Raw genomic sequence first — 71,787 nt, 5'->3', positions numbered from 1 at the left:
TGCACTAGAAATTCTTTCAATGCATCGTTGTGACAAATTAAAGATATTCACTGCAGATTTATCGCAGAATAATGAGAATGATCAACTTGGCATTCCTGCACAACAGCCCCCATTGCCGTTGGAAAAGGTATGAAGCCATTTTCTAGATTTTTTTATCAATAGCTTATTTTTAACTTTGAAAAATATGACAAAGCAATGATAAATTAATACTCAATAAATTGAAAACTTTTATTATGCAATAATCTTTGCTAGTCTAGACTAAGAGATCAATGTGGTAGATTAATAATTATATGAACTTTTTTAGGTATAGCATTTATAAAAGAATCCTTAGTCTTTCCATATAGAAGAACTTACAAAATGAATTAGTAATTTATTATTGTGCAATAAAATAATTTCGAGCCAATATAAATCAACCATTTTTCCCTAATTTCTTTTTTACCACTAAAATTAACATACAAAATAAATTTTATCAATAATTCAATTTTTTTTAAAGTATAATATAAAACAAATACTATAAAGTCACTGCGTGTGACCGTAGATCATCAATTGACCTCATTAGTTATTATGATTGATGATGATCAGATCGTACCCAACTTGAAGGAACTATCACTAAGTGGAAAAGATGTGAAGTTGATTTTGCAGGCCGATTTCCCACAACACTTTTTTGGCAGTCTTAGAGAACTAGAGATTGCCGAAGATAACTCAGCTTGTTTTCCAATCTGGAACGTACTGGAGAGATTTCACAATCTTGAAAAACTCATACTGGTTTGTTTTTCATTCAACGAAGAGGTATTTTCGGAGGAAGGATGCTTAGAGAAACATGTGGGGAAGTTGGCAATGATAAAAACATTAGAGCTGAACCGGCACTATCATCTGAAGCAGCTGTGCAAACAAGACTCCAAACTTGGCCCCATTTTTCAGTATCTTGAAATTCTAAAAGTATATCACTGTCAAAGTCTGTTAATTCTATTGCCATCATCATCGGTATCTTTTCGGAACCTAACAAAACTTGTAGCTTTCGGTTGCAAGAAATTGTTACACATGGTAACATCCTCCACAGCAAAAACTCTGGTGCAACTCGTCACAGTGAGTATATGTGGATGCAGTGCAATGACAGAGGTGGTAATAAATGGCAAAGAAGGAGTTGAAAAAGAAGAGATTGTTTTCTGCAAATTGAAGGCGTTGATTCTGAGTGATTTAGAAAGCCTCACAAGTTTCTGCTCTGCCAATTACACCTTCAGATTCCCATCTTTGCAAGAGTTGTGGGTGATTGGCTGTCCCAAGATGAAGATTTTCACTACAGGACAATCAATCACGCCTCCGAGAGTAAACGTCTGGCATGGAGAGACATCGAATCAACAGCGTTGGGCTAATAATGATCTAAACACAACCATACAACAATTACATGCTGAGAAGGTACGTATATACATATTACTCTCCATCTCCCATGATAAATTTTTACAAAATTTTCTTTCTTAAATACAATAGAGATAAGATATTTGTTATAAAGTAAGTTTAAATTGATGAATAAGAATTTTACTTTCAGCTGTTGGCGGTGTCGTCGTCATACTCTACGCAGTACGACTAATTTCATAGGCTTCTTATGACTTGGAGTTCCGAATTTTTAGAAGAAAGTCTCAACTGGTAATTAATTTTTATTTCATTTATTGAATCCCATGGCTTGTTTCGCAATTTCATCTGAATTATTTAGAATGGGTCCCTCAGTTTACTGTTAAATTTGCAATGCAATTTTAATGATCCTTTCAGACTTTTATGGACAGATTTTGCATAATTGAATGTCTTTTTAGTCTAGTTTAATTTGAGTCTTTTTCTTCTTTTTTTTTTTTTTTTGGGAGCTCCCCTCGTCTTCTAAAATTTTATAACTCCTTGCATACGTTTTTATGATAAAATTTCATTAAAAGCCTTCGTATTTTATAATTCCTTGAAAACGTGCATACTTTTTCCATTCTTTCTTTGCCAATTATTTATTCTCATCATTGCTGTTCTTTTATTTTAGTTTGTGTTCTGTTTGTTCATTGGGTTTGCTTTTCTTCACACCTATATTTCCTTGGAAAGTTAGAAGGCAAGGAAAGTACTTAGAAAATGTTCTTCCCTATGAACACATAATTAAAGAACAGCTGAATATCATTCATCGGATTAAAAAAATTAAAAAAAAAAACGTAATCAGTGCATTGTTCCTATAACAAATCCTTAAACCATCAAATGTTAGCTATCAACAAGTATATTGTGGAAATATTGTTTGAAAATATTTCATAAAAAATCAAGTTTTCACAAACCAAAAAAGGGACTAATTTGGTCTAGCATATACATAATATTTTCTCCACTGTTCCTGTTAAAATTTCTCTACTCTATGATTTCAGAATGTCTGGATAGTGATGACGATTTAAGTGACTCTTCTTCTGTGAATAAGGTCGTTTTTCTTTTTTCCTCTATTCAAAGTTTACATTCTGAGGGGTTCGCGTTTCCATCTTCGTGATCTTCTTGTGATTCACTTCATCGTGTCACTACATCTATGATAGTGTGAGTTGCAACCTGTCTGTTTCCTTTGTTTGATCATCGCAAGTCCAAAGACAGTTCATTCTACCTAAGCTCTTTGTCTTTTATTATATATATGTCATGAATTTCTATTGTATTTTGACATTTGATGGTGTATCATTGTCTCATTGCAAGGTGTTAGAGTGCAATTTATGCACTAGTTTTGCATTGTTTACTTTCCTTAATATCGATGTTTTGCACTTAATTATAGTGATTTACTTGTATTTTACTTTTGTAGGTGCAATTCTATTGATTGGTGATAAAATTGAGCTACAATATGATGTTTAAGGATGATTGTTCGCTTAGAGAAATTATGAGCGTCAGAAGAACTTTGTTGATAAGGCGTGGGCGCGTGCTGTCAACTACGGACCTGCAGTTTTTAGTTTAACGTGTTTTGTATTTTTGTTTATTTTTGTAATTACGAATTTAATATTTCATATATTAGTATTTTATTTTAAATAGAACTCTAAAGGAGAAGAGAGAGAGTATTTAAGGGAGGAATCTATTGTGAAAAAAAGAGATTTTTTAAAAGAAAGAAACCCTAGATCTAAACTTTTCTCTTCTCTCTATGAAGAACTAAACCTATTATTCTGGTTGAAAGTTAATGAAGCTTTGATTCATAACTACTGTGAGATCTTTCTTATGCTTTAATTATTTTATTACTTTTTGGGTATTTGTTTATTCTCTGAATTATTATCATGATTATGTTTGTTAATTAGATAATTGGCCACTATTTAATTATCAACTTAATCTATTGTCAATTAAAGGATTCATCGTATGAAAATTTTAATATTTGTGAAAAATAACATAGCAGTGAGTTGTGTTATGAGAATAAACAATCTAATTTAAATGAACCATCGTATGCGTTTGTTGATTAGGATTTGGGTCTTTCTGGTTTTTCAGGCTGTCAATTGATTAAATCCTATGATCGTATCTAGGGTTGTCTATTGATTAGGGAAATAACCAATGGTCGTACCTTGGTTATCGATTAGTTAAGGAGAGATTGACTATTAGAGGGTCTCAGTAGCTATAACCGATCTATTCATAAGTAGTAATAATTTATATTTGAATCAATGATCAGTAGTCGAATCAAGCTGAGTTAATTCCTTCAACCAGAACTTTTCTCAATTTGAATTACAATTTTAATTTGCATTCTTGTTATTTTAATTTGATTTTTTTTTATTGTCAACAATCCCCCCATTTTGCAATTTACATTTTAAAAAGAATTTAAATAATTACCGATCTCTGTGGACACGATCCTACTCAATCACTATACACAATTTATTTAGAGTAGATATTTATTTTTACTGGTTTCGACAACCATCACAAGGTCTTGTAATCAGTCTGATTCTCATTTGAGGAGGTTGGTCTCGTCTATGTGTATGTATTTATATCCACAAGAAATTTGATAAATGGTCTTGTCGTTTTCTCATTAAAACATCTAGTGCTTCATAGGTTGGAGGGCTACCAGGCATCAGGGCCAGATTTTTAAACTCAAAGTTCTTCGTGTCATTTACCCATATGATTATCAAATAGTCATAAAAGCATATAAATTCAAGTTAGTGTATCATTTTTACACAATATACTAAAACTAACACAAGAACTTGGCCGACATTTTCAGTTGAATAACTCAGAACCCCGTACTTCCTCGGGCTGACAGCCCAAACTGAAAATATCTAAAAAACATAGTTTGCTCCACATCTATCTTTCCTAACTTAGGAAGGCAAGGATTTTGAAAGCTTTGCTTGATAAAATTTGAAAGTTCTGAAGAAGATTCAGGTCACTCGTGTGCAGCCTCTGGAATAAGAGCTGTGTTACTGTTTAAAAGTTTTCATGCTCTGGAATAAAATTTGCTTTACTGTGTTACTGGTCAACTTCATTATTCTACTAATGCTTTACTTCATCTTCATTGTATCACTACATTGACAGCGTTGACAGTGTAACTAAAACCCTTGCGTTCACAAGCAAATTTGATCACATTAAACTCTTAAGAAATTATCTTTTATAGCCATCTTCCATATTATTAGGAGGAGTCGTTTTCACTATTTTTAAGAAATTTGATCACATTAAACTTTTGATCTGAGTTCATAACAAAAATCAAAACGGTGCATGACATCAAGATTATGATGAATCAAATTGAACTCCCAATACGTTTGTTCATAAAAAATGCTTTTCTTCTTCCAAGTAATCTTATCATTTCTTTCATTTTATTCATTCTCCTCTTTTCTCCTCTTTTCAAGTCTTCAATCTTATACTCAGTAAGTACATTACTGAACTGCTTTTTGCACCTCGGCTCCAGACAACCGAGAAGGTGCTTGTCCCCACTCTCTAGTTTTATCAAAAGACACTATATTTTCGAAACCTATGACTTGTTGGTAAAAATCGACGGCACGTGAAAAAATTTTCGACTATGTATCAACCAATTAGATCTAGTGTTTTGTTGGCAAACAAGAAATGCTTATTTACCTTTAATACTCCACTCAAACAAGTTGGCGTATGCTAGAAAGTCACTGATAGTCCATAACAATGCTGCGTGTGAATTGAACATTTGATTACGTGATGTATCATGTATCATTCCAATCATATCATCATCAGCACCCGAGTCATGACCAACCTGTTTCTTGGCTAGATTCCAAAGATGAAGATGGCTCACCATGCAATATCCAGTTTTAATACTTTAACCAATAGCCATTTATAATGATATGGTCTCTTGCCACTTTCCTTATAATGAAATATCGATATTACGACACCTCTTAGAAGGACAATAAATTCTTTTATCACCAACAACATTCTCAAATGCAAAATCTATAAATTTTTTGACCCCATCAGTATATGAATTGGATATCTATTTGGCAAACAAACCCAACTCTGGTCCATGACTATCTCCTTTTAATGCACTAGAAAAATTAGTTAAATAAATCACTTTAATTCTTCATTTCTACTACTAAACAAGATATTTTCATGTGTGCGCAGTTTCGCAATATAATAAAAAATATTATTATACAATTTTATGGTTAATCTCATTAGAACGTTTATATATATGGAAGCAAGCAAAGCCACAAGAATCAGAGAAAAAGATGTGAAAATTAAAGTATATATACAATAATAATTAATCTAAAAAACAGTTTGCAATACCTTCTGTAAAGAAATATCCTCACCCACTGCTGAGAACTTCACTTGGCTATCAATTACAGATATATAAAGCCTGTTACCTAGAAACAAAAAATTAGGTCAGCCAGCTGAAACATATTTATAAACCAACATTGGAGATAGTACTCCATTTATAAACAAAATTACAAGACTCAAAACCAAGTCGACTCAGCAAAATCATAACCGATTACATTCATCCCACTCAGCTCCTCCACTCCCATCAATATATCCAACATTCCCTTCATATTTACAAAAGGTAAGTGGTCCTATTTATCCCACTCAAGAATGCATAAGTTTCTTCAATCTTAAGTATCTAAAGTTTTCCTCTACGTTTATAGAAACTTCGGAAGCATCTCCCTATAGTTCTTCAAGTACACGACATAGATATATGAGTGTTTATGCGTTATGCCAAAACAACACATGACACCCATTTGCCTAGTATGCACCCAGAGAACATGAGGAGCAGCTGCTGAAAAACCCATTTTTACGTGGGAAAAAAATTTCAGGCACTAGCCACCATAGAAAACTATGCATTACCAAACTGTCCAAGCCTAGATAATTCAAGAATTATTAATAGACATAAGATCCTCACTATCATCCAAAAGATGACACTAATAAAATATGTGTCTATTAATAATTTCTTAAAGGAGGTTAAGCTTTCAATGCATGTGTCAAAAGTTTAAAATTGAATCTGAAACTTGAATAACACATAAAAATCATAAATCTCTTCAATTTATTCCTAATACAATGTAGCATTTTTTCACATTTCATTTCTTAAGCAAAACCATAAAAAATTACAAACAATAAATACATTTTCTAGCACTGATGCAGATTATGTTTACTGAGCAATAAGTTTTAAGTCATTCATATTAAAATACTTCTTCCTATTCTATCAACAAATAACTAGTACGTACACACAATTAATAAATTAAATGTAACCTGGTTGTGAATCTTGCAAAGTCTTCCTATTTGTTTTTTTTTTTTTTTGGTGGTGGGGGGGGGGGGGGGGGGGGGGGGTTATGCTCATTTGTATGTTGTTAACAGAAATTGATCCAAAGCCTTAGTTTTAATTAGCTTCATTATAGCCAATGATTAGGTGTTTAAAAACCAATGAATATTTTTTATAAGAAATCAACAATATTGTTGAAAGAAAAACCAAATAAAAATAATAAAGCAACGCATAGATTAAGGCTCTTTATTATCTAATAACTAATCAAACTAAATTGTTGGTAAAGGAGAATATGTTTGTTTGGCCAATAATAAACTCAACGAATCACCAATAATCACCTAGTTACTATTCCTTATGCCATGCAATGTAATGGCGTCGGTAATGGCGACAAGGCAGGCAATAACTAGCTAGCTAGTTATGATAGTTGCTTAACTTAACCTACTGGAAATCTGAAGACCAAAATGAAGAAACTTTGCCTAGAACTAGAATAGGAAAACATTCATACCCAAAACCAATATACATGATTAAGAAACTTGATTATTTGTATATTTTTGTTTGCCACACCAAATCCCACTATTTCCATACTCATAAGCACAAAAAACCATCGCAAAATGGAATGACCATATAAAATAAAATAGGTCGTAGGACATTGAGAATAGGACAACATGATTTATGTACCGTAAAATAACTATATCTGCAGTCAACTATATTTCTGTTAGAACTCTAAAGTTTTCCATTAAAATTTTTTCCCTGTTAGGTAAACCACTTAACTGAAACACTTAAGCAAGATTGACAATCATAGACATACAAGTATTAATAGGCTCGTTCAAGTGAAATGAGCATTATTTCACATATCCTTTAGGCTTTTAAGTCATTTAGAAGTCATTCATGTTAAACAATTTCTTCATATACTTTCAATATAATTAGTACATACACAATTAATTAATTAAATAAATTTGTTTCAGCTAGCACAGGATCTTAAGCAATTAGAGCTAGTAGTTATAGCTAGGACTTGAATGAGGCACCTTTCAAAGTTCAAGAAGAGCATCTGAACAGAATGAAAGCAGTTTGTAGAAATGGTAGTGATGCTTTACATCTACATGCTCTTACACAATATGAACTTTCATTTATTCAAGAACATAACACTAATCCAAGCTCTTACTCTACAAGTCAATTCAGTTTGTAGATGCAAGCCATTGTGTTGATGCCGAAATCTGCTCGCCCTTTTGACCGACCAGATCCTTTCACCAACGTTTATGTTATCGACTGTTGCTTGAACCACTAAGGTTGGAATCACCCTCCTTTCTCTTACTAGACCTGCGTTCACCAAAAACGGATCAGAGAAGCCGGTGGTTTTGCCAGCGTAAACCCTCTGATGCCTAAGTTAGCACAAGGTGTTTACGGGAAAACAATACAATTTGGATTCAAGAAGTTTGTTCGAAATCTGTAAGAAAATGGACTGGTTGCAATTTGGCAAAGTTTTCCCTTCTCTCAGTTTTTCTATCTCTTTCTTCATCGATTTCTTCTTCTTTTATAGCCGCTGTCCCCACGTTCCCGTTTGCCCTTCATCCCACCTTTTTCGGGTAGTGGCAGCCCCTCATGGGACTCTAACTGCTGCATTATGGGCAAACGTGGGATCTCGCGTCTCCCGCAACGGTTCTGGGGAAAGCGCAACTACCGTGATTCTGTGAGATTGTGTTTCCGCTTTTTGGGGGACGGGTATCGGCTCGGTATATACCTCTGGTCAGTACTCGTCTCTGATCGACTCATGTTGCCCTCTGTTCTGCTCGTACCATTTGGCTGAGGTGATTCATGCCGGGGTGGAAATAGTAGCATGGCCGACCTGGTGCTTTTATTTGCTTAACACCAGTCCCCCAGTTTCTGGTCTTATGAGTGAAAGGAGTCAAGAGTAGAAACTGATAGTCAAATCTTACCATTCCGGGGGCTTCTCCTCTGGTCTTCTGTCCACCGGGACGGACCTGAGGTATCATTTTTCTTCATGGGAGATTTCGACCTGAGCATGGGCCTAAATGAGCATGTCCATTGTGTATTTGGGCTCACATCTAGCCTGGCCCCTTGTAGAGGTTAGTGACGTGACATCTCCAGACTCTTCGTATTTGAAATTTGAAACGACGGGCTATCTGTCCTCAATGTACGGTGAGTGAGCTGGCGTCTCCATCACTTAAATGCTTTCATTTCCCCCTTTTCGTTTCAAATCCCTAGACTTACATCGTCATCGTTTTGTTACTCGTCTCCCCGTCGTTAACCTACCCCCTTTCTGAACTTTACTCACACTTCCTGCGTCCAGAGTTTCTACTTGCTGGTTTTTTCTCTGTCACGGCAGCGCTATCAGGGCCAGTTCATTTCAGGTACTGCTTTTAATCTCTTCTCTGGTTGTTGTTGGTTGGGTTCCGTGTTGCCCCCTTTTGTATCCGTATATTCGAGTTTTCTTTGTTTTCTTTTGGGATTCCGATATGTCAAACCGAAAAAGAAAGTTAATTGTTGATGAGAGTGATGAAGAATCAGGGGATTCAAGCCTCAACGTGTCAATACCCACCGATTTCTTAGGTCCCTCCAATAGTGTAGGTCCTTCCCATGGCAGGGATACCCTTGAGTACCCCCGCCCCTTGGTTGTTTCTCCCTCCCCCGAACTAGAGCTTGTAGGGAATAGAGGTGGACCTGCGTCAGGCTCTGGTGAGAACCACAACTTTGGTAGGGTTGGGATCCCTGAAGGAGTTGGTGATGGTGAGGGGAGTAGTTCCGGACCGAGCGGACCTGCTAAGAAAAGGAATCTTGGCCATAGGGTGGAGGCTGATTCCTACCCTATTGATTCCATAGCTTGTGCCACCACCCCCACTGATCTATTTAAGCTTAGAAACCTCTACAACATCCCCAACAAGATTCTTCTTGTAGTTCCTGGAAAAGGTGATGTCCCTAGTCGGCCTCCGAAAGGGTATGTGACGATGCACCTGGAGAGTTTCAAATTAGGAGCTCGGCTGCCCCTTCAACGTTACTTTGCTAAAATCCTGGGTGGCATGCACCTGGCCCCAGGTCAGCTACATCCCAATGGGTGGAGGGTTCTCTCAGCTATGTTTGTGTTGTGGGAGAGGTGCGGATCAGAGGAACCTTCCCTTGTTGAAGTGAAGCATCTCTACCAGCTGAGGAGTAGCCCGAGGGAAGCAGGCTGGTACTATTTCATGTCGAGCTCTGCGAAGAGGAAACCAATCACCGGCTTCCCCTCCTCGTGCAAAAATTGGAAGAACAAATTCTTCTTTACTGGGGGAAGTTGGTGTCCAGTAGCTCATTCGTTGGGTGGTGATATTTATCTTCCCACACATTTTGTCACCCCAGGTCATTCATTTTTGCCTATGTTCTTAGTTAAATTGTCACTTATCGAGTTCTTTAACCTCTTTTGCTATTTCAGAGTCGTGGGGTTTGATTGGGGGGCTTGAAGATCGACCTTTGCTTCAGGTGGAAACTACTCTGGTGAACGCGTCTACCTGCCAAGACCTCCTGTCACCAACAAACCTGGTCGGTTCGGGCCTAGTGGACATTGCTGCCGGGATGGACAACAAGATCCTCAATGCAATGAGCAGAAAGCAAGGTCGGGCTCCGAGCAGCTCCAGCAACCCTCCTCCTCCTCCTCCTCCAAAGAAAACCAGCGTCGGCCCTTCCAAGGCTCCTGTCCCTGCTCTGCCCCCTCCCCCACCCCGTAAGAGTGGTGGGGAGAAAACTTCTGACAAGAGTCCTGAGGTCAGCTTCCAGTCTGGGGACCGATCTTCTCCTCTACCATCTCAGGATCAAGGTGACTACCTGAGCCCGTATCAGAAGGATTACAAAAAATCGGTGGGGCCCAAGATGGTGAAGGACATCGAGAGTATGAACCTCTCCGAGTTAGCTGCTTCTGTTCAGAGAGTGTCCTTCAGGCTGGCCACCATGGTTTCGTGCTACAAGACTGGGTCCGCGCGCCATGAGAGGAAGCTTCAAGCTGACAATTAGGAATTGAAGAAGAAAGCTGAATCTACTGATCGCTCCAAGGAGAAGCTGGCTGAGCTGAACAAGCAGATTACGGAGTTAGAGGAGAAAGTTATGATTGCTGAATCCACTTCCTCCAAACTCGAGGGTGAGTTGGGTGACCTGAGATCTGATCTTCAGGCTACTCAAAGTGAAAGGGATACTCTGAGGACCGCCCTTGAGGGGGAAATCAAATCCTTGGGTGAGCAGCTGGCTGAGGAGAAAGGCAAATCCGCTGATGTGGACGATCGGTTGGATGCCGAGTATGATTCTGGGGTTGCCTTCTCCTATAAGTTCATCATGTATGTGCTTAAGGAAGAATATCCCGAGCTGGACATGAGCAAGCTGGAGGCCGGAGTGCAGCGGTATATGGCGGAGATCGGCCAAGCAGATAAGGAGCAGGGTGAGCAGGATCAGGTGGAGGCTCCTTTAGATGGGGTGCAGGAGGGAGAAGCTGGGGGGAGTGCCTTGGAAGTGGGACAAGGGTCCATGCCGCCTCCTCCCGGTATTGCTGATCTTCTACCTCTAGAGATAGCTGATCCTTCACCGGCTGAAGCCGTTGACCCTCCTAATCCTTAGGTCTATTTTTGTATAGACTTTAGATTTTCATTAGTTTTGTAAACATTTAAATACTTATAAATTTTTGGATGTTCTTTACTGGCTTTCTTTTCTCATTTTTGTCTTTTCTCATTTTTGCTTCTAGATTGTTTCTGCAAACTAATTTGATAATTTATCTGATTTTGCCTGTTGGTTCTTTAGTGGACCGAGCAGGAATAGGTAAAACTTTCGTCGAAATAGCTGCTGGTCTTTCGTTGACCGAGCAGAAATAGGCACTTATTTGCCTTAGTAGAATTTTTTGTAGAATTAGCTGTTGGTCTTTCATTGACCGAGCAGAAACAGGCACTTGCTTGCCTTTGTAAAAATTCTCATAAAATTAGCTGCTGGTCATTCGTTGACCGAGCAGAAACAGGCACTTGCTTGCCTTTGTAAAAATTCTCGTAAAATTAGCTGCTGATCTTTCCCTGACCAAGCAGAAACAGGCACTTGCTTGCCTTTGTAAAAATTCTCGTAAAATTAGTTGCTCATCTTTCCCTGACCGAGCAGAAACAGGCACTTATTTGCCTTAGTAGAATTTTTTGTAGAATTAGCTGCTGGTCTTTCGTTGACCGAGCAGAAACAGGCACTTGCTTGCCTTAGTAAATATTCTCGTAAAATTAGTTGTTGGTCTTTCGTTGACCAAGCAGAAACAGGCACTTGCTTGCCTTAGTAATAATTCTCGCAAAATTAGCTGCTGGTCTTTTCCTGACCGAGCAGAAACAGGCATTTTTTTGTCTTAGTAGAATTTTTGTAGAATTAGCTGCTGGTCTTTCGTTGACCGAGCAGAAACAGGCACTTGCTTGCCTTAGTAAAAATTCTCGTAAAATTAGCTGCTGATCTTTCCCTAACCGAGCAGAAACAGGCACTTATTTGCCTTAGTAAAAATTTTTATTTGGCTTGCTAGCAGAGGGATTTCATGCTAAATTCATCTTTATTTGAAACTTGAATGTATTACAAAAATACTGAATACATACATATGCATCAAGCCATCATGCAGTTAACACAAACAATTTGTCAAAATGAGGATTTAGTAGAGCACTTTGCTTACTGGAAATACTTCTTCAAGTGCTCGGCGTTCCATGACCTCTTCACGTCTCGTCCATCTTGGTACGCTAACTTATAAGCTCCTGGTCCAGCGGCTCGTATCACCCTGTACGAGTCTTCCCATTTTGGGCCAAGAGCACCATGGTTAGGATCCCTGGTGTTTTGGTTCACCTTCCTAAGTACCCAATCTCCTGGTCGGAACTGCCTCACGTGTACGTTCTTGTTGTAATAACGCATGACCCGTTGCTGACACTGGGCCACTTTCTGCGAGGCCCCTTTCCTTTTCTCCTCAAGCAGGTCCAGGCTTAAGCAGATCTGCTTCTCGTTTTGCTCCTCAGCAAAATATTCCGTTCGATGTGTCCCCACTCCGATTTTTGCTGGGACTACCGCCTCATGACCAAAAGCTAAAGCAAACGGGATTTCCCCTGTAGCGGTTTTGTGAGTTGTCCGGTAGGCCCATAATACTCCTGGTAGTTCGTCAACCCAAGCTCCCTTCTTCTCTCCCAATCTAGTTTTCAAGAGCTTCTTTATTACTTTGTTGGTTGCTTCCACTTGTCCGTTTGCCTGGGGGTGTGCGGGGGTGCAGAACTTCAGGTCCACCCCCAAATTTCGGTAAAATTCCCTGAAGTTGATGTTGTCAAATTGTCTCCCATTGTCTGTAATGATGGCATAGGGGATCCCGTATCTGCAGATGATATTCCTCCAAATAAAATTTGTTGTCTTCCTCTCCGTGATTTGGCTGAGGACTCCCACTTCTATCCACTTGGTGAAGTAGTCTATTGCCACAATTCAATGTGTCGCCGCTCCTCGGCCCTTAGGTAACGGACCAATCAAGTCGATTCCCCATTGAGCGAAAGGCCACGGGGATGTCATAGTGGTCAGCTTTTCTGGGGGTTGTGCAGGAACCTCAGAGAAGCTTTGGCAGGTTTTACAGTTCTTTGCCATCCTTTTCGCATCCTGGTGCATGGTTGGCTAGAAGTATCCTTGCCGGAGTGCCTTGAAGGCTAAAGTTCTTACTCCCGAGTGATTGCTGCATATTCCTTCATGAATCTCCCTCAGTACATAATCTACCTCCTTATCATCCAAACATCGTAAAAGGGGCAAAGTGAATCCCCGACGGTAGAGCACCCCATCGAGTAGTGTGTACCTTGTTGCTCGGCATTTTAACTTTCTTGCTTACCTTTTGTCTTCTGGTAAGATTCCATCCCGGACATATGCGCGAATCGGGTCCATCCATGACTCTCCAATGCTTATTCTCATCACCTCTACCTCCTCTCCTATACTTGGCGAGGTCATTACCTCTAGTGGAACCGACTTAGGTAATTTCAGATCTGCAATTGCAGCCATCCTAGCCAACATATCTGCTCGGTAATTCTCATTCCGAGATATCTGCTTTACCTCCACCTCTTGGAAAAGCCCAACCATCTGCTTTGCTTTCTTCAGATAAAGACCCATCTTCTCTCCCCTTGCTTGGAACTGGTCATTGAGATGATTACATACTAATTGGGAGTCCGCTCGAATTTCTACCCTCTCTGCCCTTAAAGCGTGTGCCAGTCTGAGCCCAGTGATAAAGGCTTCATATTCAGCTTGGTTGTTCGTGAGCTGAAATTCGAACTTCATTGCATACGTTATTTCGGTCCCTTCTGGGCTTCGTATTACAATTCCTGCTCCGGACCCTTGCTCACTACATGATCCGTCAACCATTACCAGCCACACCCCCTCTGGTTTCTCCTGCTCTATCGGTTGTTCCTCCCGAATTTCTTCCCCTGGCTCAGCTCGGTCTACCATAAATTCTGCCAGAGCTTGAGCTTTGATTGCTCCTCGGGGCTTGTAGGATAGGTCAAATTCGCTTAGCTCCACGGACCATTTTACTAACCGACCGGATGCATCTGGTTTTTGAAGCGTTTGACGAAAGGGCTGGTCAGTCATCACAACAATCTGGTGGGCCTGAAAATATGGTCGGAGTTTTCGTGCTGCCGTTATTAGAGCCAATGCTCATCTCTCCAGCAATGGATATCTGGTTTCTGCATCTACCAGGGCCTTGCTTGTGTAGTATACCGGGTGTTGCTTTCCTTCTTCTTCCCTGACCAAAACCGAGCTGGTAGCCCATTTAGAGATCGCTAAGTACAGAAACAGCTGGTCACCCGCTCTTGGAGTTGATAGCAACGGGGCACGGGTCAGATATTCCTTCAACTGCCCAAATGCTTCCTCGCACTCTGATGTCCACTCCATTTTTCTCCCTTTCTTTATGGTTTGGAAGAAAGAGTGGCATTTATCTGTGGCCCTCGAGATGAATCGGTTCAGTGCTGCCAACTTCCCTGTAAGGCTCTGCACCTCCTTAACTGTCCGTGGAGACCTCATCTCCGTAACCGCCCGTATTTTTTCTGGGTTGGCCTCAATCCCTCGGTGGCTTACCAGGAATCCCAAAAATTTGCCCGAGCTGACCCCAAATGCACATTTCTCCGGGTTTAGCTTCATTCCATACTTCCTCAGTAATTCAAAGGTTTCTTCAAGGTGCTTCACGTGATCCCTCGGTTCCTTAGACTTTGTGATCATATCGTCCACATATACCTCCATTGTATGACCGATCAAGGGCTTGAAGATCTGGTTCACCAACCTTTGATAGGTAGCTCCTGCATTTTTCAGGCCGAAAGGCATCACCCTGTAGCAAAACAAACCCATGTTAGTTATAAAGGTGGTGTTCTTCTCATCCTGCTCGTCCATGGGTATCTGGTTGTATCCTGAAAAGGCATCTATGAAGCTGAGTAGACTATGACCCACTGTAGAGTCCACCAATTGATCTATCTTTGGTAAGGGAAAACTGTCCTTCGGGCATGCCTTATTAAGGTCTGTGAAATCCACACACATTCTCCATTTTTCGTTGGCGTTCTTTACCAGTACTACGTTGGAAATCCACTCCGGGTATTTGGCCTCCCTTATAAATCCTGCTTTTAACAGCTTCTCCACCTCGGCATTTATGGCTTCGTAACTTTCTTGGTTAAAGCATCTCCTTTTCTGCCTCACCGGCCTCGCCCCCTTCTTGATTGCTAATTTATGGCAAGCTACCCCACGATCAATTCTTGGCATGTCCTCGTGAGACCAGGCGAATATGTCTGCGTGAGACTGTAAGCACTTCACTAGCTCGCCTTTCACTGCCCCGACCAAACCTGACCCGATCCTAACCACTCTGCTCGGATTATTTTTGCTTATCAAAATCTCTTCTAGTTTCTCGACAGGCTCTTGGCGACCCTTTTTAGAATCTCCTCGATTATCTAGAGAAGTAACCTGTGGTGTCTCCTTGGCTGCTGTAGCATAACAGCTCCTTGCCATTCTCTGGTCACCTTTTACTACACCAACCACCCCATTTACTCTGTACTTCAGTGCCAAGTAATGCGTGGATACAACGCATTGGCTTATCCTCATGAATGGTCTCCCCAGTATCATCTGGTAAGGGCTTCTTTCCTCTACCACGACAAAGTCCAGCATCATCGTTCTTTCAAATGGCTTTGTCCCCATAGTAACTGGGAGTTCGATGATCCCCATGGGAGTTAGCCGTCCCCCTCCAAATCCCTTTAAGCATGTATTTGTCCGCTCCAATTTCAAGTCTGCAATCCCCATATCAACTAGAGCCGACTTAAACAGGATGTCAACCGAGCTGCCTGTGTCTACTAGTATTCGTCGTAATTCTGTACCGGCCACCATTGCCTTAATCACCAATGCATCTTCATGAGGATATAAGATACCCTCTTCATCGTCATCTGTCCACATAATGGGAACTTGCCGCACTTTTGCCTTCTTGGCTGCTGGCAAATTAAAAAGCACTTCTTTGCTAGTCAGGGTGTATCTCCCATAGTTCTTCCGTGCCCTGTTCGAATCCCCAGCTAAGGTTGGCCCTCCTGCTATCATGTGGATAGTTGGCTGTTCACATTCCAAGCCCCTCTCACTTCCTTCATCCCGCGTGTACTGTGATTCAATGACGGGGGACACTCCATCTACATACTCATCCAAGTATTGGTTCCTCACTAAATCCTCCACCTGAGTCTTCAGGTCATGACATTGGCTGACAGTGTGACCGTAAGTGTTGTGAAATTTGCAGAATCTGCTCTTATCCCGTCGGTGAGCCGGTTTTGTTATAGGGGCTGGAGGGTATAGCAGGCCTCGTCCCTCGATCCTCTCATACAATTCCTCCATGGAGATCTTTAATGGAGTGTACTATCTATATACCAAGCTCTGGTCTACTAGCTGAACTGCTCGGCTATCATGAATGTCATCTCGGGCTGGTACAGTGGCTAGCTGATCTGGTCGTCCAGCCCTGGAACCAGTTGTATGTAACCCTCTGGGAGTGTTGTGATAAGGGTGGGCAGCCATCTGCCTGAATTCTCATTGCCGCTCCGGGAACGGGGTGCGCGGAGGTTGGGCTCAGCTGTGTTGGAACTGTTGTGGCCTCTGAGCTATGGGGTAAGGGCGGGACCGAGCTGATACTCCGCCCATAACTGATGATTCCGCAGCTCGCTTTCCCGATCAGGACTCTCCGTTCTTTTCGCCTCAGCTCTTCCAGCTGCTCACTCTTTATCCTTGCCGATTTCTCCTCTTCGATTTCTATGTCTTGCCTCGCTTGTTCATACCCCGCCGAATAATTCTGCACTAGGGGGCTTCTCAAGTTATACCACAATCGGCCAATTCTTACACCTTTTAATCCCCTCAACGCCTGTGGGTGATTAAAGGCTCCCAAATCTAGCACGGCCCGGTGATATCGCTTTACAAAATCCCGAAGAGACTCATGCTCCTCCTGTTTCATCCCCATCAGTTCCATCATGTCATCCTCTGGGGCTATCGCCCCTCGGAACTGTTCGGCTAACTCTTGGCACATCTGCTCGTACCCTTTTATACCTCCTCGGGGCAGCTTGCGGTATCATTCTCGGGCTCGCCCCTCGAGAGTCAACGGGAACACCCTACACCTCTGATCTGGTGTCAACCCCTGCACCCCCGTCATATCGTTGAAACGCTCAATATGCACTAGAGGGTCACTTCGACCGGAGTATTTGAGGTCGGGGAAGCGGAAATCTCTTGGGATTACCGTACCCATGATCTCGGTTGATAACAGGGATTCCTCATCCAGCATTATCCTCCAGCTCGGGGGCTTTCTCTTGCCTTGTATCTCCTCCATCACCTGCGCCAATCTGCGCACCTCCCCTTCTAATTCTACGGCACGGTCAGGATCATGTACAGCCATCCGGTCTCGTTCCAGCTCGGCATTGTGCAACCGATGTCTGAGCTCTCCTTCATCAACAATGGCCCCTTGGCCATTGACTTCCAGTACCCGTCTGGGGAGAGGCTGGTCCCTTCCTTCAGCTACTCGTTCTCCTGAAACCGGACCAGCATTTCTGTGGGGATGAACCCCGTTAGGTTGGTCTGCAGGCGGAGGGATTTCCTCGACTCTACGACTCTGGAGGCTGGGTTCTGCTCCAACATCATCTCTCCCTACGGAGGTTTCACAGTCCCTTCTCCACCATCCCTCAGCTCGTGCAGTATGGTTGTGAGAGTTTCCATTTGTTTCTCCATCCGCTCCAATTGATCTTGCATCATCCTCTCCCGGGCCTCATTTGCAATTTCTCGAAGAGTGATTGTCTCCCCAGCTTCGTTATCCTCCCTCAAAGCGCGTTCCTTGGCAAATCCATGTCTAATCGTTCGTTGTTTCTCCGGTAATTACTAATTCGATGGTAGCTTTTTATCCAACTCCCCACAAACGGCGCCAAAATGTTGATGCCGAAATCTACTCGCCCTTTTGACCGACCAGATCCTTTCACCAACGTTTATGTTATCGACTATTGCTTGAACCACTAAGGTTGGAATCACCCTCCTTTCTCTTACTAGACCTGCGTTCACCAAAAACAGATCAGAGACGCCGGTGGTTTTGCCGGCGTAAACCCTCCGATGCCTAAGTTAGCACAAGGTGTTTACGGGAAAACAATACAATTTGGATTCAAGAAGTTTGTTCGAAATCTGTAAAAAAATGGACTGGTTGCAATTTGGCAGAGTTTTCCCTTCTCTCAGTTTTTCTATCTCTTTCTTCATCGATTTCTTCTTCTTTTATAGCCGCTGTCCCCACGTTCCCGTTTGCCCTTCATCCCACCTTTTTCGGGTAGTGGCAGCCCCTCATGGGACTCTAACTGCTGCATTATGGGCAAACGTGGGATCTCGCGTCTCCCGCAACGGTTCTGGGGAAAGCGCAACTATCGTGATTCTGTGAGATCGTGTTTTCGCTTTTTGGGGGACGGGTATCGGCTCGGTATATACCTCTGGTCAGTACTCGTCTCTAATCGGCTCATGTTGCTCCCTGTTCTGCTCGTACTATTTGGCCGAGGTGATTCATGCCGAGGTGGAAATAGTAGCATGGCCGACCTGGTGCTTTTATTTGCTTAACACATTGTAAAAACTTTTGTGTTATAATTTCCGAAAATGGAACATGACATTACTAATATAGAATCAACAATGTTATATAACTTATCAGACAATATAACAAGCACTTGGCGAGCATATAAGATAAACTAAAACAAGTTAATTAGAAAATGAAACTAAAACCCAAGCTCCGCTATTCATTGTAGAAGCTTTAAACATAAAATTAAAGTAAATCTAATAGCAAAACATTAGAATGGATGTTGGAATTAAAGCTAAATTCAATAGTAATCCAAATGAATCCATTTGAACTTTGTAAACTCCGTAGAACAAAATTAATTTGAGTGAGCAAACTCACCAATGGCACAAGAACAGAAGGGCTTCAACTTCTAGGAACAAAAAACATTGCCGGTGGGACAAAAATTGACATTAATGGCTACAATACGAATTAAAGAGATCAAAACCTATAATTACAAGCTAAGAAAGAGAAGAAACTCATAATCACAAGCTTACCTGAAACGATGAGAGAGAGAATAAGATCAAGAAGAAGATCGCCGCCGTTTTACGCCATTCTCCGGCTACCAGTAAGGTTTAGGATGCTGGCCAGGCACGAGAGAGAATTTGGGACTTTGGTCTTCAAAATATTGACTCCAGCAAATACTTTTCTATTTAGAAACAAATTTATAAGTCTACCGTCAAAATAATAGTATGCCAAATTGGCTCTCTACCGTCACGTGGTTAGTAACATAAGTGAGAGCAGTCTAGCCGGCACATAAACGGTCACAAAAGCAACTGGTTGTTACAAAGTTTAGGAATGGCAGATATTCCCGCGGGGACACGACCCTCGAGATTTTCCCAATTCATGAGGGTACATAATTTTTTTATTTGAAAAAGGGACGGGTATAGTTTTTTTACCTAATTTTTTATTCAGAGAAAAGACGGGAATGCGGCGGAATCTCTATCCCCTTCCAATTTTTTGATTTAATTTTAATTTTTTTAAAATTATTTGTAAATAAATAATAAAATATTAAATATTAGTATAAATAAAAAAAATTAAAAAAATATATATTATTAAACTTTAGGCCTAATTGACTACATTAATATTTGGATGAGAACGGACGAAAGATTTTAATATTTTGAGTTGGTGTAAAATAAATGTATATAGATATCCTATATTGGCACGAATTGCTAGAGATATTTTGGCAATTCTAATTACAAATGTTGCTTCTGAATTAGCTTTTAGCACCAATGGTAGAGTACCGTAACACGCTTTATTCAAGCACATTGGAGGCTTTAATATGTTGTCAAAGTTGACTACAAGCTTACAATAGCAGTATGAATTTATTTTACATTGTAATTATATTATATAATTATTAATATTTTCACTTAGAATTTACATTACTTATATTATTTTTATTGTTTTAAATTTGAAATCTAAGGCTATCTCTCAATTTGTCACATTCCTCGAGGAAGAACAAGAAGAGTAGGAGACACAAGAGGTAAATACTTTTATTAGAAATATTGATTAAGTATCTATATTCATTTCATTTATCTCATTGTTGATATAAAAGTAATTTCTTTTTTTTATTATATGATTTTGAAGATTGCCGAAGATAATTATTATGGTGATTTATACTTTATAATGTGACTTTTTTAATAGATTAATGTTAATGTAAGATATATCGTCAAACTTTATTTTTATTTAAATTTTTTATTTTAATGTGATTAAATTAAAATCTAAAACTAAAAACGTATCAGTTATTCGAGGATCGAGTACATTCAGAGATCCCCTATTATTATTTGGGGAGGGGAGGGGGATTCCCTAAAACAATTTTGTCGGGAATGGGGAGAGGACGGGGATATATGCAGAATATCGGGAATGAGTACGGGGAGGTCGGTCTCTTCCCCTCCCCTTCCCATTGTCATTCCTAACAAAGTTGGCAATATATGTGCAGGCCGCTTTTGTAAAATTGCTTTAAAGGCCGTTTGGGATTGCTTTTGGGAATAGCATGCAAGATATATATAAAAAATAAAATCGTAGAATAACTTTTACCTCTAATTCGATTTTTTCTTCTTGTTTGTAAAATATTATGCATTTATATTAAAGTCACTGTGTATGATTGGATTATTAAAAGTTATTTGAGAGAATATGAATTGACTTAATAAGTTATTACGTGATTGATGATGATCAGAGCTTACCCAACTTAGAAGGAACTGGCATTAAGTGGAAAATACTCGAGGATGACTTTGTAGAGCGATTTCCTACCACCTTTTTGGCAGTCTTAAACTACTACAAACAGTGGATGATGACTCAACTTGTTTTCCACTTGATTTACTTGAGAGATTTCATAATCTGGAAACTCTCATACGGCGTCGTTGTTCATGCGAAGAGGTATTTTCGAATGGAGGATACTTGAAGAAACATGTGAGGAAGTTTACAATGATAAAACATTTAGATCTGCACAAATTAAATCATCTGAAGCAATTGTGGAAACAAGACTCCAAATTGGACTCCTTTGTTCAATGCCTTGAAATTCTAAATGTACATTATTGTCAAAATCTGTTATATCTATGGCCATCATCATCGGTATCTTTTGGGAACCTAAAAGAACTTCTAGTTCTTCGTTGCAAGGAATTGATGAGCTTAGCAACCTCCTCCACAGCAAAAAGTCTAGAGCGACTCTTATCAATGTTGGTATGTGGATGCAGAGAAATGAGAGAGGTGGTGATAAATAACGAAGATGGAGCAGCAAATTTAAAAGAAGAGTTGTTTTCACCAAATTGAAGATTTTGTATCTGTATGATTGAGATAGTCTCAGAAGTTTCTGCGCTGCCAATTACACCTTCAAATTCCCATCTTTGGAAGATTTATCTATAATTGGTTGTCCCAAGATGAAGATTTTCACTAAAGGAGAATTAAACGCGCCTCTGAGAGTAAACTTCTACTATGGAGAGAGAGATGATCAACAGCCTTGGGCTAATAATGATCTTAACAAAATCATACAGCATTTACATGCTGAGAAGGTACGAATAACTCACTATCTCCAGTGGAAAAATTTTATAAAATTTTCTCTTTTTAATAAAATGTACCAAATAGATCAGATATTTGTTATAAAGTAAGTTTATGATCACGTACTGGCAGATGGGATACATATGTGCTTAATTCTTGAAACTGTACCCTATTTAAAATTGATATTTTCACAAGAGTTAGAGAATCCTATTCATTCAATTATCCAAAATCAGAGAATCTTATTCATTCAATTACAAAATTTCGTTAATCATTAGTTTTTAACTTCATTATTGTATGGAAGTCCTGTCAAATTAAATTGCTACTGTTAAATTTATTAAATCTCTTGCTTCCCTGCAAATCTGTATGCTTTTTACTTTTAATTGAAACTAGTGAATGAAAATTTTACTTTCAGCTGTTGGAGGGGTCCTCATCTTATTCAATGATGTATATGTCCTAATGGCATTGGCATTTTACTTTAATTACAAGCGAGTTGTGAATTTGAAAAACAAAGTCCCAGTTAATTCAATTTCATTTCATTTTATTTGATTTCTTGGCTTGTTTTATCGCTTCATCTAAATTGTTTGGAATACACCACTAGTTTATTTTTACTTTTAGAATGAGTTTTAATGTTTTGTTCTGAGATTTATATGCTTATTTTATATCATTAAAGGTCTTAGTGACTTAGTTTGGTCTTCACTTATTTATTTATTTATTTTTTTTGACGGTGTGGCTTTATAATGTGCTATTTTTTTTTTTAATTTTGAATTTTATAATTCCTTGAAAATGTCATTGAAAGGGCCAGCACTTTTATGTGGAAACCATCTCATCCTCCTTATTTCAAACTATTAAACAACCAAATGTATCCTAACATATATGTTTAGAATCAATCTACTCATTAAGATATATGGTAATGGTGTCATCTGTTTGCTATAGTTTGATTACAAGAGAACTTTTCCATTTGTTAGTTGCCATCTTTGTTTATCTGTTAATTCAGTCTTCTTCTGTTTGTCCTGTTTCTCTGTTTATTTCGAGCTTTCTTTCAAAACTTAGAAGGGATGGAAAGAGCAAGTACTTAGAAATTGCAAGAATTATATCAAATCATGCATATATGCCCCTGCCTATGAACTCTTAGGAACAATCGAATATCTTTCCTTGAATAACATAAAACAAAATCTACAGATCATTAAACCATCAAAAGTTAGCTATGAACAACTATATAAAAAACATTTGTTTCTCACCTTTTCGTGAGTCTGAGAAGTTGTAAATTCTACTGAGTTTCTCACCTTTTTTTTTTTTTTTGACAATTGGAGTTTTTAGTTTATGAAATTTAATGCCTATATTTCTCACATTGTAGAAGTGTTTTGAAAAGATGGTTTATATTGCACCATAAAAATGTGGTCTGATAAACCAACAGGGGAGTAGTTTGATCCAGTTACGTGAAATGCATGCAAAATAATATTTTCTCTATAGTTACTGAAGAGAATTTTGGTAACTCTGGTGTGCATTATCTGGAATAAAGTCGTTTTCCAGTTTCTTCAAAGTTTATGTGCGGCGGACTTCTTGTTTCCATCTTTATGATATTCTTGACATGTACTTCACTCTGTCTCTCAAGTTCAAATACTAATAAAGATGAGTAAATTCATCATCCGTGTGTCTGCTCTTTCTATGCATTTTGACATTTTTTATTAATGCATCTCAATGAGATATCTTGATTATATGTAGCGAATTAATATTCTGGCGTTTTTTGAGATTTGAAGACGTAATAATTTCTCATTGGAAAGCCTTTAATTATTGATTTTCATCAAAGGGGATTGGTCTTGAATGCAAATGAAATTTGATAAAGGAACTTGACATTTTTTAAAATCATCTAGCCCAGTAGTACTTTATGTGTTGGAAGTGTCCCAGACCGGGAAAGATTTCAACTTGGAGGAATTGACATAAAGCAAAATGGTCTTCATCATCATATGTATGGCAGCAGGGCCAGCTTCGTAAACTGTCATTTTCTACGAACCAGCTGTTTTTCAAGTTGGATTGCTTCGGAATACTCACAATCTGGAAAAGCTTGTAACCGTACATAGAAATATTTTCACGTGAGGAGGTTGGGGAACATGCTGAGAGGCTCACACATAAAAACCTTTGAAGCTAAAAATATATCAGAAATATTATATCAGTCATACGATAAGTAAATAATATTATGATATGTGTTTATTTATTCTGAGAAATCACTAATCTGTAATGTATTTTAGAATTCCTCCTTGTGGATAGTGGAGCACTTATGGAAAACAGATTCCATTTATTTCTTCAAAATCTTGAAATTCTAAAGGTATAAAAATGTCGCCACAATTTGATAAATCTTGTACCATCCTCAGCATCTCTCCGAAATCTAACAGCATTTACGCGGCTGTTCGGGACAAATATGCTAAGGGTCAGTTTGGGAATGCTGTAGCTTTTAAAATAATTGTTGTTAGCTGTGCTGTAGAAATAATCAGCTGTGAAGAGAATCAGTTAAGTGTTTGGTAAATTTTGTTTCAAGAAGTATTGTGAGTTTTGAAAGCAGGTATGGACGTTTGGTAAATTTTACTGTTATACTGCTGAGAAAAAATAAATGACTAAAATATCCATAATATAAGATAAAATTTACTTATATATATAAAAACATGTACATATAATATTTTTAATTGTGTATTATAATAATTTTTACTAAAAATAAAATTTATAATATATTTATTTAATTTTTTTATCTTAAAGCAATTGATAATTAAATTAATAATATAGTGAAATAAATTTAATAATAATTCGACCAATAAATTGATATCAATAAATTTATATTTATGAATTATAATACAAATTTTTTATAAATTATTTTGTTTCCAATTTGAATAAGGATAATTTTGGATTTAAGTAATAATTTTAAGGATATTTATGGAATTGTATTAAATGATAAAATTGATTTTCAAAATCAGAATCTAAAAGCTACTCCTTCTCTGCTTTTCAAAATCAACTGTAGGAGAAACTGATTTTAACAAAAGTGATTTTGAATTTTTTTTACCAAACACTAAAACTAACTTTTAGATTTTCAAAATCACTTTTAGGTCTCCTAAAAGCAATCCCAAACGGGCCCTAATTAGTATTTACTAACCGCAAACAGCTGAGAAGGATACTAAAATTTGGACCCTAGCACTTCATTCGGTGTAAATAACTAACTAAAAGTAGATAAATAAATAGCTGAAAATATCACAAACTATTTAAATTGATTATTAAAGTAATGGAATATATTAAAAAGATATATATACACATATATATATATACACACACACGAGCGCGCGCACGTATGTATATATAAAATAAATAATATATATAGTCCTTTTTTGGTGCAGGCACGTTCATTTTTTTATGCGAATATGCTTTTAAGCCATACAATTTAAGGGAGCTAGTTGAAAACTTGAAAGTTAGTTTTTAATGTTATTAAACTGTACGGCTTTATTGTTCATTCAACAATAATCCTATTAAACCCTATGGCTTAAGAGGGTGTTTGCATTAAAAAAAAAAAAATGAGAGCACTAGCACCTAATAATGATTATATATATATATATATATATATATATCAATTCAAGATTTTAAAGTGCAAGAAAGTCCAAAAAAATTTAAACAATGGGGTTTTAAAAATTTTCCGGACCTTTCTTTCACTTTAAGATCCCGGAGGCTCTTGATTAAATCTTAATCATACTTGGAGAAAATTAAATATGTATGGAAGGATATTTTCAACCTTGGTAAGGTCAAATAATTGTGGAGTTAAAAAATTGAATGATGCGCAAGTTCAAACTACAATACAATTTAGAAACTTTTAGCGAAAAATAATAAGTGGAAAAACTTTAAAGTTCATACAAATATGAAATATGTATTATGGGCTTGGCTAAGTTACGGTTCGTGTTAATTTATGGTTCATGTAACTAACAACTTTAATGATAAAATTTAATATAACAGTAGTTTTTTTTCACAGAAGAAATTGTCAATATTTTGTGTCAAATAAAAAATTAAAAAAATATATGTATTTTGGGCGAAACTTTTTGCGAAAAATAATGAGTGCCAACACTTTATAACTTAATATGTATTTTGGGCTTGGCGAAGTTACGGTTCATGTAACTAATCAATTTAATCATTACCGGATAAAATTGAATACACCAGTAGTGTTTTTCCACGGAGATATTGCCAAATTTTGTGTCAAATAAAGAATAAAAACCATAAATACCAGTAGTGTCCGATTTTGAAAGCAAAGCAGCATACATATTAACTACTAGGCTTTGATGGTGGTTGCAGTAAAAAGGATTAAAAGAGAGAGAGAGAGAGAACTTGAAAACTATGGAATGGAAGATAAATCAAAGTTATAAATTTGGACTCAATAGTTTTGATGTTCAATCAAATATGGAGGGGCGATTAGAAATTATCAAAAATTTAGAGGGATTTCAACCGTTCAATTCATTATTAGGCGTTGTAGACTGCAGGGATGCAGAAATTTCCACAGGGACGATGGCCCCGAGGGATCTTCCTCATTCGGGAGTTTGATAATTTTAGATCTAATTTTTCTATGTGGAGACAAGAATCTGATAAATTAATATGTGTGGGTGTATAATTTAGTGTTTGCCCTAATAATTTATTTGGCTCCACATTTTTCTATTTCCATCTTTAGTTTCTATTTTTAATTCATTTTTTTTCAAATTTATTAGTAAATACATTTAAAATTTCAATTGTAATAGTGTGATGTAAATAAAAAATATCATAATACATTTATAAAAATAATATAAATAACAGCCAATATAAAGTAAATATAAACACTTTAAAATTGACAAAGATAATTTAATTGATGGTTTATACTTTATACTATATGACATTTATGGATGAGTTCAACTTTGAAGATTTACTTTTGCTTAATTAGTTCAAAGATTATCTTCTCATTTGATGACATTGACTTAATTTGATGGAAATGATTTTAATCACTTTAGTTAATTTGATATTTTTTGTGTTAATATGATTTTATATTTTTACTTTAAGATGATTAAATTAAGAAAAAAAAAGAAATTAAATAATCAGAGATCGGATACCATCGGAGATCCCTTTGTATTATTTAGAAACATCCATCCCCTCCTTTCAAGTAATTTTGAAGGAAATGTCTAGAGTATAAAGAGATAGACAGAGTATTAAAGGTGAGTATGGGGAAATCAACCCCCTCTCCTTCCCTTCTTATTGACATCCTTACATATGAGCCCAAGGGGAAATGCACCGTGCCTGATAAAAGTAAAATTAAAAATAAAAATTTTCTTTTATCAAATCATTCTATGTGGTGGAGATTATTGTATAATCAAGTACACATGGCATTTTTAAAAGCTTTTTCTTTATTTAAAGCTCTAAAGGTCTGCCTAAGAGTCAAGGTTGGTGTCGTTCTTCTAGAAGAACAACCCGTATCTTTTGATATTCAAAGTTTGAATATCAAGTTCAAACTTTAAATTTTGAAATAATAATAATAATAAATATAAAAAGTGCCCAAATTTTTAGCTGTAAATAGAGGGGTTCACCCCCTCATTTCATTCATTCCATTCTTTTCTTCTTTAGTTATATAATGAGAGATTAAGAGTTTTATACTCTTGAGTGACTAGTGTTTGGAGAGATTGGGTGTATTAAGGTTTTGAGAAGTGAAACAAAATACTAAAATACTTATAATCCTCATTTCACTAGTAAAGTTTTATCCTTTTGTCCATGCCTATGGGCATAAGTTAAAAGCCGAACCAAATAATTTATGGTGTCCTCTGTGTGCTTGTTCTTCATTTTCTTCCAATTTCATTTTAGTCGTGGCCCTACTTCACTAATCAATTTTCTAATAGTGGTATCAGAGTCGGGTTGTATTTTTTGAGGTCGAGATACTGTTTACATATATTGTACTGTTCATGTATATGATATTGTTTCTGTATACGACACTTTATTCATATGTACAGTTACTGCTCATGTGAAATGGTAGGAATCGATCTTAGCAAAGGTAGCTCGTGGTAAAAAGTGATGGCGGAAAAATACAAAATTGAGAAGTTCAACAAAAATAATTTTTCGTCATGAAAAATGAAGATGAAGGTTGTATTGAGGAAGAGTAATTGCTTGGCAGCAATTGAAGAGAGGCTCACAAAGATAACTGATGATGACAAGTGGAATGAGATAGACAATAATGCCATTGCAGATCTACACTTACCACTTTCAGATAGGGTATTATTCAATATGGTAGAGTAAAAGAGAGCAAAGGAAATATGGTTTACTCTCACAAAACTATACGAGGTCAAATCACTACAAAATAAAATCATCTTAAAGATGAGGCTTTATACTTTTCGAATGGCGGAATCTACATCAGTGATCGACCATATCAACACTTTAAAGACTTTATTTTCATAACTTACAACGTTGGGTCATAAAATAGAGGAAAATGAACATGTGGAGCTTTTACTTCAAGGTTTACCAGATTCGTATGATCAATTCGTCATTAATCTAACTAATAACAATCGAGCAGACAAGTTAGTCTTTGACAATATGGCAGCCTCCGTATTAAATGAGGAGAGTAGCAAAAAATAAAAAAGATAGACAGACGAGTTCGTAGCAAGTAGAAGCGCCATTGGTGATGAAAGGAAGATCCATAGAACGTGGCCCTAGTGAGAGCCATAATCACGGTAGATCAAAATCAAGAAGTAAGAAGAATGTCAAATGCAACAACTGTGGTAAGAAAGGGCATGTCAAGGAAGAGTATTGAAACAACTAGAAGAGAAGAGAGGGTAAAGATCCTGAGTCATCAAATGCTCAAGGGTATGTAGTAAGTACCTCGTATGATGGCAAAATTCTCTACAGTAAGGCAACAACTGCTTCAGAAGGCAGAAAACCACTATATGACGTCTGGCTTATAGACTTAATAGTTGCCTGGCACATGATCTCTCCAAGAGAATGATTTCACAAATATGAACCTATTTCAAGAGAATTTGTATACATAGGTGATGATCATGCCTTTGAGATCACTGATATTGGTACTGTCAAAATAAATATGTTTAATGGTACGATTCGCACAATTGAGAAGGTAAGACATGTCAAAGACTTGAAAAATATCTCTTGTCTTCAGGACAAATAGATAGTCTTGTGCGCAAAACTCATGTAGAAAATGGGATCATAAAGATAGTCAAAGGCGCACTTGCATTAATGAAGGTGGAAAAGATCGGTACTAATCTATTCATGTTTAAAGGGAAACACTACAAAAAGCTTTTGTGTGTGTCACATCAAATAGAGAAAATTCAGCGATGATGTGGCATCTTAAACTTGGCCACATGTCGAAACAAGGAAGCAACATAGATGAAAGTTTAGTAGATCCACTTTCAAAAGTAAATGTATTTTAGACTTGATTCATTCTAATGTTTAGGAATCACTTGATATATCTATAAGAGGTGCAAAGTACTTGGTGACTTTTATTGATGATTATTCTAGGAGATATTTAGTGTATCCATTCAAGAAAAGGTCAAATGTATTTCCATTGTTCAAAGAATTCAAAGCGTAGATTGAACTTAAATCAGGGCGAGGGATCAAGTGCCTGAGGACAGACAATGGTGGAGAGTATACAGATAGCATGTTTCTTGCATATATAAGCAAGAAAGTATCTCGAAATAGTTCACGATGGCATACACTCCTCAATAAAATAGAGTAGTAGAGTGAAAGAACATGACTCTTATAAAAAAATAAGAGTTATGTTGAGAACTGCTGGTCTACCAACTCATTCTAGGTGGAAGTAGCAAAAACTGCTTATTATGTGGTAAGTGGGTCATCATTCAAGGCAATCGAGTTGAAGATTCCAATGGAAAAGTGGACAGGAAAGCCAATTGATTACTCTCATCTCAGGCATTTTGATGTCCTTTTACGTGATATACAATACCCAAGTGAGATTAAAGATGGATCCAAAATCCAAGAGATGTATCTTCTTAGGATATATTGATGGAGTGAAAGGGTATTATCTGTGGGACCTCAATGCCCACAAGATCATTATCAGCAGAGATATTATCTTTGTAGAAAATCAACTACAAAAGAGAGATATGGATGATAGCACTATAAAAATTCAAAGATTGTGCTAATATATGTTGAAAATAATATGGAAAATGAAGATTCAGATTTTTTTGAAGCAGCACCAAAGTATGAGAACAAGAACCAATCGAGTCTGAGGCCCCAAAAGTTTGTTGGTCAACTCGTGATAAATAACTGTCAGTGTGGCATTTGGATTATGTCACAGATATCAATTTTACATACTATTTTTAAACAGAGAATGGAAAGCCATCAACTTTCCATGAAACTTTAAACAGCTCAGATGTTACTTTGTGAATGATAGCAATGCAGGAAGAAATTAAGGCTCTATACAAGAATATGACATAGGAACTCGTACTACTACCATATGAAAAAAAAAACCATTGGTTGCAAATGGGTCCACAAGATCAAACGTGATGGTAATAACCTAGTGGAACGGTATTGTGAAAGATTGGTGGTGAAAGAATATACTTAGAAAGAATGTATTAACTTCAATGAGATATTTTCTCCAGTGATTTGACCCAGGATAGTCAGAGTGGTCTTGCCGATGTGTGCTACATTTGACCTATATTTGGAGCAGTTAGATGTGAAAATTTTATTCATGGAGAACTTGAAGAAAAGATTTATATGCTCTAACCTGAAGGTTTTACTAAAAATGGGCACTTGGTTTGCAAGTTGAACAAATCTCTATACCATCTCAAACATGCACCGAGATGTTGATATAAGAGATTTGATCCCTTTATCATAAACCTTGGATACAATAGAATCAGTTCAGACTGTTGTACATATTACAACAAGTTTAATAATAATGATTTCATCATTCTATTGTGGTATGTGGATGACATATTGGTAGCAGGCCCCAACAAAGATCGAGTCCAAGAACTAAAGGCACAGTTAACTAGGGAGTTTGAAATAGAAGATTTAGAACCAGCAAACAAGTTTTTAGGGATGCAAATTCACCGAGATAGTAATAGCAAGAAGATTTGGCTTTCTACCCCGCCTCCTATTAATTCAAGTTATTCTTAAGTATTCATCTAGTAATGAAGTAGAGAAGAAGAGATGTCTTGAGTACTGTTTGCATCAGCAGTGGAAAATTTAAGGTTCGCTATGATTTGTACAAGTAGTGGGAGCGGTTAGTCGATACATAGCGAATCCTTGCAAAGAACATTGGAAGACTATTAAGAGCATTCTAAGATATATAAGAGGAACATCAGATGTTGCATTATGTTACGAAGGATTAGAATTTACTATCAAGGGCTATGTGCATTCAGATTTTACAGAAAATCTTAATAAAAGGAAATCCACTACTGGCTAAGTATTTACACCAGAAGGAGAAATTGTTAGTTGGATTTCAAAATTGCAGACCGTTGTGGCTTTATCAACAACAGAAGTAGATTACATAGCAACTACACAAGCTTGGAAGGGCTATTTGGATACAAAAGTTACTGAAGGAGCTTGGGCATAAAATTTTTTATGGCTTGTGATAGTTAGAATGCAAGGAATCCAACCTTTCATTTAAGGACAAAGAATATAAGAGTACAATATCACTTCTTCGTGAAGTAGTGAAAGATACAAGAGTGGATACCAAGGAGAACTTAACAAATGTTTTGCCCAAGCCTATCAATGCTGATAAATTTGTTTGAAGTAGATCATTTTATGGCCTAGTAGAGACATAAGCAACATGATAGCGGCGAAACAGAAAGGATGGTGTGGAGATTGATTGATTTTCAATCAAATTTCTAAGTGGGAGAATGTCAAAGTCAATGTCACTTTTCTAGAAGAGCGACCAATACCTTTTGATATTCAAAGTTTGAATGTCAAGTTCAAACTTTGAATTTAAAAAAATATATATAAATAGTGCCCAAATTTTTAACTATAAATGAGGGGTTCACCCCCGCATTTCATTCTTTTCTTCTTCAATTCTAGAGTGAGAGACTGAGAGTTTTAATGCTCTTGAGTGATTAGTGTTTTAAGAGATTGAGTGGATTGGGGTTCTGGGAAGTGAAACAACATATTATAATAATAGTAATCCTCATTTCACCAGTAAAGTTTTATCCTTTTGTCTTTACCCGTAGACTTAGGCTAAAAGTCGAACCATGTAATTTTTGGTGTCCTCTGTGTGCTTGTTCTTCATTTTCTTCCAATTTCATTTTAGCTGTGGACCTACTTCACTAGTCAATTTCCTAACACTAATAGGGGCGGATCTACATTGGGAGTTAAATATATAAAATCTGAAATTTTATTAATTTATGACTTTTTCTAATTTTTTTTTAACACTTATATCTGATTTTTAAGCATTTACATTTGAATAGAAAAAGTAACTTTTGTGACTTTTATTGACTAGAAAAAAAGTCTGAATAAGAAGTAAATATATATTCTAAAAATATTTTTATAAAATATATTTATTTCTTAAACTATAAAATCTAACTACTTTTTTTTCTTTTGATTTGTAAAAATATAAATATCAAATAACCATATTTAAGATAAATAAGATGTCACTTATATTCGGGTATTAAGAAAAAGAAAAATAAATATATCATTCATATATTTGTACTCAGCTCATTCATGCTTACCAAAAAATTATACCTATTCAGATTTAAAAATAAATAAATAAATAAACAAACGCCTTAGCCTAGCGTGGGCAATTGACTTTACTGAAAAATAGTTTTCATTTAATTTTATTTTAATTTATGGAAAAAATTTCTTTTAATGTGGCAATTTCGTAGACCACTTTCTTAGTGGGATTAATTTTATAACGTAATTTTATTTTTCTCACATTGGAAATCTGTAATTGTACACAATGTTGCTTCTTATCTTATAAATCAATCTCCAGGCTCCGCCCTTATTTCTAAGTATGAGACGTTCGCATCATTAAAAATCGGGAAGCAGCAACAGCCTACTGGCTGATAGTATAGGATAGGAGTTGTTAATGCATATAAGCTATTTGGTGAAATGCTCACAAGAAATGGAAATTTGACATGTATGCATTTCTCGAACTTTACCAACAAAACTTTTATAAAAGCATATTTGTGAATGATTTTCCTAAAATTTAATGTTTATCATCACCTAATCTCCAATCTTTTTACTCCTCCAGTCTTGAGTAATTATAGTGTTGCCACCCATGCATGCTTATAGATGCTTTGGTTCCAGAGATAATTAGTTCATCAAATTAGCAGCCTTAGCCTTATATTTGCATTTTATTTTTGTCAACGTTAACTGGTTAAATCGAATCAGAAGTGAAACTGAAATGAAAGTAACTGAATGACCCGAATTTCAAAATAATAATAATTTTGTCAACTAAATGATCCTTCTGTTTGCTTTAGTATTATTTTTTTCCCCCTTATCAATTCAAGTTTGAAAGACAAGCAATGTATGTACCTAAACTGAAGTTTATGGTTTCTCCGTGCTCCTGGTATTACAAGTATCAAAGCTGTGACTTCACATGAACCTTAGCAGAAGCTTCTGTGATATTATTTATGTAGCTTTTAACTTTAACAAAAGCATATGGATTTTTATTTTTTGACTTGATTTGCCAAGATGACGATGAGTGGAATTCAATTCATTTTCTATTTCTATTTTTTTCATTCTTTAATACCAATAATTGTGTTTTGTTGTTGCAATTTAATACATCAATAACATTTATTGCAAAATTGGCTAAATTAAAATGTGTTAACATAATGTACAAAATAAAATGCAACTCATAATTCATAAAATTTTAGATGCTGATCAGTCTAAATAGAAAGGATGTGTTTCACCTACTCTGTTTTGTACTAATAATCAACTACGCTTACCAAATAATAATCTTTCTGCAACTGTCTGGGGGTGACTTTATTCCCATCCCTTGATCTTTATTTATTTATTCTTTGCTTCACTTCTGAACTTAGCCAAGGAACTTGAACTTTGGCTTTTCAAATGGACTAGTTTTAGCTTTTAATCTCGTCCATGATCTTCATTGTGAAGATGACGAACTATTATTCTTTTATTCTTCACTTGTTGAAGTTACGGAATATATAACTTTCTCAAAATTTTAGCAAATCGTTATTCGTCAGCTTCAGAACCTCATTAAAAAGTCATCCTTTGCACTCGTTCTCAATCAAGAAACACATATGCTCCCTTTTGCTGTCAACTCTCTTGAATTTCACTGGATGAAGAAACCCTTTTCTCTTGGCATCTGTTCTGTTGTAATCTCCAGTCTTTGTTAATTTGTTTCTCTCCATTCCCAATCTAGTTGTGGCATGTTGTTGTCTCTTTTTGGTTCCATATCTACCCTTTGTACTTCCACCGTGTGAAGATATTTCTTTTTCTCCATCTGTATTACCAGTCAATAGCGCGGTTGTTGTCTCTAATATTGTTTGCATCTTTCTTCTGGTCAATACATAAGTTATTTTGACTGATTCACTTTTCCTCTATTATCTAAATCATTCCTTATATCAATTCAATCACTTCTTGAACTAGAAACCTTTTCCTTGTTTCCATCTTCTCACCAGATTCACAACAGTTTTTAAGCTTTCTTTGATTTCTCCGCTTCCACAACCAGATACACTTGTCATCTTTGTTGTTTCATCTTCTTTTTTTCTTTTTTCTTTTTTTTGCCTCTCTTTCTCTCTGTGTTTCGCTCGTCGTTTATTTTCATTTCGGAACTTTGAAAAAAAGAGGATCGAAGATGGTGGAAAGCATTGTTACTGTTCTGTTAGAAGTTGTGAAATGCTTCGCTCCTCCAACAGAACGCCAACTTGGTTATTTGCGAAACTATAAAGCCAACTTTGAGAATCTCAAGGCAGAAATAGACAAGCTCAAGGATGAAAGTAAGAGCATTCAGCACAGAGTTTCTGAGGCTGAAAGAAAAGGAGAAAAGATTGAAGAGAAGGTTGAGAACTGGCTGGTTAGTGCGAACAACACCATTGAGCAGGCAGCCAAATTCATTGAAGCTGGGGAGACAACAAGTAAGCGATGTTTCAAGGGCTTGTGTCCTAATTTGAAGACCCGCTATCAGCTTAGCAAGAAAGCAGAAACAGAGGTGAAGGCCCTTGTTGAACTCAAAGAAGAAGCTAGGAGATTTGATGATAGAATTTTCTACCGTACCATTGCGGAGGAGGTATGGCTAAAGACTAACAAAGGTTACGAGGCCTTTAAATTAAGACTTTCTACTCTGAAGTCTATACAAGATGCATTGACTGATGTCAATGTCAGCATCGTTGGGGTATACGGCATGGGCGGCATTGGAAAGACAACACTGGTGAAGGAGTTTGCAAGGCAAGCCAGTGAAGAGAAACTCTTTGATCAGGTGGTTTTTTCAGAGGTTTCCCAAACTCCAGACATAAAAAATATTCAAGGGGAAATTGCAGAGAAACTAGGTCTGGAGTTGTCCGAGGAGGCTGAATCTAGAAGAGCTAGTAGACTTTATGAACGATTGAAGAAAGAGAAGATGATCCTTGTGATTCTGGATAACATCTGGAAATATCTTGATGTAGAGACTGTCGGAATTCCTTTTGGCGTTGATCATAGAGGATGCAAATTATTATTAACATCAAGGGATCGTAATGTTTTGTTAAGTATGGGATCTGAAAAAAACTTCTTGATTGGCATTCTAAATGAGCAAGAAGCTTGGAGGTTGTTCAAGATAATGGCTGGTAATTATGTTGAAAATCGTGAGTTAAAATCTACAGCAACAAATGTAGCCAAGGCATGTGGAGGTTTGCCTATTGCCCTAACCACAGTAGCAAAGGCACTGAGAAACAAAGAGCTGCCTGTGTGGAAGAACGTCTTACAAGAACTCCAAACGCCTTTAGAGGCAAGCTTCGATGGAGTACCAGTAGAGGCATACTCAACAATTGAGCTAAGTTACAAGTATTTAAGAGGTGAGCAACTCAAGAAAACTTTTTTACTGTGTAGTCTAATTACACCAACTTCAATTATGGACTTGTTCAAATATAGCATGGGCTTGGGTGCATTTGAAAGTGTCTATAAGCTAGAAGATGCACATAACAAATTACATGCATGGGTCCATCAACTAAGAGACTCTTGTTTGTTGCTTGAGGATGGTAGCAGTAAATTCTTTTCCATGCATGATGTTGTTCGCGATGTTGCCATTTCAATTGCACGTCGTGACAAAATTGCATTTGCGGTGAGAAATGAGGATGTGTGGAAATGGCCAGATGCAGATGCATTAAAAAAATATCCTGCAATTTTTTTAAAAGATAGTATTATTAATGACATTCCCGAGGTGTTGGAATCTCCACAACTTGAATTTTTATTCATGTCTCCCAAGAACTCTTTTGTCGCGCCCAATGTTCCTGAGAACTTCTTCGAAAGGACAAAAAAGATTCGGGTTTTGGATTTGACTAGAATGCGGTTATTGTCATTGCCATCTTCAATTGATCTTCTAGTAAATCTTCGGACGCTTTGTCTTTGATCAAAGCATTTTGGGAGACATGGACATAGCCATTATTGGAAAGTTGGAAAATCTAGAAATCCTTAGCTTTGTGTGGTCTGATATTGTAGAGTTGCCAAAAGCACTGGGGCAACTGACTAAGTTAAGGCTGTTAGATTTAAGAGACTGTTTCCATCTAAAAGTTATTGCCCCAAATGTCATATCGAGCTTAATCCGATTAGAAGAATTGTACATGGGTAATTGCTCCGTTGAATGGGAGGTTGAAAGAGCCAACAGTGAAAGAAGTAATGCAAGCCTTGATGAATTGATGCTTTTACCTTGGCTAACCACTCTAGAAATTGATGTTAAAAATGACAGTATTTTACCGGAAGGCTTTTTGGCCAGAAAGCTCGAAAGGTTCAAAATATCTATTGGAAATGAGTCATTCATGGCTTCCTTGCCTGTTGCAAAAGATTGGTTTCGCAGTCGGTCGCACTTTTTGATCAACGATAATCATGAGCGTTTAAGAGAATTGAAGCTCAAGCTTGATTTTACGGACATTTGCTCCATGAAATTGCAGGCCATCAATAACGTTGAATACTTATGGTTGGACAAGCTACAAGGTGTCAAAAATGTTCTTTTCGATTTGGACACAAAGGGCTTTCCACAATTGAAGTTTCTCTGGGTTCAAAATAATCCTGACTTCTTTTGTATTGTCGACTCAATGGAGATGGTCGCTTGTGATGCCTTTCCTCTTTTGGAGTCACTGACTCTTCACAATTTGATCAACATGGAGAGGATATGCATTGATCGACTCAAAGTAGAGTCTTTCAATAAACTCAAAACAATAAAAGTAGAAAATTGTAATGAGTTGAGTAATATCTTCTGGCTCTCCACTGCAAAATGCCTTCCAAGACTTGAGAGAATTGCAGTTATTAATTGCAGCAAGATGAAAGAGATTTTTGCTACTGGGGGAGATGCTGATGTTGACAACAATAATGCTACTGAGAAGATAGAGTTGGCTCAATTAAGATCTTTGAGTTTGGGAAATCTTCCAGAGGTTACAACTTTTTTCCGTAAATTGAAGACTCCTTCAGCATCACCAAACAGACAAGGGCTGCAAGAGGAATTGACAAGCTCTTGCTCCAACGAAATCAATTTGGAAACACTGCTTTTCAACGGCAAGGTGCGTTAGGCTAACACTTTCTTTATGCTATTGTGCATTCTCTTTTGACGTCATACGTGGAAAATAATTAAATCATTTAAAGAATTGAAAGAAAGTGAAAAAAAAGGATAAAAAGAATCTCACGCACTCACTAATTGAGCTCTTAACAAGTAATATGAATTAGAATGCATACTCAGCTGTCAGTTGGAAATTGATTTTGACTTGAATTATTAATCTGTAATCAAAGAAGAAAATTTCAATAAGTCCTTCTCATATGGATGTTGGATCTAACAAGAAATTAATATTTTTTTAGGTAGGGTTGCCTAATTTGGAGGCTTTGGAAATATCTGAAATTAATGTCGACAAGATTTGGCATTACAATCATCGTCCGGTCATGCTTCCTCGCTTTCAAAGTTTAACACGATTGATTGTGTGCCACTGTAACAAATTAAAATACATATTTTTAGTTTCTATGATTCAAAGCTTTGAGCATCTCCAACAAGTAGAGATAGTGAATTGTAGGGGTTTGCAAGAGATCATTTCGGAAGACAGAGTAGATCATGTGACCCCTCATTTTGTCTTTCAACGGGTGACCACTCTTATACTCCAAGAGCTACCGGAACTTAAATGTTTATACCATGGAATGCATACTTCGGAATGGCCTGCACTAAAAATTTTAGTGGTGTCTGGTTGTGACAAATTGAAGACATTCGCTGCAGATTCATCACAGAATAATGACGATGATCAACTTGGTATTCCTGCACAACGGCCCCTATTCTTGTTCAAAAAGCTATGAAGCCGCTTTCTAGATTTCTTATCAATTAGATCATTAGCGACTTTTGACTTTGTAAAATATAACAAAACATCAATAAATTAATACTCAATAAATTGAAAACTTTTATTACAAAATTAATATTTTTGCTAGTCTGGACTAAGGGATCAATGTACTAAATTAATAATTAGATGAATTATTTTAGGTATAGCATTAAAAAGAATCCTCAGTTTTCTCATATATAATCACTTACAATATAAATTAATAATTTATTATTGTGCAATAAAATATTTTTATGCCAGTATAAATCATCCTTTTTTTTTTCTAATTTCTCTCTTATCTCTAAAATTAACATACAAAAATCCTAGAATGAATTTTATCACGAATTCAATTTTTCCGTTCTTTTTTTTTTTTTTTGGTAATATATATATAATCTACAACAAGTACTAAAAGGTCGCTGCATATGATTGGAATACTCAAAATTATTGGAGAGAACATCAACTGACCTGATTAGTTACTACGTGATTGACGATGATCAGATCTTACCCAACTTGGAGTCACTGGCGTTAAGCGGAAAAGATGTGAAGATGATTTTGGACGCCGATTTCCCACAACACCTTTTTGGCAGTCTTAAAAAACTGGACATAACTAATGATGACTCGGCTTGTTTTCCAATCAGGAATGTACTTGAGAGATTTCACAATCTCGAATTACTCTTACTGTATCATTGTTCATACGAAGAGGTATTTTCAACGGAAGGATGCTTAGAGAAACGTTTGAGGAAGTTGGCAATGATTAAATGTATAGAGCTGGGCCACCTTAATCATCTGAAGCAGCTATGTAAACAAGACTCCAAACTTGACTCCATTTTTCAATATCTTGAAATTCTAAAAGTATATCATTGTCAAAATCTGTCAAGTCTATTGCCATCATCATCGGTATCTTTTCGGAACCTAACAAAACTGGTAGCTGTCGGTTGCAAGGAATTGATACACTTAGTAACATCCTCCAAAGCAAAAACTCTGGTGCGACTCGTAACAGTGCAAGTATATGGATGCAGAGCAATGACAGAGGTGGTAATAAATGACAAAGAAGGAGTTGACATAGAAGAGATTGTTTTCAGCAAATTGAAGGCGTTGATTCTGTGTGATTTAGACAGTCTCACAAGTTTCTGCTCTGCCAATTACACCTTCAAATTCCCATCTCTGGAATATCTGGAAGTGATTGGTTGTCCCAAGATGAAGACTTTCACTTCAGGAGAGTCAAACACGCCTCCGAGAGTAAACGTCTCGTATGGAGAGTCAGAGGATCAACAGCGTTGGGCAAATAATGATCTTAACACAACCATACAACAATTACATGCTGAAAAGGTACGGATATACATATTACTCTCTATCTCCCATGGAAAAATTTTACAAATTTGCTTTTTCTAAATAAAATATCGATAAGATATTTGTTATAAAGTTAGTTTAAATTGATGAATAAGTATTTTATTTTCAGCTATTGGCGGGGTCGTCGTCGTACTTTATGGGTTACGACTAATTTCATTGTCTTCTTATGTCTTGGATTGCGAATTTGGAGAAGAAAGTCAAAGCTGGTAATTAATTCTTATTTTATTTATTTGATCTCGTGGGTTGTTTCACAATTTCATCTCAATTATTTAGAATGGCAGATTTTGCGTCATTGAGTGTCTTTTGGTCTAATTTAATTTAATTTGAGTATTTTGTTTGAGAGTTCGCTTGTTCTCTAAAATTTTATAATTCTTTGCAAGCATTTTATGATGAAATTTCATAAAAAGGGGCAACACTTGCATGTTGAAAGTCTTCAGATTTTATAATTCCTGTTGAAAGTCTTCAGATTTTACAATTCCTTGAAATCATGCAAACTTTTTTCTTTCTTTCTTTGCCAATTATTTATTGTCATCATTGCTGTTCCGTTATATTTGTTTGTGCTCTGTTTGTTCTTTGGAAACTTGGAAGGCAACGAAAGTACTTAAGAAAATGGTCTTGCCTATGAACACATAATTAAGAACAGCTGAATATCATTCATCGGATAAAAAAAAAAAAATCTAATTAGCCCATTATGCCTACAACAAATCCTTAAACCATCAAAGGTTAGCTATGAACAACTATATTGTGGAAATATTGTTTGAAAGCATTGGATAGAATTTTCAAAAATATCAAGTTTTCACAAACCAAAAAAGGAACTAATTTGGTCTAGTTTTGTGAAAGTATAGAGAGCACAATATTTTGTCTGTTATTCTTGTTAAAATTCTCAGCACTGTGTTTGCAGAATGTCTGGATACTGATGGAGATTCAAGTCACTCTTCTTCTGTGCAACATTTGAAATGAAGTCTTTTTCCCCCCTCTATTCAAATTTTATGCTGTGAGGGGTTCCCCTTTCCATCTTCATGTGTTTTACTTCATCGTGTCGCTACATCTATGATAGTGTGTGTTATATCCTGCCTGTTTCCTTTGTTTGACCATCGGAAGTTCAAAGACGGTTTATTCATTTTCTGTATAAGCTCTTTGTCTGCATTTTGACATTTTATTCTCAATATGTATGACTCAATGAGAGGTCTTTTGTTATATACACGTCACAAATTTCTTGTGTATTTTTAAATTTGATGATGTATTATTGTCTCATTGCAAGGTCTTATAATCACTCTGATTCTCATTTCTTGTATGCATATGTATATATGCGCAAGAAATTTGATAAATGATCTTGTCATTTTCTCAGTAAAACATCTAGTACTTTATATGTCGGAAGGGTACTAAGCAGCAGACCTAGATTTGTTATCTAAAAGATCGTCATGTCATCTTTTAAAAATATTAAGGAATACTAAGGAACCCAAGAGAAAATTTAGAAATACTATAGGGACTACTTCTGCATTTGTTCATTTTCGTAATTACCTTCATTATTATTTTTGTTTTCAATTAATCAAACTTCAGTTCCTTAGCATTAATCTGATTATGTACATCTGGAAATCCTTATTTACTCATCAAAATGTGAATGCTAAAGAAACTACGAAAATAAATATAAAACTACTAGCTAAGTTTATCATCACATATTGTCAGCATTAGATTATCAAATAATCATAAAAGCATATAAATTCAAGCTACTGTATTATTTGTAGCTTTCTAATTTGTGTTTATAAAGAATTTAGTTATGCAACAAAATGGGATACGAAAGTAGCAAAACTTCATCAAATACTCTGTTTTGTAGTACTTCCAACATATCTACTGGCTAAGAAGTACCATCACATATGAAAATGTCGGCACAAATATTCAAGCAAGTGCAAGTGTGTGGAGGAGCCACTTGTGTTATCTGAAATTTAATTTGACTAAAAAAATTCCTAAAAGTATCAAAAGTTGGTGGATTATTGTGGTTTTCCTGCTTTATCGTTTTTGGTTGAATAAAATAATATAAAGCTGTCGATTCTGCATTAAAGCATATGATTTGTGAAGATATGAATACCAAATCATTCCAACTCCTCAACTCTTGAGTAATTACTAGGTTCAGGGCATCTATTGCGTCGGTTTATTTGATTTTGTTTGGTTCAATTGTAGTTCTGTTATTTAGTTTTTCCTCTGATGGTTCTGTTTCTCTGTACATTTCACTGGGTTTGCTTTGCTTCACATCTTTCTTTCAAAACTAAGAAGGAAAGGAAAAAGAGCACTTAATTAGAAAATGCAAGAACCATATATCAAATCATGCATATGCTCATGCTCTTGCCTATGAACACATAAAGAACAACTGAATATCCTTCGTCAGATAACCAAAAACAAAATATAATCATCCATTATCCATACAAGAAATGATACCATTACTTTTAGCAAATTGAAGGTGTTATCTTTTTTATTTAAAAAGTCTCTTAAGATTTTTATTTTTCCGGTTATTACACCTCCAAATTTCCACAGCTATAATGTCAATTTGTAATTATTTGTCCCAAGATGATAAAGACTTTCAGTGGAGGAGAATTAATAATTACGCTATTTCGGCCCAGAGGACCATGAAGCCCCTTGGGTTATTGATAATTAACACTAGTGTGTTTACCAACCTAAACCTCCAGTTTGGTCAACTGTGTCTAAATTGAGGACCTTGTTAAGTTACATAGTTATGTAACTTACATCAATTTAATAGTTACTACTAATAACACACAATTAATTTTTGTTCGTTATACTTTTGTGTTACTGGTAATAACTGTTGAATTGATCTATGTTACACAATGATATAACTTAACAACCACCCTAAATTGAACCTATAGTGAATGGAGGAAAAAGAAAAAAAGGATTTATTAAAAACCTCTCCTGAGATTAAGCGTATTCTCAATTTGATAGATTGTATTTGTGTATTCTCAAATACCTCCTCTGGTGCTAGTATACCTTTTCTTAATACCCCTAATTTAGAAAAAAAAATTATATATTGAAAATAAAAAATTGTTGGTTAGTACCAAAATGTTTGTTTTTGGTGCCAAAGGATGTGAATACAATGAAAATATCAAATCACCCCTGCTACTTTCCAAAATGACTTTGATGAATGAAACAGACAAAAGATTTAAGTCAAATATCAGAGAATCAGAAGGAAGTTGTTTTGCACCGGCTTTCTGCATTAAATTTCGTTCAATCTTGGCGTCTGTCTTTTATTCAATATAAGAAGAGTGAAAAAAAGGTAGGTTGTTTTTTACACAAGTGATAGAAACACTTTTTGACTTTAGACAGTGTTACACAAGTTTTATAAATACTTTTCGACTTTAGACAATGTAACACTAGACACATCAAAGAAATAAGATAATGAACCATTTCCCATACATAAAGCCAACAAAATTAGTATTTAGTACATGAGATGCAACAGAATTTTAAATTTTATTCCTGAAGGGCTACAAGTGATACAAATGAGTACACAAATCAACCATTTCTAGCTTAACAAAAAGATGATGCGAATGCATAAACATGCAAAAAGTCTACGAATATTATACATGGTAACTATGACTAAGTAAAATAACAATTTTGATTGATAATACCACCAGCAATAGGACCTTCATACCTTCTCTTTATTAATCACTAGTTGGTATGCTGTAGCTCAGCCAAGTGTAAAATGAATGGCGATCAAGCTCTTGAGCCTTTGTATACCCTCAATAAGTTGTCTCTAACTTCATCAAGGACTGCAATTATATTAAACAATAGAAAAATAATCGTGATACAATAAGTAACATATAGAGCATGCACCTGCTTTATACATATCCAAGAGTTTAAAGATAGGTACATGGACCTTGATTTGCAGAATGATCTGTTAAGAAAGCCTTAATGCAAAATCTCCATCCCTATTCTAAACAAGACCAGTCATATCGATCCTCCGCTCGGCAACAATCCTATATATGTAAAGCTTCTCAACAAGGAGCTCCGGCCTTGAATCTGGAGGTTCCTCTCATCAATAACGTGAACATCAGCGTGATTATCCAAAGACACTGCAATTTTCATTTATAACTCAAACAAATAAGACGGGACTTATCTAAAGACATTGCAATTTTGGACATTGGCTAACAAGCTTGATTAGGTCAGGACATTGTATAGTGGCATAGCTCAGATTCAAGGTTGTTAGGCCAGAGCAAACGGAATTGACAGATCATACCATTTGAGACCATAACCAGGTTGCATCTACGACTGATTTTCCAAAATTATACCAATCACTAATCCAGTAAATTGCTAATCAATATTCCTGATTAATATGGGCAGCAATGACTATATAAACAATTATCTCCAGCCAACCAGGTATGCCAGAAGCCAAATCTATAGTAGAGAAGGTTTTACAGATCTCTTAAAAAGTAATCTCATCTTCAATTTAACAAAAACTGGCATGAATCCCTGTTCAATAATCAGCAGCAGCACCTTAAACAAATGAAAAATTTTCAGAGCCATTTTTAATCAGTCACACGGCAGCATAACAAATCACAAGCCATTTTCAATCAATCACAAGTGAACATGCATTTGCAACAATCATTCACCTACAACTAACATTAATAGATGGAAAATAATGTAAGCAACAAAAATACTCTCAAAAAATTTTCGAGACCCATTATTCTTTTTTTTTTTAACCAAATCTCCTAATGTCAGCTGACAAAATTGAAATGCACGGAAATAATCTGATTCATACCTTATTCGCAGCTAGAAAACACTGGGATTGTTTGTGGGTCGACAGCGAAAGTCACTGGTTGGTATTCTTCCACGCCGTTGGCGTAAATCAATCGTCTCTGGTATTGCCGTCTCAGGATTCAGTGTCATGGTCTCCTGTTTGTAAGCAAGTTTTCTAATCAAAGCATTAGAGAGAAGATGAAAGGGATGTTGTGTTTCATGGCTTCAATTCGAATGGAGGAAAGAGATGACCATTTTTCCTTTTCATTTTTTGTGGGTGTTAATTTGTGCTGCGTAAAGCTTGCTTATGTGTGCTGGGAACAGCTCGCTTCTGTTCTTTACTTCTTTACCCAATGGACATTTACAAAGTTGAGACCAATTTCAAAACACAACTTGAAAATTTCAAGTTTACTTAATTTCTTTTTATCATTAATGGTGCTTTTACGATTTTATCCTCACCAGCTTAATTTATTTTTGAGAATACGCCAATATAATCTAAAAAACTAAGAATATGCTAAATGTTAGTGGAGGTTTGTGATAATTAACCAATGGAAAAAACATGCAATTGAGAAACCCAACTTACGAGAACGCTAGACTGGGCGGGCTTTACTGCGAGAAATGTACCCAAAATAATATTTATGTATGTGTACCCAGAAAATATATAAAGGAACGACCTATATAATATTTTTGTTGAAATGCTATACTCTATGATTACAGAATGCCTGAGTTCTATAGAAGATTCAAGTCATCCCTCAGGTGCAGCATTCAAAATAAGGCCATTGCCTTTGTGAAATATGCATTACTTCTATTGAAAATCTACATAATGAGAGCTCTCTCATTACATTTTTTGTTGCTCTGCTTATGCTTTACTTCACTGTGCCGCCACATGAACAAGAATATTGCAACATATGTACCATCAATTTTGCTATGTCATATTCCCTAATATTATATATACAAATGATTTTGAAATTATAATAAGAACAATGGGGTCAAACACATTTTGTGTCTTGAAGATTTGCGAGAGCTCCATCCTACAAAGTTAATATATTATTATTATTATTATTATTGATGATGTTGTTGTTGTTGTTGTTATTATTATTATTGATACGAGATTTTGCATCTGCTCGTTCGAGACCAAGATCTCTCTTCAACACTTGAATTTGTAGTGGTAGGGGATAACTTCACTATGCTCCTATTTGACAAGCAAAACTATGAGGCTCGCCGTTCCTCCTCTGTGAATTACTGTACACATAGAAACTGGTCAAAGAACGCAGAGGGTTTTTTCGGCGTAAACACTCCGACGCTCAAGTCAGCAATCTGGGCTTATTGTGGAAAAACCCTGCCACTAATCTTGTGGCTCTATAATAATTTCTCAAACACTAGAAAAACCCTGCCACTAATCTCGTGGCTCTGTAATAATTTCTCAAACACTGGAAAAATCTCAAAAATTTTCCTAGTTCTGGCCAATAAAGATGCACCCCCCAATTCTCTTAGGTTAATTTTTAGTTTAAAAATGTCTAAACCCTTTACCTTCTTTGCAAGCCCCTTTTATAGCCCTCCTAAGAATTCAGTCACCATGACCCACGTTTGCCACTCTACCTTAGTTCACAGTCATGGATGCTCGGGCGTTGTGATCGTGGCTGAATAGGCCTCGTGCCTAGATTCTCGGAGAGTGGCACATGTTCTAACAATTGCCATAGACGGGGTCTTTCGGCCTTGGCCCCATCAGGAGATATCCTCGGTGTTTAGCAGAAAACTCCTCGGTGTGGAATAGAACACTTCTGCTCACGGACACTATGTAGCCCATCGCCCACGAAAAGGAAATCCTCGCTCGAGTGTAGCTGGTCACGTCGTTATACGCCTTAAATACCAGTCCCCCAGTTTCTGGTGCTGATAATGCAATGGATCAACACTAGAAACTTGGTAGTATTATCTTGCTCAAAACACATTTTGGCTTCTTGGCATTGAAATGAGGACTGGTCACCTTATCCACTTGATCCTTTAAGCTACTAATAGCTGTTTATCCAAAGAGTCACGTCATAATTAAAAGCAGGTGATGTGGCAGGAATCCACTCGTTCATTTAAATTTTTAACTAACTGTTAAGAACCCTCGGAGTGCGTGTCGTTAAATGGTAAAAAATTAGGGGTCTCCGTGTCTCTTGGGGAACCCTAATCTTCACAAGAAAGCTTTTTTTTGGCTTTTCTTTCGCCCTTTGGTGACTCAGCTATTTCCTCCATCGAGTATCAAGTCACTTCCCCCATTTTGATTCTGAGGTGTCGTTGCTTCAGGTACGGCCTTCTTCACTCTTGTCTTAGATATTTGTCATTTTGTTTTGGGGTTAAGAGGGATTTAGTTGTATCTTCTTGGATATTGCTTAGAAAATGTCAAAAGGCAAGGAAAAAAGTAATTGAGATTGATGATGACGAACTGGATTTCCTATTTGGTTTGCTCACAGAGCCCATTTTCGACCCTAGGATCCCCTTAGAGCCTGTAGGCCATTCTAGTGTTAGAAGTAGTGTTAGGAGGATGTCTCCTGAGGTTTCTACCTTATCTAGCAAAAGTAACAACGATGAATCTTCTAACTTAGAGGAGACATTAAGCGGGTCCTAGATGAAGAGTTTGGTGAAGCATCCTCACTAAAGGTAGTACGACAAGAAAAGAGGAGGAAATTAGGTGGTAGGACTCCGGCCGAAAACTACCCTATTGACCTCATGACTTGTACAACCACAGTAGATGACTTTAAACCCCTCCAAAATACTTACAAGATTCTTGATGAAATAAACCTTAGGGTTCTAAAAAAAAAGGATACCCCTAGTCGACCTCCCAAGGGGTATGTTACTCTATTTTTAGAGAGTTTTAAATAAGGGATTAGGCTTCTCGTGCCGCCTTACTTCGTCCAGATGCTTGGTAGATTACACTTAGCTCATGGTCAGCTTAACCCTAATGGATAGAGGGTACTTTTTGGTCTACTCGTACTTTAGGACAGGTGTGGTCAGAGTGAGCCTATAATTGATGACGTTAAACACTTGTACTAATTAAAGAGTAGCCTTAAAGATGCTGGTTGGTACTATTTTATGTCAAGTACCAAGATTAGGAAACCTATAACTGGCCTCCTAACAGGTGGTGAGAATTGGAAGAGCAGTTTCTTTTTTGTTGGGGGTCCTTAGGGTCAAGTTGCCGACTGATGATGAGAATGTCCATGTCCCCATCCGTTTCTTAGTTCCAGGTTGCCTGCTCATTTAAGTTGTTTTACACCACCAGCTGATCAAGTGATTGAGTAATTTCTAACAGAGTCTCTGCATATGTTGCAAGTTCCTGGAGTGTCCAAATACCGCATCGAGGGTGAATTGCTATAGAGGATGCTGTGATTGGGGCTTTGAACAAAAAACGCCCTCACTTTCGTGGTGTAAAGGGGGGTTGCAGCAACTATGCTCCCTTGAGAAGTGGGTCAATACTGTAGGGAAAGCTTCCCCTCTGAAGATGCTGCCACATCCTCCTCCCCGTCCTAAGGCAGGTGAAGCTGGTGGAGCTGCGAGCAGCACTGGTCTTGCTACCACTCCTCCTCCAGCAGGATCCAAACCACAATTGCCCGAGGATTGACCAGAGCATCTGGCCCTTACATAAGTGAGTTTGCTAGGCTCATGAACAAAAAGGATTTGGAGGACTTTGACGGCAGTACCCTTGTGAGCTAGTTAGGGCTATGCAATTCAGTGTTTTCCACCTAGGTTGTATGACTACTAACTACAAGGTGAAGGTTGGCCGTTATGACCACAAGATGAAGGATAATATTCAATCAGCTAAAAATGGAGTTGATGCCACTGAGAAGAAAGCAAGAGACCTCACCCTCGAGAACTTGAAATTAGTGGATCAGACATCTCTTGCACAGGCCAAGGTGATCACCCTTGAGGAGTAGCTGAGCAAGGTCAATAAGAATTTGGAGACATAAAAAGTTTCCTACAAGTCTTAGTTGGAATCACTTCGTGCTTCACACCAGACTCAGATCGAGAACTTGGAAAAGGAAGTTGATGACAATTTAACGAAGGGCTCAGGCACTCCTGTCGATGCATCATGGCCGGTCTTGAAAGAAAACACCCTGATTTGAAGATAGACGAGTTTACTACTAGTGTAACTGAATGCATAAATGAGGAGGCGTCTAAAGAAGATGGGGAGAAAATAGGGCCAAATACGACTAAGAAGGTGACCTCCCCTTTTCCTCTTACCCCTATTAATGTTGCCGAAGCAAGCACTCCCCCGGGCACAATTGGCGAGACCCCTCATTCTCTACTGCTTGAAAATCCAACAAAAGTTGCTCTACTTATAGATCCTTCATCCTCGTGAATATACCATAATTTTCTTTTGTAAACGTTGCATGCCAAGTTTTGAGGCTAGTTGCCATTGTCACTAGATTATTAACGAATAACTTGGTTTTTCTTGTAGCCTGCTCGAGCAAAGTCTCGTAAACTTGGTTTCTAATCTTGCCATCGAGCAGGATTTGAGACTTTGAAGCCTTTATTTCCCTTAGGAAATTTTTTGGAATATTTGATCGTCTAATCGCCATCGTTCGGTCGAGCAGAGTTTGCCAAACTTGGCCTCTAGTCTCGCCATCGAGTAGGCTTTGAGACTTTGAAGCTTTTGTCTGCCTTAGAAACGTTTTGAAATATTTGATTGTCTGCTCGCCGTCATTCGGTATAGCAGAGTCTGGAAAATCTGGCTTCTGGTCTCACCATTGAGCAGGCTTTGAGACTTTGAGGCCTTTATTTGCCTTACAAACTTTTTTGTTCTTTAAACTGATTGAATGAACTTCCTCCAAACTTTATTAATCATGGCATACGACATACAGGAAATTAACTGATCATAAAGTTTAAACAACAACAAAAATGAATAGAAATAACTCTAACTCGCTACCAATGGGCCTTACTAGAAGTAAGTTTTTAGATGTGTTGTGTTCCATGGTCGTTTCACCTCATGTCCATCCGCGAGAGCAAGCTTGTAGGCTCCTGATCCGGATACACACCTTAGGTCGAATCTTTGGTACTCTAATTCACCTTTCTCACTCTCATCAAAGTGCTCAGTTTGGTGCGTGGTTACCCCTATCTCTGCATGCACGACTGCTTCATGCCCAAAGGCTACAACAAAGGGTGTCTCTTCGGTGGCGGTTTATGAGAAGTCCTATATACCTACAACACTCTTGGTAGCTCATCAACCCATGCACACTTCTTCTCTCCTAGTTTGGTCTTCAGGAGCTTTTTTATAACCTTGTTGTTCTCTTCCACCTGCCCATTGGACTAAGGGTGGGTAGACGAGCAGAACTTAGCTCTATGCCAAAGTTCTGACAAAACTCCCGAAAGTTGTGATTGTCGAATTGTTAGCCGCTGTCCGTTATCAAGGCGTATGGGATTCCATACCAGCAGACAAGGTTTCTCTACATGAAATCAATTATATCATTCTCTGTGATTCTGCTGAGTGCTTTTACCTTGACCCATTTTGTGAAATAATCTACTACCACGATAGCATGTGTAACTACTCTTCATCCTTTTGGCAAAGACTCGATTAGGTTAATTCCCCATTGAGCAAACGGCCATGGTGAAGGCATAGTAGTAAGTATTTCTAGTTGTTGTACAGGGAAACTAGCAAAGTTCTGACAACTTTTGTAACTCCTGATTTTCTCCTGAGCATCTTGGTGCATCATCGGCCATAAGTACCCTTGTCTTAAGGCTTTGTAGGCAAGAGATCTAACTCTAGAGTCATTTTCACAAACCCCTTCATGTACGTCCCTTAGGACATAGTTCACGTCGTCTTTGTCCAGACAGCGCAGAGCGACAGGGTGTACCCTCGTCGGTATAACACCCCATCAATTAGTGTACACCTAGACGCTGGCCCTTGATTTTTCATGCTTACGTTTTATCTGCTAGTAACACTTTATCCAGTATATATGAGATTATTGGGTCTATCCATGAGCCTTTTTGCTCTATCTGCATCATCTCCAGACTTTGCACAATGCTGGGGGGAGGACTTGACTTCCATAGGGACTGATTTTGGCATTTTTTAGTCCGTTGTAGCAGCCATTCCGACTAGGATATTAGCTCGATAGTTTTCACTCCTTGGAATTTGCACAATATCCATCGACTCAGAACTTTTTGATCATCTGTCTAACCCTCCTTATGTATTGCCCCATCTTTTCATCTTTAGGTTGGAACCTTTCACTAATATGGTTGGCGACTAGCTGTGAATCTGTCCAGATTTTCACCTTATTTGCTTGCACTGCCTTAGCTAACTCTGGCCCTGTAATTAGAGCCTCATATTCGGCCTGATTGTTTGTGGCCTTGAACTCTAGTCTAACAACATAGGAGATTTCCTCTCCATCTGGACTCTCCAGGACCACCCAGTTCTAGTACCTTGCTCGCCTGGAGATCCATCCACTGTCATCTGCCAGATTTGACCTTTGTTGTTGCCTGTAGCAATATCAATATGGCTAGGTTCCGCATGTGATTCTGTAAATTCTGCCACGAAGTTCACCATTGCCTAGGCTTTGATTGCTGCTCGGGGTTTGTAGCTTATATAGAATTTACTCAACTCCATTGCCCATTTCACCAGCCGACCCGAGGCTTCTGGTTTGTGCAATATTTGATCACCTTGCAATATTCCTTACCTTCTCTCCTTGAATCTTCTGTGTTGCTTGGTAAACTCCCCTGAGATCTGTCACTTAATGTTGTGGCAAGCTGTCCAATTTAATTTTCTAAATTTCTCAATGGTACAGCCTGACTTTGGACAATTGCTTCATTATTCACAATGTACTCCTTAATTAGGGTCTCCAAAGAACTGAATTGATCATTGCTGGTGTTTCTTTACCCTTGATTTTGCTGATGAAAACCAGCTGGTTGAGTAGGTCTGTTCTGTCCATTGGGTGCTGGAGCATGTTGGCTCTGGTTGTTCCATGAAAACTTTGGGTGCTGCCTCCATCTAGGATTGTAGGTACTGGAATATGGATTGTTCCAGTTCTGTCTATTGAAGTTGCCCACATAATTGACTGATGTCGGCTTCCTTAGGCAATTATTAAATAAATGCCCCTCTCTACAATATAGACAAGAAACATCGGCAACTGGATTGACATTCGATAGAGCAGTAGTCATAGCTTTCACCATATTGGTCAATGATGTTACTTGGGCTAATAATGTTGTAAATGCATCCACATTATATATACTTGCTGCTCCTCTTGATACAGTTTGTCTAGGTGATGGCCATTGATAATTGTTATTAGCAATTCTCTCTAAAATTTCATAGGCTTCATTGTAAGATTTAAATAATAAAGCCCCATTTGCTGAAGCATCGACCATCAATCTAGTGCTTGGGTTCAACCCATTATAGAAGGTTTCAAATTATATGTAGTAAGGAATGCCATGATGAAGACATCTCCTGAGCAACTCCTTAAATCTTTCCCAAGCCTCATATAAGTTTTCATCTTCTAGTTGATGAAAAGAAGTGATCTCATTCTGCAATTTTGTATTTTTTGTTGGTGTGAAGTATTTCATTAGAAACTTATCAGCTAAGTCATTCCATGTTGTAATGGAGTCTGGTGGTAAAGAGTTCAACCATGCTCTTGCTCGGTCTCTTAGGGAGTAAGGAAAGAATCTGGGTCTCAATGCATCTTGTGATGCTCCAACAATTTTAAAAGCATCACTCACCTCTTGATAGTAATCCATAAATTGCCTCACTATTTGTAATATTTGAAATATCACTGGTTTGAATTCAAAATTGGCATCTTTTACCTCATGTCTGACAATGCCAGGATGTATAACTTAAGGGGCCAACAAAGTATAATCTCTAATGGCTCTGTCTCTATCATTTGCCATGTAGCTAATATTGTTATTCCCTGATGGTCTCTGATTAATTTTCCCATTCTGCCCTTCTTGAGCATTAACAAGTTGTATTGGTCCGTGAGGGTCTAAGTTTCCTAAGTTTTGCAAGTCATTTATTGCTACAGCAGCTTTTGAATTTCTTTGCTCTCTTCTCAATCTCCTTGCAGTTCTTGCAATCTCTGGATCAAATTGAAATTCAACAAGTTTGTATTTGCACATGCAAGAGTGATCTGTTAACAAAGTAAACAATTCAAAATAAAATCAAAGATTAGCACCGTCAAAATTGATTTCACAACTAAAAAATAAACAATCAATCCCCAGCAATAGCACAAAAAATTTGTTGCTAATTTTAACTCCATTGCTATTAGTGTTAATGCACAAGTGTACATAATAAGTAATATAAGGATAAGTATTCAAGATCGTCTCCATAGGGATTGATGCTATCAGACTTGCTACAGTAATTTCACAGAGCAACCTATGTTATCAATTAAATCAATGCAACTAATACAACTAAATGACTACGTAAAATAAAATCACAATAATAAAAATGTAATGAATAAAATTTGTACATTAAACACGAAATTAAATTTAGTTAGAATAGAGTAGTTGAGTAATTAAACTCTTTTGATAGTGTTGACTGTGTTATTCATGTCAAGCTCAGTTGCTGCAGCATCTGCTACAGCACTGGGCAGAAACCATCTTTATCCTCAACGGTAGCATGTTCGGATGTTTTATATCTTTTACAACCTAACAGTGACCAGTTACTATGTCAACGTAAGATATAGCATTACACATTTATATTCTTTTTACCCTACAAGGCGAATTCCTATATTTAGTTCATCACTAATCTTAAATTAAGTACAACCCTTTTTGGTCTCAAGTTAAACTCAATCTAGGAAACTCAATTTAAGACCAAGTATTGCTCTAATATGTTTCAGTAAGATAGACCCTTTTGCAGCTCTTTCTTAACTTGTATCATTAAATGGGTGGTTAACCGAAATAATGAATGTAAATAAATGTTATTAAAGCAAAATGCTATAGCAAACATTTAGCAACACCTATATTTAGTCAATTAACCATCAAGATAGTTTAATACTCAACCACAAATGAATTTAGTTCATAATTTGTGAAAGGAGATTAAACAACCAAATCTAGCCATCGAGTACATCTTCATAATCAATAAATAACAAGTAAATAAGAAAAGAATGAGAAAGAGTGAATTCCAATTGACTCTGCAAATTTCTTCAACTGGTGCAGCCTTGAATTCTGCTTGAGAATTCTGTTACTTCTTTGGTTCTTTTCTGTTTTTTATCTTAATTGATGGCTCTATCTCCTATGACACTTTTTCTTCAGATTAGGAAACTGCAGATCGCAATGCTTGAGGATTGCTACATCAACGGTTGCTACAGTAATGGCTATAGCAACTCTACTGTTCCAAATTTGCTCCAATTCTACTATAGCCATGCTCGTTTGTCCTCTTTATAAGTCCATTGCAAAAGCATCTTTTCCATGAAATTCAAGTTTCCATTGACCTACAATTAAACATATGTTCTAAGCATACAATTATTCAGAAATCACATAAACTTTATTAAACTTAAATTAAAATGAATGTAATGCAAACTATCATTAAAGTGCACTAAAACATATCAATTACTCTCTTAGTAGTCTTGATTTAAACTTAAAAATTTCATGATAACTCTCATTTCATAGAGTTATCACTCACCATGAACCCAAGGAATTTTCCGGATCTAACCCTGAAAGCACACTTCTCCAAGTTGAGCTTTATCTTATACTTCCTCAAAAGCCCAAATGTCTTATTGAGGTGCTTTATGTGTTCAGTTTTTTTGACTTGATTATCATGTCGTCCACGTAAACCTCTATCATGTGCCCAATTAACGGCTTAAAAATCTTGTTCACCAACCTCTGATATGTCACACCCGCATTTTTAAGGCCGAATGACATTACGTTGTAACAGAACAAACCTTGTTTAGTGATAAACATCGTGTTCTCCTCATCTTGCTCGCACATCGGAACTTGTTTATATCCTGAGAATGTGTCCATGAAGTTGAGCAAACTATGTCTGGCTGTTGAGTTAACCAGCTGGACGATCTTAGGCAAGGGAAAGTTGTCCTTTGGGCATGCCCTGTTGAGGTCGGTAAAATCAATGCACATTCTCCATTTACCATTGGCCTTTCTTACTAGGACAACATTGGCTGTGAGCCATGGTGTGCGTATATGCTCTGTGTAGCCATTTAGGTTTTGTTTTTTTTTTGTTGTTGAAGCAACCTGATCGGGTTTTCGAATCGGATCGGTTTTGACCCGATCCGATCACAACCTGATCGGTTTTCAAAGATTTTATCCAATCGGGTTTTATTCACGACCAGATCCGATTCGAACCCGAAAATTTTTGGGTCGAATCAGATCGGGTATTTTGCCCACCCCTAACCAGACCTCCCAGTGGTTCGACCTCCAATCAGGGTGGTCTCTTCATCGTTGTTCCTCCTGTTAGCAAGCCTTGGTGTACCTCCGTTGCTTATCATCCCTCCTATGTGAATTCCTCTCTACTCATTCCTCAGCTCGTGCAAGATGGTTGTTAAAGTCTCCATTTGTTTCTCCATCTACTCTATTCGTTCATGCATTGCCCTATCTCGTGCTTCATTAGCCATCTCCCTCAGCGTCACAGACTCACTGAGCCCCAAGTCTCCTCCTTGAGCACTACTCCCCTCTACATCCATAATCACCCCATTTCTCCTTCCCTTTCTTCTCTCTGTTGACGGTAACTTTTTGTTCCACTCCCCATAAACGGCACCAAAATGTTGATACGGGATTTTGTGTCTGCTCGTTCGCGACCAAGATCACTCTTCAACACTTGAATTTGTATTGGTGGGGGATAACTTCACGCTGCTCCTGTTGGACGAGTAGAACTATGAGGCTCATCGCTTCTCCTCTTTGAATTCCTGCACACACAGAAACTGGTCAGAGAATGCCAGAGATTTTCTCGGCATAAACCCTCTGACACTCGAGTCAGCAATTTGGGCTTACTGTGGAAAAACCTTTTCCACTAATCTCGTGGCTCTATAATAATTTCTCAAACACTGGAAAAATCCCAAAAATTTCCCCAAGTCTCCCCAATAAAGATGCACCCCCCAATTCTCTTAGGTTAATTTTTATTTTAAAAATGTCCAACCCCTTTACTTTCTTCGCAGGGCCTTTTATATCCCTCTTGAGAATTCAGTAACCATGACCCACGTTTGCCATTCTACCTTAGTTCCCAGTCATGGATGCTCGGGCGTTGTGATCGTGGCTAAATGGGCCTCGTGCCTGGACTCTCAGAGAGTGGCACACGTTCTAAGAACTGTCATAAACTAGGTCTTCCAGCCTTGGCCCCATCAGGAGATATCCTCAGTGTCTAGCAGAAAACTCCTCAGTGTCGAATAGAAGACTCTTGCTCATTGACACTATATAGCCCCTCGCCCACGAGAAGGAAATCCTCACTCGAGTGCAGCTAATCATGTCGTTATACGCCCCAAACAATTATCATTTGAGAGATGGTGTAATATAGTTGTTCATTTTGAAGCTTAGTAGTGAAAAATAAGAAAAACAAGAAATTTTTTTTCTTTTTGTTATTTTACTACGTTTATAATTATTTTTTTGCTCTATTTGTTCTGTTTTTTTTTTTTTGCTGGGATTTGAGCTAAAAAATTATCCCAAATAATATGGTATTCATCAATTGGTTGGAGAGATAATATAATTAATTTACTTAGATCTTAAAAGTATTACCAAGCACTCAATTAATGACACATCATCTGGGATTAAATGCTTGTTTGCTATGACTTATTTAATGGTTATAAGTACTTATTTAATCTTATAAGCTCTTATCATAATTTTTGTTGTTGTTTGGTTATTTTTCTAATAGAGATTTTGAAGTTTAAATAAGCTATTTTGCCTCTACTAGCAAAAGTTTAAATTTTTGACTTTTGGAAGTAGAGGGTGAAAAGCTTGTTTTAAATGTTAAAATATTTAAAATATCCTCCACTTATTTAACAATTTTATTTTATTTTTTTATAACATAACTTTAACAAACTTACCTATTTAAGTAATTTTATAAATTTTTAATAAAAGCATTTATTGACAACCAAACAACTAAAATTTTTATGGTAAAAGCTCTATTTATAAAAGCTCTACTAATAAAAATTCTACTTGAATAAGCTCTACTTGAAAAGCTATACCAAACGGAGCCTAAATTTGAGATAAAAAATAATTGAAATGTCTATCTTTACTCTAATTTAATTGAAAATAACTCTATCACTGGATGATCATTTATAGTTTGCTTAATACTAAAATGTCACCCATAAGTTTGTTCTAGATTTGTAATTGATTTATCTTAATTCTTCAACTCGACAAAGGGTTGTACATTTTGTTCTTGTACACTTAAAAGTCACGAAGATCAAAACCAGATCTGTCGTTACATTTGCTTGAAAAATAATTTTAGGCAATGGATTCTCGTGTTTAAGCTATATTTTTAAAGGGTTGTGATAGTAGTGGAGCACTAATGCACTTCATAAACATCAACAAGATTCTAATAGAGTTAAGATGACAGTGAACAATTGAAACACTTTGTAAACTTCAAGAGGATTTCTGCAAAGAAAAAAGTATTTGTGTATTTTTGAAAGAGTCCGAAAGATCACGAGGTCAGTGAATAATTGCCTATTTATTCTTATTTTATTTACTATTATTAACAATAAATTTTTTTAATATTAATTGTTACAATCATTATTATTATTATTATCATCATTATTATTATAATATTAATAATATGACAAATGTAGTAATAAATAATTATAATTATAATAAAAAATTAAGGGCATATTAGTAATTTACAACAACTCTTGTAATTTTAAAATAAAATAAACACATCAATAACTATATAATTTATTCCAATTCTAATTCCTCAATTTAAAAAAATAAATTAATCTGATTGTCATTTCATATTTTAATTCCAACTCATTCTATTCTAATCCATTCATATTTTAATCTATTTCGATTATTAATTGATAAAGGGGCCGTCAGTATATCAACTACCCCGAGTAACGCCTGAAAGACACTGAGGCAAGGGTTGCAGACTCACGTTTAGCGTTGATGTCAGTTTCTTTAGCATTTTAAATTCATAAACGAAATTATAGTGGTTCTTCATCCATTGGCCATTCCACTTGTTAAATGTTAATTATAATAGACCTTAAAACAATTTATACGAATTCTGCCAATTGTTCACGCGCAACTATTTTAATCGAAAATATAATATGGCTCCATAAACAATGATTATCTCTTGACAGTTGTTCTGCACCCCCTGTTTTAATTGAAAAAGACTGGATGATTATTTAATTGGAAATTGTTTTTTTTTTTTTTTGGCTCTGCTTGGTTTAGTAATTTGTCTTTTATATTTGACTGACTCGACAAAGAGTTGTTCATCTCGTTTTGACAAACTAAAATTGCAGAGATCGAAACCAGATCTGTCATACATTAGTTGGCCATAAAATAATCAAATCACTTTCGGTTTTCACTTATTTTCATGGAGAAAAATGCTAAAGAAACTGGGAGAATGCTAAATTCATTTAGGTAGACTTAGTGAAGGAAAATTCAAAGGTGGAAAGTGTACAGAGAGAGGAAGCGCGTGCTTAGAGAGAGAGGTCTCAAATATATAAGTTGGATTTCTCATAAAAGGTAGTAAGGTTTCTATAATTCTATTTCTATTTATGCTGAATTTCATGGGAAAGAAGTTAATTTAGAGATTTGTATACTTTATTTATAGTTAAGTTTTCCAAAAAAAGGGGTAAAGTTGCACCTAAGCTAATTTTTATAATTGGTTGATTATTTTAGAAGCACAAGGGTATCAAGAAGGAATTGTAGAGCCGGATACGTGTAGCTTTCATTGTTTTCCTGATTCGGTATGTATATAGTTATATGTATGTGTTATGTTTAGTTTATGTTTAGGTAGATTATGGTTGGTGATGATATTGTTAATAATATGGATGATTTGTTAGATATGAAAATTAAGTTATTGAGGGTGAAACATGAAACTGAATCCGTCACTGCATTTGCTTGAAAAATAATTTTACTAACAATAGGTCCTCGTGTTTCAACAACTTTCAATGTGGTTTAGTTACATGTATTCAAAACATATTTTATTGTTATGACTTTAGAAAATTTTGTTGTTTGTAATTTATATTTGAAATTTTGCAACAATTGTTTGGCACGAATATTTTTATTTAAGAAAAAGAGTGATCTCATTATTGAGCTGGTTTTGATAACACATATGGAAATAATAAATTGATTCATAATTAAGTCAATTACCTAATTAAAATCTACCTCAGTATTTTTTTCCTCAATAATTTTTTGGTAATGTTGTATCTGTTATAGTAATTTTTGGTAGTTATGTTTGGAAATAATCACTATGAAGATAATGTAAATGACTAAATTGAATATAATGTTAAATAAAATTTATTTATACATTTATAAACATTTAAATAAAATATTTTTTGCCTTGTAAGTATAATAATTGATTACTAAAATAAATATTTTATATTATTAATTTTATTTTTAGTTTGTTATCTCAATGTAATTGTTGATAATATCTTTAAAGTTAATAATTTTATTTTCAATTAATAAGGATAATTAATATATGTAGGGATGTATATGGAATTATATTAAGTATAAAACTGATTATCAAAATCAGATTTTGAAAAACTATTTGCTTTCAAAATTTGTTGTAGGATTGATGATTTTACTAAAGGTGACTTCTATTAAATACCAAAATTAGTATTTAACTTTTCAAAATTACTTTTGAACCTCTAAAAATAATCCCAAACGGACCTTTAATATATGTTTGATTTTTTTTTTAATTTTATATTATATGAGACAAAAATATAATTTTTATCGTTGAAAAACAAATGACAGATTTTTCTGAATAATTAAAAAAAAAAAAAACACAGAGCTCAAGATAATGCTGTAATTGTTGAATAAGAAGGCTGCAACTTGATGATAAATTTATTATACTAGTTTTAAGGTTTTATTTTGTGTGTAAAAGTTGCTGGTTCTTGTTTTAGTAATTTCTCTTTCTATTTGCCTGACTCGACAAAGAGTCGGATTACCTCGTACTGATACACTTCTATTACAAACATGGAAACTAGATCTGGCATCATAAATTAATCAATCACTTTCTCATTAATCTACCATTACTCTTTTCATTCCCTTATTTTTATCTAACCATTTAGGATAGGATTTGAATTCAGTATTTATTATTCTTTTTAATAATTTAAAAAAAATTATAATTAATAGTTATTGGATAAAAATATAAAATTAATTATATTATTTGTCATACGCGTGTGACAAAAGGTTAAGAAAAATTTATTTACGTTTGCTCAATCCACAGTCTTATTAGCTCCCCCACTCTCTTAATCATTTCTTATTCTTAATCTAAAACAAAAACCCTTTTCTTGCTTCCTTCTTCTCATTCGAAAAACACTTTGCTTCTGTTTGTTTGTTATTTCTTTTTAGCTCCATAACTGCTTGTCGTATCGCTGTCTCTCTGTTTTGACTGTCCTTTAGCCTTCTTCACTTCTACAATGTTGTCAGGATTCAAGATGCTGGAAATCATTGTTACTCTCGTTTTGGAACTTGTAAAATGCTTGGCTCCTCCAACAGAACGCCAACTTGTTTATTTGCGCAAGCGGAACTACAATGCCAACCTTGAGAATCTCAAGGCGGAAATGGAGAAGTTGAAGGCTGAACGTACGAGCATTCAGCGCAGAGTTTCAGAGGCGAAAGAAAAAGGGGAAGAGATTGAAGAGAAGGTTGAGAAGTGGCTGGTTAGTGCTAACGGCATCATTGACCAGGCAGCCAAATTCGTTGAAGATGAAGAGTCAACAAATAAGCGCTGTCTCAAGGGCTTGTGTCCTAATTTGAAGACCCGCTATCAGCTTAGCAAGAAAGCAGAGACAGAGGTGAAGGCCCTTGTTGAACTTGGAGAAGAAGTTAAGAAGTTTGATATCGTTTCCCACCGTACCACTCCGGAGGAGATATGGCTTAAGTCTAACAAAGGTTACGAGGCCTTCGAGTCAAGAGTTTCTACTTTGAAGTCTATACAAAATGCTTTGACTGATGTGAATGTCAGCATTATTGGGGTGTACGGCATGGGCGGCATTGGAAAGACGACACTGGTGAAGGAGTTTGCTAGGCAAGCCAGGGAAAAGAAGCTGTTTGATCGTGTGGTTTTTTCAGAGGTTTCACAAACTCCAGACATAAAAAAGATTCAAGGGGAAATTGCAGAGAAGTTAGGTCTGGAGTTGTCCGATGAAGCTGAATATAGAAGAGCTAGCAGGCTGTATGAACGACTGAAGAATGAGAATAAGATTCTTGTGATTCTAGATAATATCTGGAAATATCTTGATTTGGATACGATTGGAATTCCTTTCGGAAATGATCATGAAGGATGTAGACTATTGCTGACAGCAAGAGACAATAATGTTTTATTAAGTATGGGCTCCAAAGATAACTTCTTGATTGGCAATCTAAGTGAAGAAGAAGCTTGGAGATTGTTTAAGATAATGAATGGTGATGATGTTGAAAATTGTAAGTTCAAGCCTACAGCAATTAATGTAGCCCAGGCATGTGGAGGTTTGCCCATTGCCTTGACTACAGTAGCGAGGGCACTGAGAAACAAGAGTCTGCATGAGTGGAAGAATGCCTTGCGAGAACTCCAAACGCCTTCAGTGGTAAACTTTGAAGGTGTGCCTGCAGAAACTTATTCAAGTATTGAACTGAGTTTCAAGTATTTAAAAGGTGAGCAACTCAAGAAAATTTTTCTACTCTGCAGTCTAATAGGCAACAGTTTTTACCTTATAGACTTGCTTAGATACTCTATGGGTTTAGGCCTATTTCATGGAGTCAATAAGATGGAAGATGCGCGTAACAAATTATATGCACTGGTCCATGAACTTAGAGACTGTTGTTTGTTACTCGAGGGTGATCGTAATGAAACATTCTATATGCATGATGTCGTCTGCGATGTTGCCGTATCAATTGCATGTCGAGACCAACATGTTTTCTTGGTGAGAAATGACGCTGTGTGGGAGTGGCCAGATGGTGATGCCCTTAAAAAATGCTATGCAATCTCTTTACTAAATAGTAGCATTCATGAGGTTTCCTTGGAATTCGAATGTCCGCAACTTGAATTTTTACATATTGATCCCAAAATCACTTTTGCCGAGCTCAATATTCCTGACAACTTTTTCAAAGGGATGAAAAAGCTTCGAGTCGTAGATTTGACAAGAGTGCGATTATTTTCATTGCCATCTTCAATCGGTCTTCTAGCAAATCTTCAAACACTGTGTCTTGATCAAAGCATGTTGGGAGACATAGCCATAGTTGGAAAGTTGAAGAATCTAGAAATCCTTAGCTTTGCAAAGTCTGATATTGTACGGTTGCCTGACGAACTAGGTCAACTGACTAAGTTAAGGATGCTAGATTTAACAGATTGCTTGCAACTAAAATTTATTGTGCCCAATATCTTATCAAGCTTCACTCGATTGGAAGAACTGTATATGGGTAGCTGCTCTATCAAATGGGAAGTGAGAAAAGGAAATAGTGAAAGAAGTAATGCCAGCCTCGATGAATTGATGCATTTGCAGCGACTGACCACCTTAGAAATAGATGTTGAAGATGATAGCATTTTACCAGATGGCCTTTTTACCAAAAAGCTGGAAAGGTTTGATATATCAATAGGAGATGGATCTTTCGACTCTACCAAGATTATTGGGAACGATTGGTTTCAAAGTCGGCCGCACTTTATGATCAGTAATCTTGAGAGTTTAAGAACATTGAAGCTCAAGCTTGATTCTATGGCCATTTGCTCCAAGAAGTTGCAGGGCATCAATAACGTTGAATACTTATGTTTGGATAAGTTGCAAGGAATCAAGAATGTTGTTTTAGAATTGGACACTGAGGGCTTTTCACAATTGAAGCATCTCCATGTTCAAAATAATCCAGACATCCTGTGTATCGTCGATTCAATGGAGAGAGAACCTTGTGTCGCCTTTCCTCTTTTGGAGTCCCTTACTCTTCACAATTTGATCAATACGGAGAGGATATGTATTGATCGACTCAAGATAGAGTCCTTCAATGAACTCAAAACCATAAAAGTAGAAAATTGTGATGAGTTGAGTAATATCTTCTGGCTCTCTAGTAGTACAAAATGCCTTCCAGGACTTGAGAGGATTGCAGTTATCAATTGCAGCAGCATGGAAGAGATTTTTGCAACTGGAGGAGAAGCTGATGTTGATGTTGATGAGAAGATAGAGTTCGGTCAATTAAGATCTTTGAGTCTGGGAAAGCTTCCAAAGGTTACAAGGTTTTGCCGTGAAGTGAAGAATCCTTCCACGTCACCAAACAGACAAGAGTCACAAGAGGAATTGACAGCTAGTTCCAACGAGATCAGTTCGGATACTTCAACTCTGCTTTTCAACAAGAAGGTGCGCAGGTTAATGCATTCTTTTTTTTTGTTTTTCATTGATTCTATCATGCACTCGCATTTGATGCCATATTTGCAAAAAAATTAAATCATTTAGAAAAAGAAAATAAAAAAAAAATCTCATGCAATCACAAATTAAGCTCTCAATAAGTGCTTCTTATGTGGATATTGTGGCCCCGTTTGGGATTGAGGTTAAACTCAATAAACTGCCTATTTCATAATTTGACAAAAATAGTGTTTGGTAAGTTTTGTAACAACTGCTTATTTTATAATGTTCTCTATTTTGACAGTAGCTTTTAAAAGCAGATAGGAGGTTGTTTTTCATAAGCAGCTTATTAAATAAGCTACCATATCTTTTTAAAATTCCTATTATAACCTTATTAATATTTTAACAAAGATAATTATGTCATACACTCTAATATGTGAGTCATTAGATATCATATTACCACCACAACTACTATATATTCTCTCTAATATCAAAGTTTTGATCTAGTAAGTTCATTTTTTTTATATATTATACTTGTGTTTTCTATAATAAGATTTAAAAAGACTTGCATGTAATTATATAAATTTTTTTTGAACTATACATGAAAATTAATCATAACTTTAAAAATCAATTTCTAACCATAGCTTTTAACATTCAATCTATTTATATTTTTTGTATAGTCATGGTGTTTATTGCAACAAGTTTAATTTGAAAGTAATACATATTACTTTTTTATTTTATTTGGATTATATACTAGTATAGATTTTTATCATATTTTATGTAACAAATTATTAAGTTTTTTCACTTAATATAATTTACGTGTTTTAAAAAGAAAATGACATATCTAAACATTATTAAACATACTTTAAAAAAATAAAAAGTAATTTAAACTTATGTCTATTTTGGTCATTATACGATAAAATAATAAGTTTATAATAAAATTTACCAAACGCATGTACACTGTTTTTCAAACTCACATCAACTGCAACAACACAATTCACCTAACACCTACCTACTTTTTTAATCAACTACTTATTGCATCCATACAGCAGAAGCAACTTTTTTAATCTGCGACTGTAATACCAAATTGGGCCACACAAGTGCTTTTCATATAGATATTGCATTTTTTTTTAAAATTCTATCATGCACTTGCATTTGGTGCTATATGTGCAAAAAAAAAAATCATTTAGAAAAAGAAAATGAAAAAAAAAATCTCATGCACACTAATTAAGCTCTCAATAACCACTTCTTATATGGATATTGGATCTAAAGACAAAATTTTCTTTAGGTATTGTTGCCAAATTTGGAGGCTTTGGAGCTGAATGCTATTAATGTCGACGAGATTTGGCATTACAATCAACTTCCGGCCATGGTTCCTTGCTTTCAAAGTTTGACACGATTGATAGTGTGGGGCTGTGACAAATTAAAATACATATTTTCAGCTTCTACGATCCAAAGCCTTGAGCAACTCCAACACTTGGAGATACGGTTATGTAAGAGTTTACAAGAAATCATTTCTGAAAACAGAACAGATCAAGTGACCGCTTATTTTGTCTTTCCACGGGTGACCACTCTGAAACTCGACGGTCTACCAGAACTTAGATGTTTATACCCTGGAATGCATACTTCGGAATGGCCAGCACTAAAAAATTTGGTGGCGTGTAATTGTGATAAAATAACATTATCCCAGAATGACGAGAATGATCAATTTGGTGTTCCGGCACAACAGCCCCTATTCTCGTTCAAGAAGGTATGAAACCAACTTTTAGATTTTTTATCAGTAGTCTTTGTTGTTTCTTACTCACAGACCAGAAATTTTAATAAATACCTATATATATATATATATATATTAGTTAGATCATTGAAACTTTGATTACACAATGAATTTTGCAGTCTGGAATTTGGGATCAATGTGCTAAGATAATAATTTGTGCTTGATGATGATCAGATCTTACCCAAATTGGAGGGACTGGCATTAAGTGGAAAAGACATCACGATGATTTTGCAAGACGATTTCCCACAACACCTCTTTGGCAGTCTTAAACAACTACGGGTTGGGGATGATGACTTAGCTTGCTTTCCACTTGATTTACTTGAGAGGTTTCACAATCTGGAATTTCTCTACCTGTCGGATTGTTCGTACGAAGTGGTATTTTCAAATGAAGGATATTTGGAGACACATGCGAGGAAGCTGGCACTCATAAAAAGGTTAAACCTGACCAGACTTAATCATCTGCAGCAACTGTGGAAACACGATTCCAAAGAGCTGGACTTCATTTTTCAACATCTGCAAATTCTAAGAGTATTAAACTGCCAAAATCTGTTAAGTCTATTGCCATCATCATCGGCATCTTTTCGGAATCTCACACGCCTGGAAACTTTTGCTTGCAAGAAATTGATGAACTTACTAACATCCTCCAAAGCAAAAAGTCTAGAGCGACTCGTATCATTGAGGATATTTGGATGCCCAGCAATGACAGAGGTCATAATAAGTGACGAAGATGAAACAGCAAATTTAAAAGAAGAGATTGTTTTCAGCAAATTGAGTGCGTTGTCCCTGTTTGATTTAGACAGTCTCACAAGCTTCTCCTCTGGCAATTACGCCTTCAAACTCCCATCTTTGCAAGATTTGTGGGTGATTGGTTGTCCCAAGATGAAGATTTTCACCAAAGGAGAATTAAGCACGCCTCTGAGACTAAACGTTCGGTATGGACTGAGTGATGACAAACTGCGTTGGTCTAATAATGACCTTAACACAATCATACAACAATTGCATCAAGAAAAGGTACGGGTAACTGTTAGAATATTTGTTATTGATGAGAGAATTTTTTATCACGTTTATATATGAGAATCTTATTAAATTCCTCGAAAATTCATTAATCATTAGTTTTTATTTCAAAATATGAATTTTAATTTAAATTGATGAATGCGAATTATATTTTCAGCTGTTGGAGGGGTCGTCTCGTTACTTGTCACAGTACTGATCTCATACGCGTTTAGTACTGGGCGAGCTGTCAATTTGAAGAATAAGGTCCCAGGTATTTTATTTTTAGAATGAAATCCCTTGAAAATATCATCCAAAGTGACAACATTTTCATGTGGAAAGCCTTCAGATCCTTTTTTTTTTTCTCTCCCCTGCTTTAATCGAGGGGTTTGTCAAATTTAGTTTTTAAATGAGAAAACTTTTTATGGGCCATTTCACATTGAGAAATTAGTTTTTTCTAAAGTGATGACAGTAAAAACATATAAATTAATGACCCAATACATTACCACAAAATTAATCTTGGTTAGTTAGGTTATATGAAAATTGTAGAAAATAAATATTTTTTCTAGTATATCGGTGGTGCTCTATAATTGCAGAATTCCCAAGTGATGAAGAAGATTGAGGTCACTCCTCTGTGTTCGCAGCATCAGAAATAAGAGCTGTTTTTCTGTGAAACTTGTGCTCCGTCCTTTGAAGTTAAGTTTACATGCTGAGGTTATTCACTTTACTGTATCACTAATGCAGCTTTAAAAGTGTTTCATTAACCCTCCGTTGTGTTTCTTTCATTTGACTATCTTAAGTTCAAAAACGATGTATCAATTTACCATTGGTGTGTACTGCTTCTTGTAATATATGCAATAAATTTCCAGTTTATTTTGACATTTTGAATATAAATTCTTTTGAATTTTCAGTCAGAGGTTTGGTAGTTTTTCTGATTTATCTTCAGTTTCATTTTGTGAGCACAGGAACGTTAGGAATTGCATGCATGAACGCACATTAAATCACAGAATTTTTGTCATACATCCATGCAGATGAAATTTTATCAGCAATCTTGTAATTTTCTGTTATTGTTGTCGTTGTCATTATTCTATTGCTGGTCCTGTTTGAAATTTCTAGTATTTTAGATGTGAAATTTATTATATTAGGTAATCAAGGTATATATATGATGCTGAATAAAGGGCTTCTGTTGTCTAAATTTATTTTATTTTGTTTGCTTGACATATAATTTTCAAAAACTTTTGAAGAATGCTGAGAGAAGGAACAATTGGGCTAAAGAATCAAATGTAATATTGAAGTTAGTTTGTTAATTGCCATCATTGCTGTCCTGTTATTTTAATTTTTGCCCTGTTTGTTCTGTTTCCCTGTTTGCTCCACATCTATCTTCCCTAACTTAGAAGGCAAGGAATTTGTACTTGAAGACGAATAGCAGTTGCACAAAATGTGGCAACCATACCAAATAGTCAGTTTGTTGAGAAATTTTCAAAGCTTTACTTGATAAAAATTTGAAAGTTTTGAAGAGGATTCAGGTCGCTCTTCTGTGCAGCCTCTGGAATAAGAGCTGTGTTACTGTTGAAAAGTTTACATGCTGAGGGGCTTCCATCTTCATTTTTCTACTTATGCTTTACTTCATCTTCACCGTGTCACTACAAGGTTAAGGCAGCTACAGTTATGACGGAGAAGGATCATTCCCTGATTTTGGCTGCTTCAAGTTAGATGGGTTTGGTGAACCAAGTTGTATACAGGAATAGCTTATGAGGGCCCACATGATTGCAGACGAGCCTGAGCTTTTGTTTCTCCCTCATCCATCTCAACACACTCAATCTTCATGTGGCTTTTGCCCGCCAATCCACTCGCTCCAGCTTGCTGAAAATGTAAAACAACTACTAGTATTATGGTCAGTGGTCGCTGTCAGATTGATTGGATTAATTATAATTACAGATCAAACTGTTGAAATTCAATTTAACAGATACACACGCCTTGACGCGTTCCCAAGTTTCGGCAACGGTGAGAGGACCGTGCTCCTTGACTATGGCAAACATAACCCTCGTAACTCTGAGTTTGCTCCGGTGGAGTTTTTGAGATCTATGGGTTTCATCTTTGGTTTCGGCTTCGTCGACAAATATCTCACAAACATTCTGCATTCAAGAAACAACACAACTCCCGCTCTAAATGTATTTTATACACTTTCAAACGCACCGTTTTGATTTTTGTTATAAACATGAAGCCACCATTTTTTTTTTATATATTTTTTTAACAGGCGTAGCTTTTCTTTTTAATCCTTTCCTTTTATCTTTTATAGCCATCTTCCATGTTATTAGGAGGAGTGGTTTTCACTATTTTTAAAAAATTTTGATCAAATTAAACTTTGATCAGAGTTCATAACAAAAATCAAAACGGTGCATGACTTCGAGATTATGATGAATCAAATTGAACTCCCAGTACGTTAGTTCATAAAAAATGCTTTTCTTCTTCCAAGTAATCTTATCATTTCCTTCATTTTATTCACTCTCCTCTTTTCAAGTCTTCAATCTTACACTCGGTAAGTAAAATATTCAACTGTTTTTTCACTTCAGTTCCGGACAACCGAGAAGGTGCTTGTCTCTGCTCCCTATTCTCTAGTTTTATCAAAAGACACTATATTTTCGAAACCTATGATTCGTTGGTTAAAATCGACGGTAACCCAGTGACAAAATTTTCTATTATGTATCAACCAATTAGATCTAGTGTTTTGTTGGCAAACAAGAAATGCTTATTTACCTTTAATAGTCCATCCAAACAAGTTGGCATTTGCTAGAAAGTCAGAGATAGTCCATAACAATGCATCGTGTATCATTCCAACCATACTATCATCAGCACCCGAGCCATGACTAACCTGTTTCTTAGTTAGATTTCAAAGATGAAGATGGCTTACCATTCAATATCCAGTTTTAATACTTTAACCAAAAACCATTTATAATGATATGGTCTCCTGCCACTTCCCTTATAACGAAATATCGATTACGACACTTCTTACAAGGACAATAAATACTTGTATCACCAACAACATTCTCAAATGCAAAATCTAGAAATTTTTTAACCCCATTGGTATATGACTTGGATATCTATTTGGCAAACCAACCCAACTCTTGTCCATGACTATCTCCTTTTAATGCACTACAAAAATTAGTTAAATAAGTCATTTTAGTTCTTCATTTCTACTACTAAATAAGATATTTTCATGTGTGCGCAGTTTTGGAATATAATGAAAAAATCATTATACAATTTTATGGTTAATTTCGTTAGAATGTTTATATAGATGAAAGGAAGCAAAGCCAAAAGAATCAGAGGAAAAGATGTGAAAATTAAAGTATATATACAATAATAATTAATGTAAAAAAAATGTTTCCAATACCTTGTGCAAAGAAATATCCTCACCCACTGCTGAGAACTTCACTTGGCTATCAATTACAGATATATAAAGCCTGTTACCTTAAAAAAAAAAAAAAATAGGCCAGCCAGCTGAAGCATACTTATAAACCAACATTGGAGATAGTACTCCATTTATAAACAAAATTACAAGCTCAAAACCAAGTCAACTCAGCAAAATCATTACCGATTACATCCATCCAACTTAGCTCCTCCACTCCCATCAATGCATCCAACATTCCCTTCATATTTACAAAAGGTAAGTGGTTCTATATATCCCACTCAAGAATGCATAAGTTTCTTCAATCTCAAGTATCTAGAGTTTTCTTCTATGTTTATAGAAATTTCAGAAGAATCTCCCTATAATTCTTCAAGTACATGACATAGATATATGAGTGTTTATGTGCTATACCAAAAGAACACATGGTATGTACCCAGAGACTATGAGGAGCAGCTACTGAGAAACCCATTTTTACGTCGGAAAAAAACTTCAGGTACTAGCTAATGAGTAGTTGTTAAAAGCCAATGAATAATTTTATAAGAAATCAACAATAATGTTGAAAGAAAAACCAAATAAAAATAATAAAGCCAATGAATAGATTAAGGGTCTTTAAGGTCTAATAAACTAATCAAACTAAGTTGTGGGTAAAGGCGAATATGTTTGTTTGGTCAATAATAAGCTCAACAAATCACTAATAATCACCTAATCACTATTCCTTATGCTACGCAATGTAATGGCCTGGGTAATGGCTGCAAGGCAGGCAATAACTAGCTAGCCAGTTATGATAGTGGATTAACTTAACCTACTGGAAATCTGAAGACCAAAACGAAGAAGCTTTGACGAGAACTAGAATCGGAACGTTCATACCCAAAACTAATATATATGATTAAGAAGCTTGATTAAATGTATAATTTTGTTTGCCGCAATTGAAGAGAACTTTCAAAAGATGCTAAGGTACACCAAATCCCACTATTCCATACTCATAAACACAAAAAACCATGGCAAAAATTAATTACTATATCAAATAAAATAGGTCGTAGGACATTGAGATTAGGAAAACATGATTTGTATACCGTAAAATAACTATATCTGCATAGTCAACTATATTTCTGTTAGAACTCTAAAGTTTTCCATTAAATTTTTTTCCCTCTTAAGTAAACCACTTAACTGAAATGCTGAAGCCAATATTGACAATCATAGACATACAAGTATTATTAAGCTCGTTCAAGTAAAATGAGCATTATTTTACATATCCTTTAGGTTTTTAAGTCATTTAAAAGTCATTCATGTTAAAAAATTTCTTCATATACTTTCAATATAATTAGTACCTGCACAATTAATTAATTAAATAAATCTGTTTCAGCTGGCACAGGAACTTAATTGATCAGAGCTAGTAGTCATAGCTAGGACTTGAACGGGCACCTTTTAAAGTTCAAGATGAGCATCTGAACAGAATGAAAGCATATAACTTATCAGACAATATAACAAGCACTTGGTGAGTATACAAGATAAACTAAAACAAGTTATCTAGAAAATGAAACTAAAACCCAAGCTCCGCTATTCATTGTAGAAGCTTTAAACAAAAAATTAAAGTAATTCTAATTGCAAAACATTGGAATGGAGGTTGAAATTAAAGCTAAATTCAATAGTAATTCAAATGAATCCATTTGAACTTTGTAAATTTCGCAGAACAAAATTAATTTGAGTGAGCAAACTCACCAATGGAACAAGAACACAGGGGCTTCAACTTGTAGAAAAAAGGAAAAATATTGCTGGCGGGACAAAAATTGACAATGACGGCTAAAATACGAATTATAAAAAAAAAAATCAAAATCTATAATTACAAGCTAAGAGAAGAAACTCATAATCACAAGCTTACCTCAAAAGATGAAGGGAGAATACGATGAAGAAGAAGATGGCCGGTGTTTTACGCCGTTCGCCGGCAACCAGTTGGGTTTACGATGGTGGCTAGTCCAGCGAATAGTTTTCTAACTGGAAATAAATTTAAAATTCTAAAATAGTAGGATACCGAACGGCTCTTTACCGTCACGTGGTTAGTAACATATGCGACAGCAGTGTGGCTGTCACATAAAGGGTAACAAAAGCAACTCGGGGTTACAAAGTTAGAAGTTAGTGATATACGTAATGGGTTGTTTGCATTCACATTAGGGGTCACATATACCCTATTTTCTTGTAGTACATGGTAAAATCTATTTGAAATATGCTAAGTATTTTAGATTTGTACGAATTCATTTTTGTGTGCTCGTTGAATAATAATATATAATAAATTAACTTTTTGGTGTAATTTTCACAATATTGTATTATAAATATGTCTCGTTGAGGGGTTTTGAAACCGTTTTGATTGATCATAATTGATATTTCCACAATTACAAAAGATGTCAGAGAAAATTTGATTATCTTAAGAAATGAGTGCATGAGATATGAAATCAACCATACCATAAAATTAAATTTTATCGTGTCATCCTTCCTTGTTCAAATTTATGGAAACGATAATCAAATGCATCCATGAACTAGTATATTCCGACATATGTACCATCAAATTATTGCTATGTCATACTTATAAGTTATAAATATATATATGATTTTGAAATTTTAATAACAACAATTGGGCCAAGCATATGTTGGGCACTTGAAGATTTATAAGCTCCATCCTTGAAAAAATAAGGCTTGACTATTCTCAATCTAATTCTTTTTGTTTTAAGTTCTTAATTAAGCTTTCTTGCTTGTTTTCAAGAGCCAGTTTTGTAATGATCGACAAAGATGATTTGCATTTATTGTACTTGGCATTTATGTGTCACTTATTAATTAGATTCAAATTTTATAACTTAATTAAGTTGATTAATACTTTATGTTGATGCAGAAATCTGGTCAAGTCGGTTGTTGACTCAATACCACATCCTCGCGTCAGCATTAAATTTGTTTGGTGGAGAAGTGGCTTGTTAATCTCCAAGAAAATCCTCTAACCACGAGCAGATAATCCATGAGCCGA

The 71,787-nt window shown here is 36.2% G+C and overlaps 4 protein-coding genes, 3 long non-coding RNA genes and 1 other non-coding gene across 12 annotated transcripts in view; 5 read left to right on the top strand and 3 right to left on the bottom strand.

Moving 5' to 3' along the window:
- The window catches only part of LOC102624678 (disease resistance protein RPS5-like), a 7,224-nt gene extending 4,042 nt beyond the window's left edge, over positions 1–3,182 (top strand). Inside the window, exons 2-5 of one of the 4 annotated variants that reach the window (XM_052442727.1) lie at positions 1–127; positions 643–1,416; positions 1,547–1,644; positions 2,795–3,182. The exon at positions 1–127 is cut by the window's left edge and continues 350 nt beyond it. In XM_052442727.1, coding sequence (XP_052298687.1) covers positions 1–127; positions 643–1,416; positions 1,547–1,588 — 943 coding nt within the window. In that variant the 3' untranslated portion in view covers positions 1,589–1,644; positions 2,795–3,182. Of the gene's footprint in view, positions 128–582; positions 1,417–1,546; positions 1,645–2,794 lie in introns of all 4 variants that reach the window. The other 3 variants (XM_052442726.1, XM_052442725.1, XM_052442728.1) reach the window with 3 other exon arrangements.
- Positions 3,183–5,562: 2,380 nt separating this feature from the next.
- On the bottom strand, positions 5,563–19,398 carry LOC127902762 (uncharacterized). The gene is made up of 2 exons (XR_008055336.1): positions 19,065–19,398; positions 5,563–5,768 (listed from the first exon to the last, which is right to left on the bottom strand). It is a non-coding gene; the product is annotated as an uncharacterized LOC127902762 (long non-coding RNA).
- A 15,000-nt stretch (positions 19,399–34,398) lies between these two features.
- On the top strand, positions 34,399–40,698 carry LOC107176104 (disease resistance protein At4g27190-like). Its single transcript, XM_052442750.1, has 4 exons — positions 34,399–37,357; positions 37,650–39,478; positions 39,609–39,705; positions 40,401–40,698. Exon 1 carries the CDS (start codon positions 34,465–34,467, stop codon positions 36,211–36,213), a length of 1,749 nt encoding a protein of 582 aa, XP_052298710.1. The 5' UTR covers positions 34,399–34,464; the 3' UTR covers positions 36,214–37,357; positions 37,650–39,478; positions 39,609–39,705; positions 40,401–40,698.
- Positions 40,699–41,519: 821 nt separating this feature from the next.
- LOC127902761 (uncharacterized) lies at positions 41,520–44,603 on the bottom strand. Its single transcript, XR_008055335.1, has 3 exons — positions 44,262–44,603; positions 43,155–43,575; positions 41,520–41,762 (listed from the first exon to the last, which is right to left on the bottom strand). It is a non-coding gene; the product is annotated as an uncharacterized LOC127902761 (long non-coding RNA).
- Positions 44,604–51,632: 7,029 nt separating this feature from the next.
- LOC127902922 (small nucleolar RNA R71) lies at positions 51,633–51,739 on the top strand. The gene has a single exon (XR_008055559.1). It is a non-coding gene; the product is annotated as a small nucleolar RNA R71 (small nucleolar RNA).
- Positions 51,740–57,602: 5,863 nt separating this feature from the next.
- LOC112497008 (disease resistance protein At4g27190-like) lies at positions 57,603–64,545 on the top strand. The gene is made up of 4 exons (XM_052441135.1): positions 57,603–57,817; positions 59,729–62,622; positions 63,896–64,357; positions 64,501–64,545. The coding sequence occupies exons 2-4, from the start codon at positions 59,737–59,739 to the stop codon at positions 64,543–64,545; spliced, it is 3,393 nt and encodes a 1,130-aa protein (XP_052297095.1). The 5' UTR covers positions 57,603–57,817; positions 59,729–59,736.
- Positions 64,546–64,563: 18 nt separating this feature from the next.
- Positions 64,564–66,293, top strand: LOC127902751 (uncharacterized). Its single transcript, XM_052442755.1, has 3 exons — positions 64,564–64,909; positions 65,000–65,392; positions 65,553–66,293. Exons 1-3 carry the CDS (start codon positions 64,604–64,606, stop codon positions 65,589–65,591), a joined length of 738 nt encoding a protein of 245 aa, XP_052298715.1. The 5' UTR covers positions 64,564–64,603; the 3' UTR covers positions 65,592–66,293.
- A 2,552-nt stretch (positions 66,294–68,845) lies between these two features.
- On the bottom strand, positions 68,846–70,887 carry LOC102607228 (uncharacterized). Of its 2 annotated transcripts, XR_008055344.1 has the most exons (4): positions 70,657–70,887; positions 70,497–70,577; positions 70,106–70,222; positions 68,846–69,018 (listed from the first exon to the last, which is right to left on the bottom strand). It is a non-coding gene; the product is annotated as an uncharacterized LOC102607228 (long non-coding RNA). The 2 variants fall into 2 exon arrangements; XR_008055343.1 differs by having other exon boundaries at positions 68,846–70,222; positions 70,657–70,870.
- Positions 70,888–71,787: the final 900 nt, after the last annotated feature.

This window comes from Citrus sinensis, chromosome 5, assembly GCF_022201045.2.
Source record: "Citrus sinensis cultivar Valencia sweet orange chromosome 5, DVS_A1.0, whole genome shotgun sequence".
In the NCBI taxonomy this organism is placed as follows: Eukaryota; Viridiplantae; Streptophyta; class Magnoliopsida; order Sapindales; family Rutaceae; genus Citrus; species Citrus sinensis.
The sequence above is the reverse complement of the archived record's forward strand: the minus strand, read 5'-3'. Positions and strand labels throughout refer to the sequence as shown.

Coding starts and splice junctions, on each gene's coding strand:
- LOC127902751 (XM_052442755.1), top strand. CDS start 64,604: ATGATTTTGCAAGACGATTTCCCACAACACCTCTTTGGCAGTCTTAAA. Junction 64,910..64,999: donor AACATCTGCAAATTCTAAGA/GTATTAAACTGC, acceptor TTTGCTTGCAAG/AAATTGATGAACTTACTAAC. Junction 65,393..65,552: donor AACAATTGCATCAAGAAAAG/GTACGGGTAACT, acceptor TTATATTTTCAG/CTGTTGGAGGGGTCGTCTCG.
- LOC107176104 (XM_052442750.1), top strand. CDS start 34,465: ATGGTGGAAAGCATTGTTACTGTTCTGTTAGAAGTTGTGAAATGCTTC.
- LOC112497008 (XM_052441135.1), top strand. CDS start 59,737: ATGCTGGAAATCATTGTTACTCTCGTTTTGGAACTTGTAAAATGCTTG. Junction 62,623..63,895: donor CTCTGCTTTTCAACAAGAAG/GTGCGCAGGTTA, acceptor AATTTTCTTTAG/GTATTGTTGCCAAATTTGGA. Junction 64,358..64,500: donor CCCTATTCTCGTTCAAGAAG/GTATGAAACCAA, acceptor TGAATTTTGCAG/TCTGGAATTTGGGATCAATG.